This window comes from Lactuca serriola, chromosome 4 (genome assembly GCF_051521515.1).
Source record: "Lactuca serriola cultivar US96UC23 chromosome 4, Lser_US96UC23_V15, whole genome shotgun sequence".
Lineage (NCBI taxonomy): Eukaryota > Viridiplantae > Streptophyta > Magnoliopsida > Asterales > Asteraceae > Lactuca > Lactuca serriola.
Window position 1 is genome coordinate 104,433,877 of NC_136411.1, and position 72,089 is coordinate 104,505,965.

General features: G+C 35.3%; 1 long non-coding RNA gene and 1 other non-coding gene across 2 annotated transcripts; one reads left to right on the forward strand and one right to left on the reverse strand.

The window, feature by feature from the left end:
* Nucleotides 1–1,166: 1,166 nt before the first annotated feature.
* LOC145100277 (uncharacterized) lies at nt 1,167–2,632 on the forward strand. Its single transcript, XR_013704941.1, has 3 exons — nt 1,167–1,475; nt 1,762–1,835; nt 2,216–2,632. It is a non-coding gene; the product is annotated as an uncharacterized LOC145100277 (long non-coding RNA).
* Nucleotides 2,633–22,692: 20,060 nt separating this feature from the next.
* Nucleotides 22,693–22,799, reverse strand: LOC145103367 (U6 spliceosomal RNA). Its single transcript, XR_013706461.1, has one exon. It is a non-coding gene; the product is annotated as a U6 spliceosomal RNA (small nuclear RNA).
* Between the last annotated feature and the right edge of the window lie 49,290 nt (nt 22,800–72,089).

Sequence of the window (72,089 nt, forward strand, 5' to 3'; positions counted from 1 at the left end):
CATTTAGGGTAAAGACCCAGCCCGAATGCGAACGGTAGTTGTCCCTGCTGGTCTGAAAACTGGCATCTCTATACCCTCGCACCCTTAAGTCATCACTCCCATCGAGGACTAGAAACCATTCTTTGGTCCTCCGAAGGTACTTAAGAATATTCTTGACTGCGGTCCAATGTGTTTTGCCAGGGTTCCCTTGATATCTGCTGACCATGCTCAAAGAGAAGGCCATATCAGGGCTAGTACAAGTAATAACATACATGATCGAGCTAAGGATTAGCTACGAACTTTTCTTATTTTCGGTTTTTCGGGCACCAAACTTCGTTTTTTTCGCATTGTTTTTCTCACACATCTATTTTACATGATTATCTATATTTTTACCAACTTATAGATATTAATATTGTTCATAAAGTCGTGTGCACATTCGGGATCAATTACTCGTTTTCACGATGACTACGGTGGTGGTGGTGGTGGTGGTGGTGGTGGTGGTGGTGGTGATGATGATTATGATGATGATGATGATGATGATGAATGATGGTGATGCTTATTGTGTTAGTGCTGGTGATGGTGATGATGATGACGGTGATGATGATGATGATGATGATGTATACGTGTTTGTGAGATGTATGTGAACGTATTAATAAGCATTATAGTGTTAAACCATTAAACGAATATTAGCTACGAATTTTTTTTTACTTTGGATTTTCCGGCGACCAAAGGTCTTTTTTTCTTCGTTTTTTTCACACTTTTATTAGTTGTTTGTATCTTAAATATGTAAGAAAATTTATCAAAAAAAAAATTAAGACCCGGATAATAATAATAATAATAATAATAATAATAATAATAATAATAATAATGGAAATAATAATAATAACAACTATAATAATAATAGAAATAATAATAATAATAATAATAATAATAATAATAATAATAATAACAACAACAACAACCAAATTGGGATTGGTCAAAAGCTATTGTAGACGAATAAAGTATGGATATGGCATTCCCGGCCGGTTGGTAGTCTCCTTGGTTGTATCTATAATAGATGGGAGTTCGAGTCCCATCACCCTTTTTTTTGGGATTTTCGATTTTAGGGTTTCACAATACTTTTGTCCGCCTCCATTTAGCGGGATCCATCGACGAAATTTTTTATTCTCCCGCTTCTCTCAGTCTCCCTCCCTGATTCGTTTTCTCTCTTCTCTCTCACTGTTTCCTACTCGCACCTCACACTTACACCCCCTCTCGTCTTCGTTTTCATCGGAGCTTACTCCGTCGGAGTTCCATCTTACCATCGCTGCTGGCATTGTTGTACATAGAGATCGTTTTTAGCCCCGGTCATCTCTCGTCACCATCACCAAATCCGTATATCTTCATCACCGATTCATCGTCGCGCTTTTTAGCTCCAGTCATCTGCTTGCCGTCGCCGTCATCGGCTTGCCATCGCCATCTTCTGCTTGCCATCGCCATTATCATCATTATCTCAAGTAAGCCTTTTTTGGTTTAATTCGACTTAGGTTTTCGTTTTGGGTTAGGATTGATTTCGATTTAGACTTTGTTTTGATTTTGGGTATGTTATGATTTTGGGTTCAGTTTGATAATATAATTCAAGTAAGCTTTTGTTGTGTGTTTTTAGGTACTGAAAGGGACCTTTAAAAATTATGTTGTAATGGAATTATCAATCTTATTGATAAGATGTCTATTGTTTATGTTACATGTTTGAGTAGTTAATTTTTATAGTTATAAACCATTAATCGGTCTTTTTTATGTCAGTTTTTTGAGATGCGATTTGCGAAGACATGAAGCCATCAGAGCCTTGGATATAATATAAAAGAGCTGGTCAACAGGTCCCCTCTTGATTCATAAATTTCTTTGCAAGCTAGTATAGGGTAGTATTTGGTATGATTGAATTAAGGAGAGAATTTAACATGAATGAGAAATTTTAAAGATTGACTTTTGATTTGTGGTTTTAGTTAAGTAATTAGTACTTTGGAAAAATGTACCACATTGTAGCAATGTACTTTCAGTAATTTTAATAGTAAAACACATAGTTGCATTGCGTGGGGTCCAGAACCTAGGTCAAATCAAAAGCCAAAGGACCCAAAACATCCTTGGGAGGTATAATATTGCATTCTTTTATGCCACTGTTGTACACGACGTCTTTTTAAGGGAATCTCTACACTAAAACATACTTATTTATTGTAGTGCACTGTGTCTTGTGTTGTAGGTGGTTACAATTCTTCATTATCGAAACAGAAGGCAAATGAAGGGTTGGATATTAAAAGTTAAGTATATTGTTGTAAGTATTATAAAAAAAAATGCATTGTTATAATAAACTAAAGTACATTGCTATTATTGTTTAAGTATTGAATTGTGTTACAATTTTTTTCGGTTGATAGGTTGCGTGCACAAGTTTCTACCATGGAACAACAACAAATGAAAGAACAAATGGAAATGGTTATGTGGATGATGAATCTGTCTGGAAATCAACCCCGTGCTACCCCTGATAATCCACCTGAGGACAATTGATAAGTATTTTGGAACAATTGAATTTGTAAACACTTGATATTGTTTGTTTGTTTTGTTAGTGCTTACTTTTGTATTGTATTTTGGACAATGGAATTAAATGTGTCAAATTGGTATTTGGGACGTTTTTTGGTGTATTTTATATGGTTTTTGGGACAAATCTGAATTGAATGTGGTATTTGACAAAAAATTGGAAAATTTTAAATTATTTTTTTTAAAAATAAAAACGAAGTTAGCTACGGATCCCCGTAGCTATATACTTCTGTAGCTATTTAACTTCGTACCTATTCTGTAGCTATTCTGTAGGAAATCTATAGCTATTTATTTCCGTAGTTATTCCATAGCTATGGTAGCTACGAAAAATTCCATAGCTATTCTATATCTATAATTTAGCCACAGTCTATTATGCTACAGACATTTTTCCATAGCAATTCCGTAGCTATGCACTTATAGGTACGGAATAGCTACGGATTATACTGTAGCTATTGTATCAGTTTTCTAGTAGTGACTTGAGATTTCTTGGGTTGTGTATAATCCATCCTTGAAATCCCTCCACTCATATTTGATCAATTAACATGTAAGCTTGGTAGGAGTTTAGCTTATAGTTGTAGTTTGGCATAGAAATTGTTGCTCCAAAACCTTGGTTGGAGCTTCACTTAATTGGGTCTTTGCAATCCTATATGAAAGTCCTAGTTAAATTTATAAATTCTGGAAGTATGCTCATTTTGGTGTATTTACAAATGTCTCTTAGTGTATATGCAAAGGTGAGTGTCAAAGTGGTATGAAAGAGCTTAGAAGATATGCAAACCGGGTAGACAGCAATCTGACCTGTTCTTGAAAGTTCTTCTATGGAAAATTAGACCAGAATTGGACAATGCTCAACAGATAATGAATTTTAGGAAATTTAATCTAGTTTTTAGAAAATCCAATGTCAGATCATTTGGATCTGTCTAACTTGAGTTATATTCAAAACAATGAGTGGGGGTCAAGCTGAGAAATTGTAGGGAAATACCTATTCTACCCCTGTTATATAAAAGAATCTAGAAAAATCATGAGAGGTCGGATTAATGATCCGTAAATTCTAAATGTTTTCATTCTGAGTCTATTTTGTCCATGAATTTTTCCAGGACCTGTTGTTGTTTCTAACTTAGGTGACAATTGTCTTTTTCACAAGCTGGTCAGAATTTAGCTGTATTGATAGGCAGTTTTGTAAAAATCATATAAAATTGTAGAAAAATCGTTTGGACCTTCAAAAATACATTATGAAAAGCTAAAAGTATGAGCTTATGAAATATGAAATAAAAATGGAAGTTATATAGGTTTAAAGTGATCTAAAACAGCTCTAAACAGGTGGTTGTTTTGGGTCCAAAACTAGGAATTTTACTTACTAGTTGATTTTTGTGTTTGGGTTATAAATTTGTCATCTTTGGTACTGTAGAACTCCATTAGCCTTGTTATTTGAAATTTAATAAGGCCACGTGTGACACTTCAACCAATACAAGACTTGAAGTGTGAGTTGGTCACATCTTTAGTAATGGTGAGTCAACTTGTGGTTTTAAAAGTACATTGTTAGGAGTATCCCATATCTTAGATGGATTGGGATGAAACTAGTTATCTAGGATGCATGTGCCCTTTTTGATAATTGAACGTTATGCCATTATTGTTGAAATGTTTTCTGTGTAATGATATCTAGGGCGTTGCATGCTAGACTCTTCTTTGTTTGGTGTGAGATGTGAGTTAGGGTCACGCTAGATCGAGTGAAGTGTATGAACATTATGTCATGTGAGCATGTTAATTCTTGTTTGAAAATATTTGTTTAAAATGTTTTAGGAAAAGAATGCTAGTGTTGTATCAAATTAATAGATATGTTGTGTATGAAAAGTGGTGTGAGGTGTAAAATGTAATAACTTCATAAAATTACATGTTTGCATGAAAATAACCCTTAAAGAGGTAATATGTTAATAAAAGAAAATTCATAATATTACATGATTACTTGAGAGGGTAAAAGTGTAACTATTTATTTAATTAATTATTAGTAAATTAAAAGGGGAACACACTAGTCAGGCGAAGGGTAGTAAGCTAGTTATAGTTATATACCAAATCCGGATATTATGATGGCCTAGTGGGTTGAAAGATACCTATGGGATAAAGAGCTTAAGCCAAATTTGACGCCAACTGGTTTTTTTAGACAACCACTCGACACATGGTATTGGTACACCTTGGTATACGGGGACTGGAGTGATGTTGGTCAAGCGGTGGGACGAGTGCAAACATCACGTGGGATTTGGGAGGTTTATCTGTTGGAACTGGCACCGCTTGTACCAGTCCTTAACGACAACGCATGTACATGTATGTGCACATTCGGAGTAGCAAACACAACGCACCAGGAGCAATGATTACGGGTGAGAGTCGCGCCTCACTTAGTGCATTGGGTCGTTCCGGTCACGTTAGTAGTGAACGGGGTCTTGCTTTTGGGTTTTTGCGGTGAATAAATAGAACCTAACTAAGAGGTAATACTTTAATAATTATAGCGGTGAGCAGTGAGTAATTATTATTGTAAAGCGGAGAAACAAAATATTATATGTCACACCCCCAAACCAGAATGGCGGAAACGTTCGGGGGCGGAGGACGTCATATTCAGTATCATAACAGTTCATAGAAAGGAAAGTACACACCACCATATATATTAAGGTTTCCAAAATGTTTACATAATTGTATTCGTTACATGTTCAAAAGATAAATACATAAACATCTATCAAAAGAAGTAATTAATGTCAGCACGTTTAATCCCCAAAAGTTGAATTCCAAACCTGCTTAGCGGTTCCCTGAGAATACAAGTTATTTCAAAGAGAAAGTGTCAACAATTAAGTTGGTGAGTTCATAAGTAGTGTTTTGAGAAATGTACGCCATTCGAAAGTTCGTGTATGTTTTCCAGAAAACGCGGCATTTTCAAATGAAAAGAGTTATGATTCGTTGTGTTGAAAATGAATGTATTAGATCCAGAAAATCCCATATTTTTCCCTAATAGTTGAGATATGATTTGTTGTGTTTTCCAAGAAAAACCCTTATTTTCTTATAAAAGTATGAAATGCATATGAATGTTCGTGTTATAAGTTGTAAACAATTGCACCAGGAAAATCCCTTATTTTCCTATTAGTTGTTTCTTCTAGATGCGAGAAAAACCCTTATTTTCCTAAAGTAACTGGCAGTCTCTAAGACCGAAAATCGCAAGCAACCGACGTGCTTAAAAGGTGTGGCATAGTTTTATATAATAAAGCTATACGAAGATCGCACTTGTTAGATGAAGAATAGTTTTAGTAACTACTTGTACATAAAAGCATAATACCATAATAATTGTATATCCGATGAGTTTTATAACCATACTGAACATAATATGCCTGTAGCGACGTTCTTCAGGCGTCGTAGCGTTATGACAAACTGTCACCCCAAAGGACGGACTGTAGCTAACAGTCAGGGTGCGAGATCATGACTTCCCGTATAGATCTATACACATTTGACACGTTCTCCGAACGGGAGACTCTGGTTATAGACAGGACTTGAAGCGGTACCTTTTAGCAAAAAGGTATGATTTGAAGATGTACACGTCTCACAGATTCTCAACTAAGTCTGTATTAAAGTAGTAGTTTTGTATGCAAAGTTTATCCTTTTTCACAATGTTTGACAAAGCATAAATCATAAGTTCTTTGAATGCATAAAATGATTTAGTAAAGAATATTACCCTTGATATGATGTATTTGTATGTAAACGTATAATTAAAACATTATTTCTATTTATCAAAACATATTGTATCCCAAGAGGGTAAAGCTGTGTTGTGAGGTGTTTTGCATGATGATGACTTCATAAGATAGTTAAAACAACAATATGAAAAGTATAGCAAAAGATCGATGTTTCACACGATTTTAGTCGTGTGTTTACTTGTATTCCCCCCCTTAAAAGCATTTAAAAAAAGCATTTAAAGTGTGGTTGTAGGGGTATGAACTCACTTGATTGATTGAAGAAAGCGTGACGAAAACCGAGCAGAACTTCTACTCGAGAAAGCGGATATCTCGAGATTCTCGGAAAATCTCGGGAGTGTAAAACTTTCTTCCCACCTTGGATATGAAAACCGGGCCTTTGGGATGACTCCGAGGGTTGAAACGCAGAGCTTCGGCGCGAGAAAGGAAGGAAATTAGCAAATTTGGCCGGCACCCTCGCACCCTTTATATAGGGGCTGGAGGACCTCGGTACGCGGGGCGTACGAGACGTCACGGATGACCGCATCCTCGGTCGAAGCATCGGAGCGACGTGGACGAACCGGAGCCTAGCATCTGAGTACGCTGGGCGTACGAGGATACGCGGGGCGTACGAAGGATCGGACCGCTGACTCACTCTTCGGATAATACCGGGTTTTAATTTAATTTATATTTTTATTATTTAGCAAACTTCGAAAATTCATATCTTCATCATACGAACTCCGTTTTCGACGTTCTTTATATCCACGTGAAGGTGAGACTACGATCTACAACTTTCGTTTAGATTCCGTCGGCAAATTCCGAAATTATTTTTTTATTATTTATTTTTAAAAGGTCAGGGTAAGAAAATTCGTTAAAAATTCATAACTTTTTCATACGATGTCCGTTTTGGGCGTTCTTTTTATGTGCGTTTGCAGTTTAACGATATCTATGACTGTCATTTAGACACCTAAGGTCAAAAAGTATTTTATTGAAACTTTACGTTTTTACGTAACTTCGTATTGCTGGTTTTTGTCGGAAAACTTAGAATGGTCATAACTTCTTCATTATAACTCGGCTTTTAGTGTTCTTTACATGCTTGGAAACCTTAAGACGATATCTATTACATAGCGTACTCCAAACAGAGCCTTTGAATACTTCATTTTTCGATGATATTCTAATTACTTTTTCAAAGAGGTTACAAGACTCAATTTTCATTGACCTGAAATGACGGGTTGTTACATTATATAATAATATTCAAACGGTGAATTGATAAGATTAAATTAGTTACAACGGCGTTGAGGAGAGTAACTAATAAAACAAGCTCTAACTGAAAAATAAAAATAAATTGAGCTAAACCTATGTTTGTTATGTGGTGTTATGTTGTATGTCTTGCTAGTGAGTCATTGACTATGTGTGGATGTTTGTGTGAATCTATCTATGATATGTATGTTCTCTTAACACTGTACTATATTGACTCACTTAACTTATGCTAACACTTGTTCTTTGCTTGTTGGTATTTGTGCATTGGGACAAGTAGCTTGACATGATGACTTGGTGAGGATGGAAACCATTAGGTAGTTTTATTTAGTATCTATAGTTATGATACCATCTGGACATGTTGGGTTTTCATCATCATGTTTTGTGGACTTTAATTTTGATGGGTTTGTTTTGACATGAAAGTAACGTTAGTGATGTTTTTCAAAAAAATATCTTAAAAAAGTCTTCTGCAATGTATTATGTTAAATAAATGTTTTAAAAATAAAAAAAATTTAGGTGAAAAATCACGATGTTATAGGGTGTCTGTACATGATAACTGATACACAATACCATCAGATGCCAATAACTATCTAAAACCATTGGAGGCAAATTTCCCTCCCAAATCACATCAAAACATTTTATGACAACAGAGTGTTGAGTCTTGACAGGGACTTTGAAGTCACTATATATGGTGAAAAGGTCAGACATGTACTTCATAAAATAAACCCATGTATAACGAGTGTAATCATCAATGAATGAAACATAATAGTTTGATCTCGATTTAGAGATGACCAACGATGGGCCCCAGACATCAGAATGCACAATATCAAAGGGAGCAACAGAATGAGTGATAAGTTTTTAAACGGTAAAGCATAACATTTTCCCAGTTTGCAACCACAACAATCATAAATATCATCAGTTTGTAAAGAACCTAACACACCAGTGGAAACCAAAAATTGTAAATATGACACCAACAAATGTCCCAAATGAGAATGCAAAATATAAAAATCAGATGATGAAGGACTTAAACGAAAAGACAAAAAATCAACACTTGAGGCAACAACATCAACAACATGTAGTTGCTCTAAAACATAAGGCTCCCCACATCTATTGCCTATCCCAATCACCCTGCAAGACCGAATGCAGGGGCAAAGTCAGGAGGGGGGATGCCGGATGCACAACCCCCTCCAATCTCTTTTAACATATCAATTATAATATAGATATATATATATATATATATTATATCCATAAGTAATCAGTTAGCCCACACTTATTACAGTCCCTCCCTATCATTTCTAAATGTTCAATTGGTATATTATTATATAAAAGAAGAAAGTGGGCTATGACAATTATGACAAAAATTGAGGGTTGTATTAAAAAAAATATTACCGCCTTATAACCTCTGTTATTTTAGGTTCATATACGATTACTAATTCGTGTCTTATAATTGTCAATTACTCATATATTTGATAGGTATTTTTATTTTATTTTTAATAAACGAGGTTTCAGTTAAAAAATTATTTATGATTATTCTGCTACATGATTTCAGTTCACTAGTTAATAAGAAAATAAATTTTAATTTTATTACATATTTTATTTTATATAACTTATAATTAATAATTTAATTATGGTTGATAATTTGATATTTTATAATCGTAGGCTAAGTTATGAACAAAAAAAATCATTGATTTTTTTTAATAAATAATAATGTGTGACCCAAAATACATCACGTAGTAATAGTATTAGGGAAATGTTTATAATACATATTTACAACCTAAAGGAATAGTATATATATATTATATATAAAAGAACCAATTAATTTTGAACCTACAAAAATAATATGTCAAATTCTTGATTCCAGAGAAACGATCTCCAATTTTAAGTTATTGATGTTGTTCTCATTTATATGATTTTTCTTTATCAATTTCATTTCAATTTTATGGACTCTCTTATATTATTCATATATAAAAAAATATTTTTATATTTGTATAATCGTAAGCCCCCGTTATCTTGTAATCCTGGCTCCGCCCCTGACCGAATGTCCTGTACAAATAGAACAAAATAGAAAAGAATATCCAACAACCAGACTTACACAACCGACTGAGCGACGCAAGATTCAAGGCAAGTGTGGGAATATAATATACATTTGTTAAAGATATATAAGGAGTGGCAATAGAACCAAAACCATCTACCGACATAGGTGTAGCATTAATAGACATAACAAAGACAGGTGAACGAGGTGAGAACAAAGCAAAGGATGAAAAATATGGCGACGTTTGATGAGATGCACCAAAATCCAATATCTACAAGGATGAAGGAATATCTGAAGTGTTGGATGAAGACAAACATGAATGAGACATGAAAGCTAATATGATAGTTGGATTGGAAGCAATGAACTGTCTGAACTGCTCAACAATATGGGGATCCAAGGCTGATCGTGCTGTAAAATTTGTCTCAGTCTCAACTAAATGTGCAACAACAACGTAATGTGGTGGCCTAAAAGGTAGAAATGAGGGACGTGACTGAGACTATCCAGAAGATCTATTCTGCTGTGAAGGCTGATACGGTACATGTGATCTAGTTTATTGTTGCTACAGATTTTCATTGCTTAACAACAAAGAAAAATTTTCCTTCCAATGGTTCTTCTTCTTACATAAATCACACTCATCAAATACAACTTTGGAACAATTCTGGTTTGAAGACTACGGTCGTTATGGAATAGTAAAGACAGTAGGATTGGCTGTCTTAGGACCTTTGTCAGCATGGGACTTGATACAAGTTTCTTCAACAATCAACTGGTGAACAACCGAATCAACAATGGGAAGAGGTGTGCGATGCAAGATTGAACCATGCAAGCCTTTAAAATCTGAACGTAATGCCATCAATAACTGAACCAAACATTGGTCTTCCCTTCTATCAGTATAAGGCTTAAAAGCCTTAAACTCAGCAAGTTCTGTAAGAGCCAACCGATCCCACAAATCCGACATAGTTGTATAGAATTCCTAAACACTGAGATTTTTCTATTAGAGGGCTCGAAAATCAAGCTCTAACTGGTATTGCTTTGCAAAATTAGACTGAGTATACAACCTATCCAAATGATCCCAGACCTCCCTTGATGTGTTATAGTTCGTCAACTGAGTACTAATAGACTGGATAACATAATTATTAATCCAAGTAATGATCTTGGAGTTATTAGTCTCCTGTGAATCCAATAAGGTTGCATAATTCGCATCCTTTTCATATGTTGGTTTTTCTTGTCATCTTTAACAATCCCCTACATACTATTGCCTCACAAGAAATTCTTCATAACCTAAATCCAATAGGCAGAGTTCTAGCCATCGAGTTGGGTACTAACGGAGTGAAGAAAATTATCTTTCAGAACTATATTTCAAATAACGGTCAATAAAAAAAAAACAAAACCAACAACAAATACGACTAGTTACAACAACAATCAAGATCTCGAAATAAAAAAAAAATCAAACAAATCATACCACGAAGAAAATAGAAATGAAGGAGGAAATCATACCCAAAACCTCAAAAATTTCCAAAACGGGGCATGCTGCCCCCGTACCCCTAGTTCGATCCGCGCAATGTCGTGTCTGCTACAACTCGCCCCCAAAAACGAAAATACAAATGATCAACTGAACTCTAATACCATGTGAACTAACAAGTAAAAGACATAGAATGACTACGGTTTTGTATTAGTATCAAATGAGAAGTACAAATACAATGAAAGGAAAAGATATAATTTATATATTAGCTAATTAGGGATTCCTAGCCAATGGGCCAACATAATACCTAATACAAAATAAAGCCCAATATTTTTTAAGCTAACATGCATAATTTGAAAAAGTAGCAAGTCATTGGTTGTTTATTCATTTTTTCGTTTTCCTTAGGCTGAGGGGAGTGGTGTTGGACTAACCAAGCTCCACTTAGGCCATCTTCATTTCTACTTCATTTTGTTGAAGTCCATGCCAAACAGAGGGACCGAAAGAAAGTAAAAGATAGGAGATTGCCGAATGAGAAGAAGAAATGAGGGGAGAAGAAAATGAACTCGACACAATCCTATCGAGTTTGGTCACTGTACTTGGCATGCCGATTTGGTGGCCTGGGGTTCATCGAGTCCATGTCGGCAACTGCCGAGCCACACCGAATCGACTCCGCTTAGCCTTACTCAATTCCCGGTCGTAGGTAATTTTTATTTTCTCACATTTTCTTCCTAATTTGTAGAGAATCAAAAGGATGGAAAATGAATCTATTTTTTTTTTTTTTTTTTTTTCATTTTCCTTGTTCTTACTGTTAAGCAAACAAGAGCAATGAAATTAATACTATTTTTCTAACACCCATCTTTTGATTCCAAATGAGTGTGGATTCTCTATACCAAACACCCATCTTTTGATTCCAAATGAGTGTCGGGAGGATGACACAAACTTTATTATAGGAATTTTGCTTCATTAAAAAGAATTTAGATTTAGTGAAGGCTTCCATGGAAATTTACGTGGGTGAAAACCCTAGAAAATTTATGCGATTGAAAAAGTCACCTAGATTTCAATGGTTGTTTGCTACATCCAAAAAAGGAAGAAAGATCGTATTTTGATGATACGCATGTTAGCTCTTGTGATTAATATAAGAAACCCTTTTCTTTACGGATATCTAGTAGCCCATTAAATTCAGCCTCCCCGAGACATCATATCGGGCTAGTTTGCAGATTGGACACTTGCAATAATAATACATCTAGTCATTCAGTTAACCTTATTTCTAGTGCAGCCCACCTTATAGATCTCTCTCTAGATTTTTTTCTCAACATCTATAGATGGATTCTATCGAATCAAATAATGGAACGTATGGTTTTAGGCGTGAATCAAACCTTGTCTCTCATGAAATTATAGAGAACGTAGATTTCACAGTTAAGATACATGGGTGTTTATCTTTTAACATATGTTTCATTATTAGTAAACTAGGTGTGTGACCCGTGTATTACACAGGTTTATTAAAAGGTCCAAAAGTAAAATGTGTGAGCAAAAAAAATACCATTCATGCAAGTTTTGATAACCACAAGGACCCTTTATGTAATTTAATCTTAATTAATTTATACTAATAAAATTAATTAATATGAATTCACAAATAGAAGGTATTATCTACATTAATATAATTATACATTACTTAATATATTAATAGAAAGAGAAATTCACAAATAGAAAGTTAGTATGTACATTAATTAATATATTAATAAAATTAATTAATATGAGATTGTATTTAATAGGTGGAAGTTGACTAAAAATAGAAAATTCTATAAAAATGACAAGTGGATATTAAATAATTCAAAAAATCTAGAAAATGACAAGTGTCAAAATAAATAAAAATAGGACATGTGGCAAAATCATTCTTATTTATTAGGGTAGATTGGTCTCCAACTAAAGAATTCTCGATTGCTAGAGGGGTAAGGCAGGATGACCCATGTTAACTATATTTATATATCATTGCATCCACATGCCTAAATTAATAGTATGTTATGAGAGGCAAGAGACAAAGATATTTTTAAAGGCATTAATCTACCTCATAATGGGCACATAGTTTCTAAACTACTATTTATGTTATTTTTGTTAAGGAATGGTTGTTAACAATGCACTGTACATGGTGAAAATTATCAATTGCTTATTTATGGTATCGGCGCTCAAAGCTAACTTATATAAAAACATTTGTGAATTAATTAAAGAAGAAAATTTTACGTAACACGTAAACAAGCAACAAGTTGCACCATTAATAATAAGAAGGTGTCAATTCTCATCTTACCTTAGTCACCTAGTAAGCATGTATATGATGATAATGTCGTCTTGGCACCTGGTCATCGATAAGATCAAAGGTATACAGTGGCGAATCCAACATAAGTTGGAAGGTATACAATGACCGATCCAACCTAAAAGTTAAGTAAGGGTGCATTGTCTTCCAAGTAGGTTAATATATATAAAAAAAAAGTTAAAGTAATAAAAACTATAATAACGTTAAACCATTCGATTAAATGTCACTTTATAATTAAAATCTAGAACAACACATAACTCGACAAAAAGTTGAATTTGTAAGTCTTCATTTGTTAAAGTATAATATGATTGCCTAATATTTAAAGTCATACATGCAAATTATCTTATGTAAATACTTTGTTTAAAATAAATTTTGTTGAAAATAAAACGATATGATGTACTTATATCATAAATTTTAATTTAATTAGAAGATAATGAAGAACAAACGGTGTAAAAAATAACTCCGACTTATTTTGTTATGTATATCATAAGTTTTATTAGACATAACAAAACATGACATGACACGAAATTAGTGGGTTAGGATCAGAGATTTTTATACGTTTATGTAAACGGGTTGACATGACATGACATGATAATTAAACGGGTAGGATTAGGGTCAAGACTTTCAACTTGAAGATGACTCGAATATGACCTGTTTAATTATATATTATTTATTATAAATTTCATATTTTTATAAATATATTTTTTGTTATAGACTTATCGTAGGCAAACTCGAGAATTAGAAGTAATATTCAAATTTTCAAAGTTACTTAATTATTTTTATAAATATATTATATGTTATAGACTTTAAGTCATCCTCACCACCTATCTCTTTACTCTCCAACTTTAACTATTTTTATTTTTCCTTCTAAACTTATTATAAATTGTCATTCTATCTCATAACTCCATTATTTCATTTTTTTCCTTTTTGCCTCCACAACTCCTACTTTCTAAACTTTAAAATATTTCAACTCGACATGACACAATATATTTACAAGGTCTAAACCTTAACCCGAAACCCGACTTGAAAATAAACATGACATGATAATTAAACGGATCGGGTCAGAGTCAAGTCTTTTTAACCCGTTTAATATCTTGACACAACACGACAGTTCACGTTTGTGAGGTCTAAGTTTTATATAGCATGAGAATTTAACATTTAATATTAAAAAATAGGGATGCATCACTCCCATTGCCCCCAAGTACATCTAAATCAATTATTTATTATTTTTACAAAAGATTTAGATGAGAACCGACTATCATCTGGTGGAGCCACAATGTTTAACAAAAGGAAAAAGATTTATATATTTAACTAGGATATATGATGGGGCCCACATCCAAGGGGGCATACACCCCACTCAATATACATTGCATCGGCATAGTCCTTCGCTCTACGACCATTTAACTGTATGTAATTATGTTTAGGTTGCTGTGGAACTTATTACTTCCTATATTCCTAGCTTCAGTCAAGGTCTTCAATATCCTTGAAAACTTGGACATAATTTTCTTAAGGGTGGGTCGTTAAGAGAGAGTACGATAACATGGATATCATGGATGATGGAAGAGAGTGTTGGCCAAAATGAGTAAGGCAAGTAGGCAACCCTGGGATTGGAAATTTAAAGTTGTCAATATGACAACTATCTAAATTGTGTAAGAGGTTTAAGTCCAAAGACGATTATATCTATAAGAATTCTAATGTTGCTATGCATGGTGCAGATGGTGGATTACAAAGTAATCTCCCTTAAGGTAGGAAATCAAGGGCATAAGCTCTATTGTTGAAATCAGAACTGAGCTAAATATCTCCCACCCTATATATGCATGGGAAATGAATCAAAATTGGATTGTGGATGGTTCGATGAGAGATAGCTGCGATGCACAATTGATCTAGATCAACTCGTTGTACTTATTAGACGCCATAAGAATTTCAAATGCACATGTAATATTGAATGATGGCATTGGGCTTTGGAGTGCTTAGGGGTGTGAATTCCCTCAATCCATTATGCATCACGAATTCAGATAAATGTTCTAAGGATAAATAAAAATGAAGTCACACATTGGAATAAACTCGTACATGTGAAGTAAACATCTTATTTTGCACTTACTAGAAAACATGGTGAATTCCTACAAAAAATTAGGGACGTAATTTTTTCCGTCGGAAATTAGTGACGGAATTCCGATGGAATTGTGACAAACACAAAAATCTTAGTTTTAGTGACGGAATACTGACAAAATAGCGACGAAAATAATTTCCATCGGAAATTCGTTAGTATTCCGTCGGTAAAATTTACCCATGGGGCTTTTTACGACAGGCCATCGGAATTTCGTCGCAATTGGCTTTAGCGACGGATTTCTGACAGATATGGCCGTCGGAAATTGCCCATTTTTCTAGTAGTGTTAGTTGTATAATAGATTATCCACTAAAAAAACCAAATCCTTCCATTCGAGGGATTCCCGTTCTAATCGAGATTTGTCCACTCTGTGACTCTCATCGAAAAATGGTAGTCTAAATCTTCACTCAATGTAAGTTCGCGATAGAATCCTGGGTCGCTATTTACTTGTGGTAGAAAATTGAAGCACCTCAAGTTGCATGCATCTTTTTATTTTTGGAGTAGACAATCTTTGTTCCTATCAACGCCATCATTAACGTAAGTTTGCGATAGAATCATGGGTCGCTATTTACTCGTGGTAGAAAATTGAAGCACCTCAAGTTGCATACATCTTTGTATTTTTGGAGTAGACACTCTTTGTTCCTATCAACGCCATCATTAACGATTCGAAAATTCGAAATAGTAAGGCGTTCAACACGTAGATTAGGTTTCACAAATCCATTTTATACACAATACAATTAGTTTTATCATTTCTTGAATAAATAGTTTCCCTGGTTTTGTGATCCGGCTTTGGTCTACTCAAAATAGCATGTATTTAATTGTATTTCTCGTGTTGTGCAAGTAAATATTTGATACAATTTTTGCCATTAAAACAAATAAAAATAAGAAATTGAGTAATCTAATCATTTTTTTGGGTTTTTTTAAAACAATATAACAAAGTTTTATATTTTTTATTTTTAAAAACTAACCTTTTGGTCTGGAATAGATTATTCTGGACCCAAAAACCGGCTCAAGCCCAATATTGTAGCCCAATGTTATATATGAGTCTCACACACAAAAAATCTGGAATACGCATTCCGGAATTAACAGATCTGAAACACGATCTACCCGCATTTCAGACCAAATTTTAAGCATGCATTTTTCAAACCAAGTACGTTCTACACTTTAAGTTACTTTGCATTTGATTTTCGGAAACAATTTACGTATTATAGAATTGTCTGAAATGGTCCGGAATACGAGGGACAACTTTGGAATATCTGAATTATCCTTTTTTTTAATCTTTTCTCGATCTACGTGTATGAATATCATGTAAGTAATTTGTAATGTGTTTCTAATCGGTTGTTTTAGTCCGGAATTAGGCATTCTAGGTGTTCCGGAATGATAATATAGGTCCGCAACACCATGAACGTGGTTCGGAACCCGATGATTTATTCCAGAATGATCATTCAAGATAACTATAATATATAATTTCTTTTTGTAAGTATTGTTTAATAACTCATGTTAGTCTAAAGACGAGTTAGCGTGGATGCTGTTAAAAAAATGGGTTTTAAGGACGACGAAGTTTTATTCCATTTATATAAGTTTTCGGAATTACGTGTGATAAAGGTAAAATCGAAAAACAATAATTTTATAATTATAATTTATTTTTATGGTAATGTATGAAAATGTTCTTGGAATTTTGTTTTTACAGATAAAAAACGAAGATGCTAAGTTTCAAAATAAGATGAAAAATAAACCAACAAAAGCACCCATAAATTTAAGAAAGAATTCGGAAAGAGTATTAAAACTTAAATTGAAAGCAAATAAAATTCTGAAAGATGGCACCGAAGCAAGTGCAGACAAACCTGTTATGATAGACTAGTTGCAATTATTTATATATATATATATATATATATATATATATATATATATATATATATAAGTGTTTTTAATTATTATTAAATACTTTTTATGTACATTGGTTTTCAAATAGTATATTAATATAATTTAGGTATGTTCTATTTTTAGTCTCCAACATCCAATGACTCAAACGATGAGGATGAGTTGCCTAGAAAATATGATATACCACATCTTGAAGACAAGCACCAACATCTTGTTGATACGACTGAATTAGAAATGATTCGTGATTATCAACTTGCTAAACAACGAATGGTAATACTGGAAATCCCATTACCGCCTTCACCGGCTGAGGGTCGGAGAAGAGTAGCATGTTATAACATGAAAATGCTCCTCATTACCATGTATGAAGATATATAACAATTTTTGAACACAATGGACATCATCGAAGAAACACGTAGGACAACTCGGACAATAGAAGATCAAGTCGAACGGTCTGATAATGGTTTCAAACGAATTGAGACCTACATGGAATTGTTTGAAAATCATGTAGACACGACAAGTTTGCATCAGATACAAGTTTCTAGTTATCGGCAAAAACTTTATTCTAATTTTAAATATGGATATTGTAATGTCTTTCGAAACTGCATTTTGTAAAAGGAACGATATGATTATCTAAAATTACAATTATCCTTTTTTCATTAAGATTATTGCAAAGAGCGTTATAAAACCTAATACTTCTTAGATTGGTTTCCACAAATTAGAAAACCGTAAGGGATATATATTTTGTTCCCGGTCAATAAAATATCCTCTAATTCTCACAACATCTGTTAGACGGTCGTATTTTGCATGCAACTTATTGATCTCCGCATTTTCATTTTCAATCCACTTCTTAGCTTGTTTCACTTCTTTCATCACTTCAACAACCCATTTTCCTTTTCATTTACTTGTTCCGCTAGATCGTCTGCACGTTGATTTAGTGTGCGACTTCTTTTAGATTCCCTTCCGTTTGTTTCTTCAGCAACCTTCATAGCTTGGAAAACGTCATCGGTCATTTTATCCAGGAGCGAGAAATCTGGGCCTTTAGGAAACAGGTTATTATCTGAACAAACATAACAATCTTCTTCTTCGCAATGCCAAACACCATCGTGAGATAAACTCATTCCAGTTTTATTTCAACGTTGAGGCTGCATGCTAACTGCATTTTAAGGTCCAAAAGCAATGTCCAGAACAAGTGTCCGAACCCATTCCAGAAAGTGGCTTTAAAATGGGGTTCCAGAATAAGGGTCCGAAATAATGTCAGGAATCTATGTCGTTTACTTTTCGGAATGATTACACATACAGTCAGGAATCTATGACTTTTACTGTTGGGAAATGACTACACATATGTCAGGAATCTGTGATAATTACGTACAAATGCAATGTTTGGAACAATGGTCTGAAACACTTGGTCCAGAACGTGGCTCCGGAATGAGGGTCCGAAATACTGTCAAAAATCTATAACATTTATTGTTCGGAATAACTATACATATGTCAGGAATCTATGACTTTTACTGTACGGAATGAGTACACATATGTTAGGAATGTAGGACAATTAATGTTCCGATATATCAATTGCGGAATGTGGCTCCAAAATGTTTTTCCGGAATAGTGTCAAGAACCATAACCCTAGTAAATGCCATTATATAAAAAAATTCAAGCGTCCAAACTCTTTATCTTGTTAAATTTACTACTAAAAATTTATTTATCATAATCCAAAGAAATGACATACTGCGATTGAGGCTCTGAAGTTTTTATAAGGACATCAACGACTAGAAATAACCATGGACGACTTTTTTACGCTTGTCCTAAAGAGGTATGTGGGTTATCCTTTTATTATGTTTCTTTGAATTAATATTAATTTACACAATATATATGTGTCATGTGTTTGATCTTAAATTTTCAAGGACCACAGTCTGGGTTTATCTGTTAGGTTGACAAAGCAAAAGACAATATTCATTGATAATCAGTAACTTATTTCGATCGAAGAAGAAACTTGAAACCCAAAATATGCATTTGAAGATAATGTTAATTTGTAGTTGGATTTTCTTTTTTGGAATCATTGTGTACAAGTTGTAAGCTTTATGTTCGTCAACTAAGTTTCCCTTTTGTAACGCTTATTAATCTTTTTAATATGTAATGTTTGCTTGTTTGTTAGTATTACTATGGTACTTGTAAATTATATTGTTTCTATCTTTGAAATATGCAACAAATATTAGGGCAATAATAATATTTTTCATTACACATTGCAAATCAATTAAAACCAAATTAATTGCAATTACATTGGCAATAGAACTACAATCAAAAGGACTGGTATTTCCCATTCTAATGGATGGCGAAGAGGGTGCATGGTTTGTGTCTAGTAGGCAGTTTGAAACACATCAGTCTGGTAATATATCTGAACCATATCAGGTAATTCATGGATGTTCGAATAACGTGATGCCAAAGTAACGTGATCGCAACCTATACCCAGACTGCGGCATTTCCCACATGAATATGTATGACGATTCAGATCAACAACACAACTTTTTTTAGAATGAAAAGCTCTATAAATGTTGGACGGGAGCGGAGACGAGATCTCTGATGGAATCTTTGTTGCTTGCCACCGAACATAATTTTGCATGCTTTTATGAAGCACCATTTCAACATACAGGGTGGCTACGATAGTCAAGCTCGCTGAAAAGTAAATATGATCAAATAAGGTTCTTGTACAAGTATTTAAATTAATTTAATATTTCACTCGGTATTTTTCTTGCCATTAATCTACGTTCATCGAAAGACCGTTGAATGTAGTCACGAAGTGCCTCGATAATCATTAGTATCGGTACATTGCATTGATTTATCGATAACACATTTTTTTTGGGAAACATCAATGTTGACTACATTCTAATGGATGTTAGGGAAATAGGCTCTTGCCCATTTCGCATGATCGATGTTGGCAAGCATTTCACGAGCATCACAGGTTAGCCGCCGAAAGTTTTCTTCTAAATCAGACATAATATATGAGTTGGATGTCATCCAAAACAAAGGTTGTAATGTTCTGCCAGAGACGCCTCTTGTATGCATATACTTGAACACACTTTTAGAAGTATATCCATGATAAGAGTAACGAAATACATGCTCTATGCAAGAACTGACGACATCGTCCATATTTGTTATGAACGATACTTCCTTACCCTGTTTCAGAGTTTTTCTTAACCTCATAAGGAACCAAGTACAACAGTAGAGATTGTTTTCCATGACCATACAAAATACTATAAGGAGGGTCTGCTTGTTCCCGTCGATAACAACCGTTACAAACATTGTTTTCAGGTACTCCCATCTAAGAGGGACATTACCTATAAAGACGATAGACAAGAAACAACCTATGAATGTATGGACTTGTATTATTTTTGGGAACAAAAACGAATTAATATAAATGTAGAAACATTATGTATTTTAAAGAAACAATAGAAAAGTGCAAAAAACAAATATACCACCCATCCAATAGCCAAAGGCTTCGAAATGATCCATTAAATTAGTTTTGATATGAGTGTAAGTATGCGGGTTAGTTCGCCTAAGGTTGTGAAGGTAAATAGACAGGTTGTTAAAGCTTTTTCGTGTTGACTCTCTGAGAAACTCATTTTGAAGTGGTTTTATAAGAGATAATTACGAATTAGTTGGTTGAAGGTAAGTATCTAAGCGTTTGCATGCAAATAAACACACACACACACACACACACACACACACACACACACACATATATATATATATATATATATATATATATATATATATATATATATATATATATATATATATATATACTCCGGAACGGAGACCACAACTTCATAATGCTATGTTCCGGAGCAAGTGGTCATTTTACTAAAAAAAATTAGTTATTTTTGTTAAAATAGTCGTTTAAAATGATTAGATTACTCAATTTCTCAATAAAATTTATGTTAAATAGTATTAATCGTATAATTAAGTGATGTTTTAGGCTATCATCAATTGGGGTTTCATGGAGGGTTTAATGAGCCAAAAATAGGGTTTCATGGAGGGTTTTACGAGCCAAAAATACTGATATAAGGTCGAATGAAATAAAGTTAGCATTGTAAGTTGAGTTTAATGCATTCCATCGTGTAATGAGAATTGTTTTTTATTTATCTTTTCTTTCTCAATTAAATATAACAATTTATATTAAAAATAACATTTGATTTTTTTGCAATAAACAAACCATATATTATTATTTTTTATTTACATTTGATTTTATTTTATATTTAATAATTTAGTTTATATTTTTTTATTATAAACAATAGAAAAATATATAAATCTTAAAAATATTTCAAAAAAATAACATCATATTTATTTAATCTGATATGATAATCCATTAAACTATTGTTTAATAAAAAGTTAACAAAATCTAGAGTTTTATTGGTAAAATAATATATAATTAATAGAATGTTATGCTGCAATCCATTGAGCACTTAATTAAATAGTTAATGACTTAGGATGGTAATAAGGTTTCCAGTTTGTCCGAATTTGGTCACTAAGGTTTTTTTTATGCGTATTAGACCAATATGGTTGTTATTACCGTTTAGAAATAGTCATTTTACCGGTTTTAACCGGTAAAAAGGACTATTTCTAAACAGTAATAACAATCATATTGGTCTAATACGCACAAAAAAGAACCTTAGTGACCTAATACGGACAAACTGTAAACCTTATTACCCTCCTAAGTCATTAACCCTAATTATTTAGAAAACATGCTTACTAATTAATGTGACTGATTTGTTTGACTGAAAATAGTTGCTTCCATTTAAACTTATCTCACAATCCTTCCAGAACTTCTAAGTCCGAAAACTCATATGATTGATGATCTTCATTACATAAATATGCAACATTTTATCAATAACTTCTTTTTTTTTTTTCATTTAAATGTTTACATGAACACATCCATATGTAGAAAAACAATCGCACTTTGATACCTCTCATCAATGTCTACATTTGATAACGAATGAAAATGTAAAACCAACAGGGACTTGCAAAGGATGTCTATTATCAATTATTTAATGAAAAACAAAACCACAACATGAACTAAGAAACTGAAGTTGCAAAATGAATAAAAAAATCAGCACATAAACAAACACATACATACTATATACAACACATAAACGGAAGTTTATAAAGCATGAATGTAATGACAGGAAAAGTAAAAAACTTAAAGGAGACTCTATAGAAGGAAAGATCACCCTTACTTGCCATAAATGGTTGAAGACATCAATAAGAAGATCAATTTGACCATAGAATCCATATGTTGTCTGATCATGACTTCAGTAGATGAACTACTGAAAAGTAAGAATTACAATTGAACTCTATTAGCATTTGAAAAGGGAATTAGGGTTCCAGAGAAGACGACGAAGGGTTAAAAATTTTTTTGGACCATTTCTCGATTTGTGTGTGTCATCCTTGCGCAGGGGCCATGCTAATCTTCTCTATATCGTTCCAATTTTATCGGATGTCCCCAAATGGACGACTATAGATGAAGAGCTTCGCCATATAGAGGAGTAGCAGGTTATATGGGACGACGCGAGTTCTAAACGAAGTAATTTACTGTTGATGGTCATATATTCTCAATGTCTTAAAATTAGGGTTAATGACTTAGGAGGGTAATAAGGTTTCCAGTTTGTCCGTATCAGGTCACTAAGGTTTTTTTTTTGTGCGTATTAGACCAACATGGTTGTTATTACCGTTTAGAAATAGTCATTTAACCGGTAAAATGACTATTTCTAAACGGTAATAACAACCATGTTGGTCTAATACGTACAAAAAAATCTTAGTGACCTGATACAGACAAACTGAAAACCTTATTATCCTCCTAAATCATTATCCCTTAATTAAATGACCCACTAGCTTTTTACTCCAAATAAACTAAAATGCCGCAATCTATTGAACATTTATTTAATTAAATGACCCACCTGCTTTTTACTCCGAATAAACAAAAACGAAATCTATGTGAAGAAAAAGAAAAAAAAAAAAAGATGCATCAAGTGGACAACTTGGAAATCTTCAAAACCCTAAAAAGCAAAATTAATACATGAATATATTCCATTGGTATATGTGCGTACAAGGGTTTTGCGGTCTATTAAATTCACTATAATTGTGACGAAGCTTAATCATCTCAGGTAGTACAGATATTTGGGATACAAAAACGTTTATAATTGTGATCTGTAATTTCATAATATCGTCACGGTTTCGATGAAAAAAATTGAAACTATAACGACATGATATGGTCGGCTATTTGCGTGGTCCTCTTATTTCCATTCAATAGTAAGAGATAACCTTTGAAAACGAAAGAAGATATTAATTGATTCCCATTATTTTAGTCGATTATTATATTTCTTGACTTTATGTAGGGTCAAAAGTCAAAACCAAAGAAAACCATGGGTAACTCCAATGTTTTAAAAACCGGTTTTTTAGTTGAACCGCTATGGTGACCGGTTCCCGGTTCAATCGGTTCGACCGCCGGGTGAACCGGTTTCTATATTTATCAAGTTTTTTTTTTCTATTTTCCTACACATACATACATATATAAATTATGAATTTGATTTTACAAGTTCAAACATTAAAAATACATATAAAAATAAGTTGTAGATAAATTCAAATAACATTAAAATAACATATAACCATAAGTTTTAGTGTTTTACATCAATCCATATACGTCAAAAAGAACATAAAATATAATACCGAAACAAAAGAGAGTTTTAGATGAATACAAACATATCAAAAAAATTTATAAAATTTACGATATGTTTTTCATGTGGTTTTATTAGGTTTAACCGGTTTATTTTGACCGGTTCAATTGGGTATTTCTAAAAACCGGCCGGTTTAATCCGGTTCAGAAATCAATGTAAAATCGGTGATAGTTGAACCGCTCCCTCTATCGGTTCCCGGACCAACCGGTTCGACCGGCCGGTTCAAACCGGTTTTTAAAACATTGGGTAACTCTCTTTATAGCTTGCTATTTATGGATGTTGTTCGGTTTTATTTTCGATTTTCGATTAAATTAGTTTGATTTTATCGGGCTTTATTTTTTTTATTTTTCTTTTTAAAAATCTAACCATATCGTCAATAACCAAATAGAATAACATTCGGTTTAATTGGTTTCAGTAACGATTTATTCGGTTCAGTTTACCAATTAAAACGAAAAAAAAAAATTACACCTAAATTCTAAGCAAATAAATAAAATACATTAATATATAACATATTATATTCAATCTTTTATGTTGTATTGTAACGAAAAGTCGATACACACACAAGTTATAAAGAAATGTTAACATAGTATTAATCATAAATGAAGATGAAAGAAATGTATGAAGATTAATTGACATTTGATAAATTTGTTTCAACTTATTAAAATAAAATATAAAACAATTATACATTTATAACGGTTAATAATTAGTAATTAATAACTTATAAAAATCTTAGTAACTATTATATATATATATATATATATATATATATATATATATATATATAAAACCTGTGGAGACCCTGGGTATAAAATTAATTAATTTTTTATAATAAAACTTCAAAATTATTAATTAATTATTTTAAATAAATTATTAATTACGAGATATTTTTATTAGTTATGTGAAATTATAATCGTTGATTCAAATAAATATATAACATTAATTTTTAATATATATTAGACATTTTTTATTTGTGAGTTAATGAAAACAATAATATAAAATTTAAAATTGAAAATGGAGAATAAATACATTGACAAATAACAAAACATTAATTAGGAGGTCTAATAAATTTAAAAGGGAAACCTAATAGATTGACAAGTGGCATTATATTAATTAAGATGTCTTGGCAAAAGGACTACTCTTTTATTAGTATATATATATATATATATATATATATATATATATATATATATATATATATATATATATATATTAAATTGGTTATTTGGGTTTTTTTGGTTTAACAAAAACAATGAAAATTTAATTGATATTTGATAAATTTGTTTCAACTTTTTAAAATAAAATATAAAATAATTATAAATTTATAATGGTTAGTAATTAGTAATAACTTATGAAAATCTTAGTAACTATTTTGTGTATATATATATATATATATATATATATATATATATATATATATATATATATATATATATATATATATATGTGTGTGTGTGTGTTAAATTGATTATTTGGTTTTTGGTTAATTTTGTTTAATTAACCTAATAAAGATAATTTATTCCGTTTGATTTTTATTATTATATATATATATATATATATATATATATATATATATATATATATATGTGTGTGTGTGTGTGTGTGTGTTTGTGTGTGTTAAATTGGTTATTTGGGTTTTTTTTGTTTTAACAAAAACAATAAAAATTTAATAAAAATCAAATGGAATAAATTATCTTTATTAGGTTAATTAAACAAAATTAACCAAAAACTAAATAACCTGAACCAAATAAACCAAATATCATTTGGTTTAGTTTTGTTATTTAGTTTTGTTTTTTTTTTTTATCACACTCTTATTGCTATCCCACTCTTTTTCCTTATATATTAAGCATAAACTAAATAATCTGAACCAAATACACCAAATGTCATTTGGTTCAGTTTCGTTATTTGGTTTTGGTTTTTTATCACACCCTTATTGTTATCACATATTTTTTTCTTTTATATATATATATATATATATATATATATATATATATATATATATATATATATATATATATATATATATATATATATATATATATATAGTCTTGTTCTGTTTTAGCCATAATATTTGTTTTTATTTCTCATATACCGTTATATTTTCAAAAACTTTTCATTTTTGGGTTCTTTGCCAGCCACAAACAAGTTATGATGACATGTCAGGTTGACTTGCATGAATTTTCTCGGTTTGCACTTAGCCATAATATTTATGTCTAAGTTTGCGTTAAGCCCTAACATATTTTTATTCCTCATTTGCCATTAATCTTTTCATTTTAGCCATTGTCCAGTCACCAATAGACATTTTAAAACGTAATAGCTTAAAATGAAACCGAAAGTGGCACTCATGGCAAGAGTCAAACTCCTGACTTATCCTTGAGGGGTGTTGCATATTAGCCGATGAGTCAAATGCTCTCGTTGTTATCGTATAAAAACCTATTACGTTGTGTCAAGCCATCATAATGTGAATCAATAGGTTACCTATTGTTATAATAAGTATATTTATTAGATTACAATGCTCTATTAGAAATCAACTTAAAAGTTACATATTGTAATAAGAAAATATGAATGCACAAAGCTATAATAGGGAAAAAACTTTCAATGCTATTTCTTGAATTTAACCCTTAAAGTTTTACGAACTGACATCTCATTTTTTAGTTTCGTAACAAATTTGTCATTAGAAATAGAAAATTGTTTCTTAGATGAAAGACAAATGAATTAACAATTTTAATTGGCTCGACTTACACTAGGTATTTTTCCTTTATTTTAAAATACATATATGCATTAAATACAGAAAACACCGATATTACAAAAGAGAGAGCCATTGGCTTGCTAGCTATCATGCTCTGCCCCTCAAGGAGAAGTCGTAGTTCCACCTCTTTCCTTCAATGCCTTTCCTCATTTTCATTTTAATGTTTTACGTTTTAAAATACATATTTGTGATTTGCCAAGGAATAAAATGAATTGTTTTTTTAAAAAATAATGGCAAATAGAGAACAAAAAATATTGGGGCTAAACACAAACTCAGATGTAAATATTGTGGCTAACCACAAACCGAGAAAAAAATCATGCCAACAAACCGACACGTCATCATGACTTGTTGGTGACCGGCCACTAACCCAAAAATGAAAAATTTTCGAAAATATAATGGCATATGAGTAACAAAAATAAAAATTAGGACTAAAGCAAAACAAGAGTGTATATAATGGCATTTGCAGCATAAATCCTACAATGATTTCTTCAACTCGCACACCTTGTTTTCATTTCCAGGCATCACAAACCATTCAGGTTGTTTCATGTAAATCTCCTCATCCAATTCACCATTCAATAATGCAGTCTTTACATATATTTGTTGAATTACAAGATTCTGTATAACTGCAAGAGCTAACAGTAATCTAATATTAGAAATCCTAGCAACATGAGCATAAGTATTAAGGAAGTCAATGCCTTCTTTTTTCCTAAAGCCTTGGATAACCAATCTAGCTTTGTACTTATCTATGGTGCCATCCATTTTCATATTTATTTTAAGAATCCATTTACATCCTAATGCTCTGCATCTAGGAGGTAAAGGAGCCAATACCCAAGTATTATTATGCATGATAGAATTAATCTCATCCTGGATTGCTTCTTTCCAAAAAGCAACATCTGTAGATGTCACCGCTTCACTAAAATTCTTTGGATCCTATTCAATAATAAAAAATATTCATATTGAGACACACTGCTATTCCTTGTTTCTTCAACTAAATATAATTGAAAATCAGATCCAAAAGACTTAGCTTATCTAGCTCTAGTGCTCTTCTTAGGTTCAGGTACAAAACTTGTACCACCAGAAACATCTTCAGCTTGAGTTGTATTCTTGCTACAAGATTGATGAATCATGTCCCTTTGTCTATGTATAGATGTAAATCTATCTACATCAAAGATAGCGTCTATTGACTTTGTAATAGTGTTCACAGACATAGGGTCATTAGATTCTATAAGATAGAATCTATATGCTTTGGAATGCTCATCATACATTCTATAAGATAGAATCTATATGCTTTGGAATGCTCATCATACCCAATGAAGATACAATTTATACCTTTCTCACCCAAGGTTTTTGCTTTTGGTTTCAATGAGCCTTACTACTGCTCTAGAACCCTAAACTTTGAGATAACTCAAATTTGATACCTTTTTATACCCAAGCTCATAAGAGGTATCCTTGCTCCTTTTGTTTGGAGTTCTATTCCAATATATAACATGCTATCAACGTAGCCTCACCCTAAAATTTTTCACTCAACTAAGAATAGGATAACATGAAATTAACAATTTCCTTTAAAGTCATTCTAGGAAATTCATACGCTCCATGGACAGAGCAAAAAGCAGAGTCTTGGTCAGAGCAAGCCGTTGTTTCCAGATACGGTTGCCGGTTGACATTTCTTCTATATTCTTCCTTTCAACCACACCATTTTGTTATGGTGTATAAGGAGCCATGGTTTGATGTATTATTCCGGTAGATTCAAAATAAACTAGATTAGTATACCTACCACCTCTGTTAGTATGCAAAACTTTTATCAATTCATTTTTATGTAGCTCTAGTTGTTGTTTAAAAATTTTAAATTTATGAAAAGCTTCATCTTTTGAATGCAACAAATAGACTTAATAATAGTTGGATGCATCATTAATAAAAGTAATAACCTACTTTTTGTTTCCGAGAGAAGGCATTGCATGAAAATCACATAAGTTGCTATCAGTGAGTTCCAACACTTTTCTTTCTTTGTTAACATCCTTAAAAGATTGTCTAGTGATCTTAGTTAACATGCAACTTTACACTTTCATTATTCATTTCAAAAGTCGGTATTAGACTCGTTTTAGACATATCTTTTAATATTTTATAATGAACATGTCCTAGTATAGAATCCAATAAATTTGATTTGTTTAAGTTATTTTTGATACTAGATGAAGTCATGGAAATCAAATTATCATAAGAAGGATAATTAATATTAGGACTAATCATACCATTACATACATAACCAAATCCAACAAAAGTACAATATCTTGAAAAGATATACTTATCACTTTCCAACACTTTTTTTTGTAGCCACACTTATTTAACACTATTTCAGATAAGAAATTCTTTTGAATCCCTGGTGCATACAACACGTTGTCTAAAGGCAAATATTTTCTAGAAGTAAAATTAAGTAAACCAGATCCTAATCCCTTGATTGGTTTAGTTGCGATATTTCCCACCTTTATAATAGATCCAACTTCATTTGGTTTTTAATCCAACTAAGATCCTTGCAAACACGACTTGTTGCAATGGAATCAATCCACAAAGTAACATAATCATCTTTCACATAAAATGCCTCAGAAATTACAGAAACGCCATTTTGAACATAATTTAAATTTTGTAGTAAATAAGAATTCTTACATTTTTTGCTTTTCTAGATCCTTAGATCCACTTCAACCAACATCTTTTTTCATATTACAAAGATGACATTCCTTATTGAAATGACCAAGTTTGTTACATTTCCAACACACTAATTTAGACTTGTTGTTGGAAGACTTATCATCCTTTCCTTTGTACTTCCTTTTGCCTTTAGAGTTGTTGGTGTAACGTCCCAAAAACCATAGTAAACTTTTTTCATTTCCAAAAGACATTTTCAAAACATAATCATAAAAATCAAAGTATCAATAAGATCTTTCAAGTAAAAATCAACAGGATGATGTGTACGATCACACATTCGCCTTCCCCGATCCTCTGAAGTACCTGAAACATTTAAATTCACAAATATAAGTCAAAGCTTGGTGATTTCCCCCAAAATACCCCACACAACAATATACATGCAATGCATGCACACATGAGCCTATAGTCTGACTGAACTACCTCACAAGGCCTATAGTACACCTAGACCGCCTGGGTATCTTGGCCTACAACACAAAGCAGGACCGCCTCAACACAACCATAATATGTCGACATAAGCAAACAAACATTTAACAAAAAACACAGGTAAACATAATAGATCTACCAATCTAACAGATCACTACACTATACCAACATCCTTCACATAAAGATACATACTGTAGTACAAAGTATAATGAGAAAACTCACCTTGCAGTCTAGCAGATAATAATATAGCTCACACAAATCAAAGAATTGGTACTATGAGTCACCTATACAAAAAAATGGACCATTCCTTAATTTACATCCCAAAAACTCTCAAGTTGGTAAAAGTTAACTTAGTCAAAAAGTCAACAATCAACGGTTAAAAATTCGTCAGCCGGCCACCATGTCATGGTCAAGCATTTGCCACACCGTGGTGACCTCACGTAAGAACATTCGCGAAGACCACCTATCGCCACATCATGGTGGATAAACCACTACGTCGTTGGAACTGATTTGACCAACTTAATGCATTAAGCTCTTAATCCTTCAAGCTACACATCTATACTTTCTAGAAAGCTTTCTCACACCCAGTGGGTCATAAAAATTGTTAATTTATAGACATGTATGTCCAATGGATGTCTTCCCCAATCTAGGTCACAAAAATGGAGAAAATAAGGTCAAAACCTTAAGCATGGTATCAAAACTCTCTATTGATCCAGATCTGGAACAAGGAACTATAATGGGACCTTAAGGATCCATAAAGTTGCCAACTTTAAGGAATCCATTCACTCAAACTTGGAGAAAAGGGGTTAGAACCCTAGATCTAGAAGAAAAACACATACATATTGGAACTTGAGGACTTACAATGGTCCGAAATTTGTGTAATTAGGTGGTAAAGGAACTTGTTTTTTTGGATCTATGCTCAAGAAATACATTCTTCTCCTTGAAGGCAACCAGAATCACCTCTTAAGCTTCAAGATCACAAAAGTGGAGTCTAGAGTTTCTTTGGGATAAAAGGGAGGTGATAGAGGCTGAGGATGTGCAAACCCTAGCCATCATATCCCTTATGTAGGGCTTAAGGCCTGAATAATTTGGGTTTTGCATGCAGGTGGCTGCCACGTCGTGGACAATTCCTTACCATGTTGTGGAACTCTAAAGGAATGCACGTTTTCATCTGTTGTTGCCATGTCGTAGTGCTATCTCCACCACGTCATGGCCACTATGTCGTGGCCAACAAAAAATCTTATATTTAAATCTTAAATTCCCAATACTAAAGAAGTAATTATACATGGAACTTGGTTTTACAATTCTCCTCTACTTGAACTAGATTTCATTCTCAAGATCTTCAGCTGAAAACAAATTCGGGTAGTGTCACCTAATCTTCAAGGAAAACACCACTGCCCCCACTCCAAATCATGTGTAGGATACTTAGCCTCGTGAGGCTTTAATTTCCTAGAAGCATACACAATAAACCTACCTCGTTGTATGAGCACCACCCCATATCTGTGCTCAAAGTATCATAATACAATATAAAATCCTCAACACCTCTCTAGAAGGGTAAATATTAGGGCCTCACATAGTCTCTGCCTCAGATTCTCAAATGTTGCCTATTGCTTAGACCCCCAATGAATATATAAATTCTTCTTCATTAAGCAACTAATAAAAACACCAATATTGGAGAAATCCTAGATAAAACTTCGGTAGTAACCTGCCAGCCCAAGAAAACTCTAAATCTCAGATGGAGACTTCGGGATCTCCTACTACATAACCACCTCAGTATTGGCCTAATCGACCAAAGTCCTATTTTGATTGATGAGGTGCCCGAAGAACTGGACTTCTCACAGCCAAAACTCACACTTGGAGAAATTGGTATACAACCTTTTCTTCCTCAACACTCCATGTAACTCGCGTAGGTGCTCCTCATGATACTCCCTGGTCTTGGAGTAGACCATAATATCACCAACGAACACAATGATTGACTAATCGGGCATCGTTCTGCATATCCGATTCATCAAATCCATGAATGATGCAGGTGCATTGGTGAGCCCAAATGGTATCACCACGAACTCATAATGACCATATCGAGTTCGGAAGGCTATATTCTCCACATCCTCCTCTCCGAATCTCATCTGGTGGTAACCCGAACTCAAATCAATCTTGGAGAACCAAGATGCACCGTACAACTAATTAAAGAGGTCATCAATCCTCAGAAGTGGATAAGGGTGCTTCACTATCAAATTATTCAACTCCCGATAATCTATGCACATTAAATGAGACTCGTCCTTATTTTTCACAATAAAATCGGGGCTACCCAAGGTGAATTGCTTTGTCAGACAAAATGTTTGCTTAATAGCTCCTAAAGTTGACAGGACAAATCCTACATCTTTGGTGGTGAGTGGCGATACGACGCCTTAAAAATGCCACCTATGATCAGATCGATACTAAACTCCCTAACCACTGGCACATCCAAAATTAACTTCTTTCTATCAACTCGAGTTTTGACATTATATGCGAGATAACATGAACATCCATTCGAACAATTATCAAAAATGGGAATAATTGTACATTGCCTTTATTAATAATTAAATAACATGAGTTTTATAAACTAATAAGAGCCTTAGGGGTTCCGAGGTTCGCAACATCATTGACCCATTGCGAGGATTGCATCCAAGTCCAAGAATCGAAATTTGAATTCTGAAGTGGAATCATTTCAGAAGTAGACTGTGAAGGATTGTGATCGATCACATTTGGTCGCATCCGATCACAAATTGATCCATGTTTGCATCCACCAGTCGTTCACATATCGTTGTCGTTCTGAAGTGTTTCACATTTGCATCGGATCCACAATTGAATGTGATGGCTTGCGAGCGTTCGCAATCATTTGCATCCCTTCGCATCCATAATCATCATACTGTGATTCGTTGCGACCGGTCACATCAGTTCACATCCATATTCACCTATCCAATTCCCAATCAACATCATTTCGCATTCAATATCACTTCCGCATCCGATAACACTATATTGCGACTCAGTATGATCCTTCGCATCCCATAGCTTATCTGCATTCATCAGACTGTTCGCATGCGTTCAATTCTATATTGCTTTAGCACTCCCTAACCCTTCTCAAAATATGTTTTTAATTAACCACTATCTCTAACTAACTAAATATCTCCAAGTAAATAGAGTTTATCCTCAGGAAACTAGACTTGCAAGTGGGATGTCACTTGCAAGGTATATAATATATTATCATTACTAAAGAGGCTTCCACCGCCACTCCTTCCCCTATAAATACTAAGCCTTCCTTTTCCTTTGTTTCTCTCTTCTTTACAACCAAATCCTCTCTAAGTACTCACCATAAATCAACCAAAATTTCCTCCTAGTGAACCATCAAGACCGAAGCCAAAAAAGGGTTGCTACCCCTCGGTTTCCAGCCATCAAATTCAACTATTTATATATTCTTTTCTTGGTAATTTTCAGCCCAAAAATCCATTGTTTTGGAAGCACTCAAGTATCGGTGGACCTGAAACAACACAAACTCAAATCATCTAACGTTACACGACAAGGGTGAGTTTCTATGACCCGTTTTTATTGTTTTAAATAATTTCAGGGGAGATTACACATAAACAATGGTCTAAACTTTAAAAATGACCATATATATATATATATATATATATATATATATATATATATATATATATATATATAATGTCACGTAATTATAGTGATGAATATTTGAGGTATATGTAAACTTTTACTTCAAATTATAATCATACAAATTTATATCAAATATGTCAATTAAAATTTTGATTTCATGTTTAACATTTTATATGAAAATCTTTACCAACTTACTTCGATCTAAAATATCCTTTATCGATCTTAATTAAAAGTAAGCAACACTATAATGCTTATAATGGATTTCCAAACCATTTTCTTGTTTATACCATATTATCGCAATAAGGTATATGACTATTCTTTTATCCAACTTAACTAGATCTAAATATGCTTTATATGTCTTAGTGTAGAACTTTGACGAGACTACAATCCATGTAATCGACTTTTAATATTAACTCTTGTTTAAATGACACTTATCGTAAGTTAATGTATATTCTTAACACATAGTGTATTTTAACATGCAATAATATTTGAAGTAATAATACTTATTTTTAAGATTATCACGTAATAATATCATATAAACTTTTTAAAAAATAATTAACTATAACTATTTCACACAATGCATAAAATATACATTTAACAAATATTTCAAACAATAAACATCTAGTTTCACATATAAAATTTCAAAAATATTTAATACTTTTTAATAATTACTGGTAATAAATTATGTTCATGAAAGTAACTATTCACGCACCTGATATAGATGGAAGGCTAATGGGAAAATCAGATCCTTTATTGATGCTTTTTATTTCCTCTTAAAATGATCTAAATACAAATATTATTAAGCCTTAGTGTTTGTTCGTGTTTATAAAGTTTAGTTGTTATAATTTTTTATGAGATTTATCAATAATTCCAAAAGAAACAATGATGTGTAGCTGATAAGAAAACAACCATGTAAGATCGTATTGGAGGTAAGATCCGTTTGGCATATAAATATTTAATGTTTGAAAAATCCACTTTAAACACCTTGATGTTCTTGCCTTTTTTTTATCATTCTTATAAGTAGATCGATCAATATAAGAACTAGTATTATTGATAGTTCTTATTTATAAGTTCAAAATAATGTTTATAAACATAAATATAAGTTATACTTAAAGCACGGTTAACATAAATCGACTTACAGGTTGTTTGATGAAAAAACGGACATTATGCGGGAAGAACTTCAAAATTGAAAGCTCTTTTTCTCGGGGCTCTCTGGAAATCAAGTGCTTTGCTACTAGCACCTAAGAACTACTAGAGTTTGGCATCGGGGCCTTAGGAAAGTTTGAGATAGATTAGAAGGAAATTGAACAAGAAACGTGATAAAAAAACGAACATATTTAGAGGAAAATCAAAAGGGAATGCCACGTCCATGTCACGTGTTAGCGACCTATCGGTTAACTTGCGGAAGAAGGGGCTTATTTGATGTCGACACATGTTACACTTTGTCACACCCCGGCCGTCGTTGGAAACACTGGGCAGTGTAACGTCATTTCTCGTATCATAGTTATCAACTTCCTGAAAATACATGCAATTTAAAATACGTCAACATAAAGTTGGTGAGTCCATAGGTTTTAACTCCATATAAAAATAATACATTTTCCAAGTTCAAAAGTATAGTTTTGAAAGTATCATTTTGAGTCTCAAACATTTAGTATATATATCCTAGGTATAATGGTTTACTTACCGAATAAGTGTTATACCTAAACAATCCTTGAACCTAGATTATAAGTATAAATGTTTGTAATTCCATATAAACTAAGTTGCTACGTATAAATCTATTTCAATTCTATACGAGTAAAACCGTTACGTATAAATCTATTTCAATTCTATACGAGTAAGTAGGATAGGTATAGTGGTCTACTTAATATACAAGTAATATACCTACTAGATTCTTATACTTAGAGTATAAGTCTTTGGGAAACTTATACTTAACATTCATACTTGTATATCGACAAAGTATAATGCTTCTACAGTTTTTCTACCATGAGTCTGTAGCTGCGACTGTATGACTTAGTTTTATACCTCTTATTATTATTATTATTACAACGATCACACATTGCGGTAGTACAAGGATTACACCTTGAGGTAGTACAAGGATCACACCTTGCGGTAGCACAAGGATCACACCTTGCGGTAGTTTCCGCACGTTTCATTGACGCCGGAACAATAACAAATAAAAGGATAGTTCATTACTCGCTTTTGGTTGACTGTAGCTAACAGTCACAAGTGGGGTGGTCAACCCGTATACTAATTATACACGACTTCCTCGCTCACACGGGATTAACGAACACAGGTCAGAGGACTTTCACTAAGATCCCCAATCTTAGATGATGAATACAGTAGCTCAGGTAGACTTTGACGACATTCTATAGTTCTAACAACAAAAGCATTTTCGTGTCTAAAATCCTAAGTTACTAGACTATGCTTTTAAACATTACTCCTAATTTCATAACATTTAGGCAGTGTAACAGTTATAACTTGAAGTAAAACTAGATTTTATCTTGACATAAAACCAACAATAATAACATACTTAGAAATCAATATATATATATATATATATATATATATATATATATATATATAATCTCGAGTATAGCATCGAGGCTATATCACACATAGTATACATAGAACTCCCGAGTATAACTCAAGGTCTACATTAGTATAATAACATTCTAAAAAGTTTACAATAGTTGTATGTTTTAAAAATATCATATATACTTTAGGTATATATGAGGCAAAACAACTATATCACAGTTAATATAACTATATATGTTGATACGAACATACTATCATATAAACATAATATTAATTTTTATTCAATATTTAGCATGCGTTTTCCCCCGAAAATATTAGAAAGTGGGGCCGTCAAACTCACCTTAGTAGCGTGATTATAGAATCTAAACGGTTAGAGGCTCGTCGTAGTCAAGCTCGGGAAGGGAAAACGGCCTTCGGAAACGAGAGAGAATGAAAGAAGAAGGTGTAAGGATTGAATGAGCTTTGATCGCTATTTGTAGGTTGTTCTGGGGCCATTCACATCGTGAACATGATAGGTTCACGTCGTGAACTTCCATGAGTCATCCCATATCCTGAAGCGGATTGCCAGTCTTGGGATCAATAACATCAGGATGATCCATTATCACAGACTCAGCGATCTTCATAGCTGGAAATCCCTTCTTTATTTGGTCTTCCAGAAAGTGCTTGAAGCTTGTTGCTTGCTGGTTATCAGTCGGGTTTGAGAACGGAGATTGAGATAGCTCCGAAAGATCCACTATGGTCTATGAGTTAAAATCATGACAGTCCTTGTAGAGCTCTGTATTTTCGCTCTTTCTGCGGACAATCCACATTTTCAGTGGATCATGAAAACCCCAAGAGATGATACCTGACCTATCACCATACGTGTCTCTAAACCTTACAGTTTCTAGATCTGTAACAGTGATTTTGGACTGATTTCCTGGTGCATTCTTGTCAAAAACTCCTCTTGAATAAGATTTGTCCCTTCATGGTAGCCTTCTCTTGTTTATCCTGAATGATCTCTGAAATGTGTGGAGCATGAATAGGCTCTTCTTCGAAGCGATTCACGACCCGTGAGGTATCAATAGTTGGCACATCAATGGGATGAGCCTGAGAGTGAAGATTAATTCTATATTCATCAGCAGTAGTCTTGTACTTAACACCCAAATCTTCATCAAGCTTCTTCTTTAGATCAAAGTAGCTGGAGGTCAAGAGATTAAAATGAGCTTGGAGCTCAGATATCTGTTTGGTCTTTGTCGCCCCATCTTCTTTGAGATCAGAGACTTGAAACTTTAAATTTATATTTTCACTTATAAGATCTTCAACTTGGATGCTAAGCTCAATGTTCTTCTGATCAAGCACATTTACTCTTTTCTGAAGTTCATTGATCACAGAATCTTCATCTCTAGACTGACCCTCATTAAAAACGATCCCTTTTGCCTTAGAAGCAGTTGCACCGGTTTGCTCTTGAGCCAAAAACTAAGCCAAACGAATGGAAGCTTCTTCATGATTTGCCCCTGGAGGAGAGAACCTTGGTGGTATAGAGGGACCACCGGTTTCAAAAACGATACTAGGGCCTTCACTAAATGGTTCTGCGGTTACGATATCCGGAGTAGTAATTAGAGTAGTAGGCACGCCTTGAGAAAGGCCAGAGTCCAAAAACCCGACCCTAGGATCTCTTTTTCTCCTTTTTGATGGTGGTTGCACTGTCTGGTCTTCTTGTTGATCATCCTGAAGTGGTTCAAATATGGGCAAAACAATGTCAAGGGGAGGAATCCCTGACATTGTCACCGTAGGAGTTGAAGAACGAACCACTTGCTCTTGAGAAACGGGGGTTGAATGAAAAACGTCTTCCTTTTCCCTTGTCTCCGTTACTGGGATAGTAACATCACCGACATTATCTAGCAAAGAGTTGAGATTTACGCTTGTTAGGAAGTCATCATTTCTTCCAAAAGTCTCAGGAATGTCATCTTGATAAAATCCGGTAAGATCAAGGTCTTCAAATTGGTTAGGCTGGGCAGTGTTCTTAGATGACCCCTCATTGTAATCTCCTTCGATTTGAATATTTTGTAGATTATGTTCCTCTGCAACTAATACATCATGAGCATCAGTCTCTTTTTCTTCTTGATCCGATATTGTGACCACATCTGCTTCCGAAATAACCTTTTCCGATGAAGTATGCTCTGAAGAAATTTTTTCTGACGATCCATGAGACTCGGTTGCTTCGTTCGGTTCGGAAAATCATCCGAATTTGACCAAAGGATGCAACCCTTGAAAGACTACCTTTCCCTTGCAGTTTTTCTTAATGAGCCCAATAGTATGAGGACCCAAAGACTTCATATCCAATGTTTCTCCTTCCTTCACCAAATTAGGAAATTGCTTGTTGATGAAGAGCTGAATAAATCGAGGGTACATTAGGAAAGTATCCCGAGTAGTGGCATTAATGTTGACCACAAACTCGTCTAGAATAAATCTAGAAAAGTTGAAGCCGATCCCTGCAGTGAGAGAAACAATAGCGTCAATGTTTCTCAGGGAAATCTCATCAGCACCGGATCTTCTGCTGGAGATACAGCTCACGAACACGTAGGCTAGAAATCTCCAATAAGGCGGCAAAAGTTTCTTCATTGTTGGTGGAGTATCGCCCTCGTATCCCATCCTCCTTAGGAGCTTTTGAGCATCACTAATACCAATTTCTGTGGGAAAGTTCGGAAGGTCATTAATCAGCAGAGTCTCTCTCAATAAGGTCTCATCAATGACAATCTTGCATCCCTGAATGATCGCATCTACAATGACAACTCCATTATCGTTGCTTGTCATCTTGGCAGTCTTCCAGAAGTCACGAATCATTTTCTGGTACACAACAGTGTTCATCGTAATGGTAGAGGCCAAGCAGCATTCTCGAAGTCCGTGAATCATCGACTTTTAATCCTGATGTGCCACCGGGGGGTCAGCAAGAATCATCGCCAGGTTGTGCATATCTGCAAATTTCAAAGCTGCCATTTTATCTTCAAGACTATCAGATTAATTTCGCAAAAATTGATGAAATTTTTTCGAAGGAGAGAGAGGATGCAAAGTTTGTGGTCGGAATCAAGAAAATGATGGAGATTACGGCTGTAAACTTCCTTATATACCCACCTTTCATTTACCTGGTAACCACACAGTATAAGGCAGTCTCCAACACAGTCCACTATTTTTTTTTTAAAAAAAATTTAAAAACAAATCTTTTGAGGATTAATATTAAACCTAAAATTAAAAATAAAATAAAATAAAATTAACTTTGCAAAATTTAAAATTACAAAAATTAATTAATTAATTATTTTTATTTTAGCAGTTAACAAAGTAAAAGTTAAAAAATAAATTAAAAATTAAAAATTAAAATTAAATTGACTCCAACTAAAATATACAACTTAAAAATTTAATTATTGAGAATGAATTTGTGACGGTGGGATCAAAGTTGTTGGACAATCTTATTCCACTTATCGGTACTCTTATTTTCACATCTTCGTCTGATCGATCGCCAGTATTGTGGTCCACTTAAACACGAAACATTTATGACATAATTTTGGACAGTTTACCAATAATATGACATTTTTAGCCCTTATTCTTAAGTAAATTTCTTAGGGACCATTTATCTGACGACAACCAGGGATATTGTTGTCCACCTAAATTGAGCAGCGAGATCTACAGACAATCTATATGTGTTCAATTTTAAGTGTACTAGAACGTGTTTCCTGCTTCCTGATATGCTCCAGCCATGAAGGACTTCCAGAATACTCCTTACACCGGGTGAGCAGACAATTATTAAAAGAGAAGATAGAATTATAATGCATATACTGTACATCAAGGTCGGATCTCTTCCAATCACGCAAAGGATGAAATATATGACTAACTGGGGTTTTTAGAGGGATTGAGAAGAGAATGGTGCATATACTGTGTACCCGGTCAGATTTTGAGTCACGCAGAGGAGATAGTATATGGCTAACAGATAGAAAGAATTGCATAGAGAGAAGATGCAGAGAGATAGAATTGCATATGTTACAGTCCAGGTCGGATCTCTCGATCACGCAGAGGAGGCAAGATATGACTAACAGACAGAAAGAAAGAAAATAACCTTCTACAAACCTAATTTATCGGAATTCCCCAGTCACCCCATCCTACTGGAATTATGGAGAAAATCCGCACCTCGAAGAAAAGTAAATCCACAGTTCTAGATACGGGTTCTTTAGTGTGACCAGTAGATTCCCATGTATATCTCCCTGCTCAACCTATCCGAGTGTCATATTGTCATGCTAAACGGATCTAAATAGGTCAATGTTTGTCAAGTCCTTGAATTCATTCAGTTCAACTCTCCCTAGTCAAGTCCATTTAAAATCTTTCGTGTTTACCAGCGCATCGAGCACTGAGCGTAGACGATTCAACTTAGGTACGTTACGCAAATTCAGATTGTCCGTTATCACTTGCTAATTTCATTTCCCATCACAACACCTGCAAATAAGAATTTCAGCAATATTTTTAATTTTCCGGATTTTTTATTGTTTTTGGATTTTTGGATTTTTTATTGTTTTTGGATTTTTCTCCCCGTAAATTTGTGCATGAGTGAGAATAAAAACAAAAATGAAATGCGCAAATTTAAATTAACCTACCTACAGAAACCAAAACAAATTTAAAAATATTAGAAGAATTAAGAAAAGAAAAAATAAAAAAAAACTTAATCCTCAAAACGAATCATTTTCAGAAATCCCACAAGCAAATCAAAGCGAGCTTTGTTAAAGAGCTTTGCAGGTAAAGTAGCAGAAGATGAGAACAAGGAGAGCACTACTGAACAAACCAATGACTCCTTGAACTCAGAATCTGTTGCTTCGAATTCTGTTACTCCTAACAAACCTGTCGTTGAGAAATACAGGCCTCCAATTCCAGCGCAACAGAATGCTTGTTGCAAGTGTGCGTGTGGGAAAAGCAAGAGACAAGGCATGGATAAGCCACTTGGGGCAGGAAGAAATAACTTTACAGTGAAGAAAAAGACATGGTTTCACTTTGGAACACCTGCAGACATTGCCAGAAATTGTCCTAATCACGCGTACGCTCCCTACTACACACAAGAATGGCAAAACGCGCCAAGTGGGAGATACTTCAAAAGAAACCCTTCCAGGTCTCGTTCAGACAATGGTGACTGGAACGCGCAGAAGGCCAATAATCAAATCCACAAGGCCAAGAATCTGAATCCCAAGGGAAAGAAGGGAATATCGGCCAAGAAGCCAAATCCAAGAGATGCTCCCGTGAAGCCAAAATCAAAGTCATCCCAACGGCCGACATCTGGATCAAAAGCAAGCACCGAGCCACCCATCATTTCGAAAAAGAAATGGGTTAAACCCAACTACAAATCGGTTCCAAAGACTCACTCTCCCAAATCTCCTAATGCTTCTAATAATTCTACATTTTTTGTTTGTGATAAGCAGGATATGTCATGGGAGAAAGTACCCTGCATTGATGAAAAAGGTCAACCTAGTTTCAAAATGGACTGGGTTCCAAAGACCAACTGATCCCGATCTATGCCGGAGCAGCTATGGAGGCATATCATCAGACTTTGGTTTGTTGGTAGTGGCTGTTCCAGGCACATGATAGGAGGCGTCTCTCAACTGTACAACATTCAGAACTTTGTTCGAGAGTATGTGTCCTTTGCGGGAAAGGAAAGAAGGGAAGAAAGGAAGGGATCACATGGGGTTTGTGCTTAACGATGTGAAGAATTTTTGGATCTGTTATGAGATTACACGTGCTGTTCTCAGACCTTCTGGATGCAAATTCAATCGGTGACTTACGGTTTGAATTTTCTTCTCTATATTCCTGAGTTTTTCTTAAGCTGATTCGCTTTAAAGACTAATTTTTGTTTTAGGATAGTTTAAATTTGCGCATTTACTTTCGTTTCTCTCCTATGCACAAATTTAGGGGGAGATAAAAACAAAACAAAAATTAGAAAATTTTAAAAAATCCAAAAACATTAGAAAATCAGAAAATCAAAATATGGTGTTAATGGAATGTGCTTGTAGGAGATGTTTTGGGAAGTGATAGAATCATGTGATAAAAGGCAATCTGAATCTGTATAAGGGACTGAATCTGAATTGTCTAGGCTCTGTGTTCGATGCGTTGGTAGGCACGAAAGATTAAAATGGACTTGACTAGGCATAGATGAACTTAAGGAATCTAGAGACTTGAAAAATCTTGACCTAGAGGCTCGGATAGGTTGAGCAGGGAGATATACATGAGAATCTGCCGATCACATTAAATGAACCCGTATCTAGAACTGTGGATTAACTTTTTCTCGATGTGCGGATTCTTTCCTTAATTCAGGTTTGATGGGGTGACTGGGGAATTCCGATAAATTAGGTCTGTAGAAAGTTATTTTCTTTCTTTCTGTCTGTTCGTCATATGTTGCCTCCTCTGCGTGATTGAAATACATCCGACCTGGACTGTAACATATGTAATTTTATCTCTCTACATCTTCTCTGTATGTAATTCTTTCTATCTGTTAGCCATATATTGTCTCCTTTGCGTGACTCAAAATACGACCTGGTACATAGTATATGCACCATTCTCTTCTCAACCCCTCTAAAATTCAGTTAGTCATATGTTTCATCCTTTGCGTGATTAGAAGAGATCCGACCTGGGTCTTCAACATATGCATTCTAAATCTATCTTCTCTCTTAATAATTGTATGCTCACCCGGTGTAAGGAGTATTCTGGAAGTCCTTGATGGCTGGAGCATATCAGGAAGCGGGAAACACGTTCTAGTACAATTGAAATTGAACACATACAGATTGTCTGTAGATCTCGCTGCTCAATTTCGGTGGACAACAATATCTTTGGTCGTCGCCAGCTGAATGGTCCTTAAGGAATATTATCTAGGAACTTAGGATCACATTATCTTGTCACTTATAGTATGTCCTAATTTTGTCACAATCTGTCGTGTTTAAGTGGACCATAATACCGACAATTGACCAGATCTATTCATGAAGGGAGAGGTACCGATAAACGGATAAAGTCTGTCTAAAAAATGTTGATCCCAAATCACTCTTAAAGTTAGCTATTATTTTTGTTTTTGTTAAGTTTGTTCATAGTGTTCTTCTAATTTAAATATTAGGGAGAATTGAATTTTAAAAACCAAACAAAAATTAGAAAATTAAAAATCCAAAAATCCAAAAATAGTTTTATTTCTTGTTCAGAAAAAAAAAAATCCAAAAATATTTTTGTTTCTGTTTTAATTTGTGTGCTAAGTTTTCTTTTAGTTTTGTTTTGTCTTGAAAAGTGAATTCAGGTGAAGATGAAATTCATGGAGTTTGTGTCGAAGATTTCTGAGCCAAGGCTTCATCCGTGATCATCGAAGAATCCGCATTCGAAGGAGCAAGAAATGAAGATTATTCTTTCAACGTTCAATCTTTCAACCCCAGAAGCTAGGTGAAGCTGAAATTGAAGATTATGTGACAGATTGCATTGAAGCCTCCTCAATCAGCCTGCTGCTATCGTTGTACATGCTGAAGTGATCCAGAAGATTATTTCTCTCTAAAGTTCTCTCTGAAGATTCTCAAGCTGAAAGCACCAATTTTCAAGAATCTCTACAAGAAGCTTCCTCACCCAATGTGTGTTAAATGTCAAATTCTGAAGAAATGCCCAACTACTCAAGATGAAGTCATTTACTGAAGATTCATCAAGTTCATCTTGAAGCTGTGAAGTCATCGAAGATAAACGTTGAAGCCAATCTCCAACTGAAGGTTAACAAGAAAAGTCAGCTACTTTTTAGGGGGAGCTTGTTGGGTCATTTAAGAAAAGAAAGCTATAAACCAAGGGGGAGATTGTTGGGTCAAAAATATGGTTTATACTTTACTTTTCTAGGAAAATGTATTTTTGTGTGTTGGACCGTAAACAGCTTGGTGTTTACAGCTGTATACGTGTTTACGGTCGTAAACAGGTTTACGGCCGTAAAACCATTTACGACCCATGTTCTCCTTATATATATATATATATATATATATATATATATATATATATATATATAGGTGTTAGGGGTGAGGAGTAGAGATTGATGAACAATAGAGAGAGACGGGAGCTTAAGTGTGTGTGTGTGTGTGAATCTCATGTAAAGGAGCATCATTACATTCATCAATACATTGAAGATTCATATTATTCTTCTTCTCCTTCTCTTCTATTTGATCTGACATCATCCATTTGATTGGGATTTCGCACCATCAAACAGATTTGATTGATACACAGGCAAATTACGGACTTACAATTGGTATCAGAACAAGACTAGCGTCAAAGGCACTCTACAATCGATTTTGGACCGGGTTCTCATCTGTTTGCGACTAAAAGTTGGTGATTACTGCAAAAGGGTTCTCAGTTTTGTCAAAAAATCTACAAATTCTCTCAAGTTTAAGAGCTTACGGCCTTAACTTGCGACCGTAATCTCAGTTTACGGCCGCAAATTCTTTGAAGTTCTTGTACCGTAAATTGTGTTCTTTGGCCATGAATAATGAATATTCATAAACCGGAAACGGATTGTTCCTGGACCATGAATTTTAGACCGTAAATACCTTACGACCGTAAACTCGGAGTTTACGGCCGCAAACTCTCATCTGACCGTCAACTCTGTTTACAGCCACAAATATTGTTTTGACTGTGTTTGACCAGAAACTTAATTTAATCATAAATAATTTAATTTCTGTTAATTAAATAATAATGGATTCTCAAAGTCAAACACACCACCACGAGCTGGATTCAGTTATGGGCACAACCATCTGAATTCCTAGACTCTTATCCGCTAAAGGTTTCTCAGAATGGAAGTATAGAATTGAGCAGTACATAAAAATGAAGGACTTCAAAATTTGGAGAAGCATAATAAAAGATCCTGTCAGAATAACCACTACTGTTGCAGGGAAAGTGGCTGACAAGAAGATGGAAAACTACACTGATGAAGACTTCGAGAAGGTTGAAGAGCAAGAAAAGGCTTTGGCTACCTTGACCATGGCTCTATCTCCAGACATTGCTCAAGGTTTCAGGGAGTACACTTCTGCTAAGGCTTTGTGGGAAGCCCTAAATGAGGTCTATGAAGGGAACGAAGATATGAGGGAGAGTCGCCAAGATATGCTACGACAACGTTTCAATATGTTCAATTATGTTCCTGGAGAAACTCTTAAAGCACAGCTGCAACGGTTCACATCTCTTAACATTGAAATGACTGTAGCCGGGATTTTCTACACAAAGTCTGAGATAAACAAGAAGCTACTGAATGCTCTCCCAAAGTCTTGGGACATGAATGTAGCTGTCATCAAGAAGACTAAGGATCTTAGCTGACTCTCTCTTGATGAAGTGATGGCTGTCATCAACGCCTGTGATATTGATGACAAGCAGCGAGAGATCAACCATACGAACTCATACTCAGCTACGAACCTTGGAATCTCTACTAACAATGCTCTTTCATCTCTCACTTTTCCTTCTGCAGGTTAATCATTTGCTACTCAGCATGCTCATGTTCAGCCGTTTCCCACTCCATCAACTTCCTCTACATCAACCATGTCTTTCTCACAGAACCAATCGTTCGTGGCTGCTCAAGTTGCTTCCTCCTCCAATGTGGCTTCTTCTTCAAAAGGAAAGGAGGGTGATGAAAATCTCGCTCTTGCTACAGGGCTTGTCAATTGCTACAATGCACTCGTAGCTGGAGATCTTCCACCCCAACTATCATTTGTCGATCTTGATCAGATTCACCCTGAAGACGTTGAAGAGATGGATATTACATGGCAAATTGCCATGACAGTTTTTAGGGCAAAACAGTTTGCCAAGAAGACCGGAAAGAACAACTGGGGGATGAGTGCTAACAAGAAGGTTGGGTTCAGCAAGGGAAAGTTGCGGTGTTTCAACTGCCATGAGCCAGGGCTTTTTGCTCGTGATTGTCCACAGCCAGACAAAAGATTAAATAATGACAGGAAAATAGTTGCAGTTGGGAACAATCGAAGCGGTGCTCAGGTCAACAACGAGAAGGCTATGGTTGCACAATCGTTTGACTGGGAGGATCAAATGCAGGCCCTAAACTTATCTAGACCTGAAAATGCCCACCTGGTACAGGTTAGTGATGATGCTCCGGCAGAGATTGTTGCAGCTGAAGATCAAATGATGGAGCTATAGTTTGCGTTGATGGTATCTTCTTCTCATGAACCTAATAAAACCGAGGTAAGTCTACCCTCATGCTCTCAAGCTTGTATTGATTATGTTAAAATTCTGGATGAGAAAATTGAGACATTAGGTAGCGAAGTAGAGAACCTTAAGATTCTCCATGAACTTAACGACTCACTAAAAAGGGAAGTAGAAGACCTTAGAGATGAAGGTTACCAACTCAGAAAAGGTCAAAAACCTATTAAAGCCCAATTAGAATCTAAAATAAAAGACTTTAGGAGACTTCAGGAAGACTATAGTAATAAATGCGAAAATTATGACTATATAATGAAACAGAACACTGAACTAGTGGCTGAAATTGAATCATTAAAGGGCAAATTTGAAACTGCTGATTTTGACTTTAGAAAATTTGATGTATCGAGTGAAGTAGTTGCAAATATGATAGACTACTTCATGCAATTTAAAAGAAATCAGTCAAAGGTTCTAGGGTATAATCAAGTGCCTCCTCCTTTCAATCATACATATCAGTTTCAACCCCATTCCAAAGAAGAGATTGCCAATGAACCATTCATGGTTTATGGCAAGCCATTTGGTTTTGTTTCGGGAGGATTTATTAATGTTGAAAGTACTAACATTTCTACTTCTCCTGCAAATCAATCCTTGAATCAGTCAAAGCACGAAGTTGAAGGATCTGTTTCTGAAAATAAAAGTGAGTCTGAACCTGAAGTTTTAGTTTTTTATAAAGACAAGAATTATGAATTTGATTTATATACTTTTGCTGACAGTAATTATGGAGGTTGTGAGCTAGACCGGTAATCTACTTCGGGAGGGTGTCAATACCTTGGTGACAGATTAGTGTCGTGGCAGTGCAAGAAACAACACACTGTTTCAACCTCAACAGCGGAGGCGGAATATGTTACTGCATCTGCTTGCTGCTCTCAAGTTATCTGGATCCAATATCAGCTGTTGGACTACGGTTTGAATTATTTAGAAACCCCCATTTACTATGATAAGGAGGCCGCAATCCAAATTGCCAAAAATCTAGTCCAACACTCTAAGACCAAGCACATCGATATTAAAATTCATTTTATTAGAGACTGTTATGAACGTTCGCTAATCCGGCTGGAACAGGTTCTCACTGCTAATAATGTGAGCTTGGAGCTCAGATATCTGTTTGGTCTTTGTCACCCCATCTTCTTTGTGATCAGAGACTTGAATCTTTAAATTTATATTTTCACTTAGAAGATCTTCAACTTGGATGCTAAGTTCAATGTTCTTCTGATCAAGCACATTTACTCTTTTCTGAAGTTCATTGATCACAGAATCTTCATCTCTAGACTGACCCTCATTAAAAAGATCCCTTTTGCCTTAGAAGCGGTTGCACCGGTTTTCTCTTGAGCGAAAAACTGAGCCAAGTGAATGCAAGCTTCTTCATGATTTGACCCTGGAGGAGAGAACCCTGGTGGTATAGAGGGACCACCGGTTTCAAAAACGGTACTAGGGCCTTCACTAAATGGTTTTGCGGTTACGATAGCCAGAGTAGTAATTGGAGTAGTAGGCACGCCTTGAGAAAGGCTAGAGTCCAAAAACCCGACCCTAGGATCACTTCTTCTCCTTTTTTATGGAGGCTGAACTGTCTGGTCTTCTTGTTTATCATCTTGAAGTGGTTCAAATATGGGCAAAGCAATGTCAAGGGGAGGAATCCCTGACACTGTCACCGTAGGAGTTAAAGAACCAACCACTTGCTCTTGAGAAATGGGGGTTGAATTAAAAACTTCTTCCTTTTCTCTTTTCTCCGTTACTGGGATAGTAACATCACCGACATTATCTAGCAAAGAGTTGAGATTTACGCTTGTTAGGAAGTCATCATTTCTTCCAAAAGTCTCAGGAATGTCATCTTGATAAAATCCGGTAAGATCAAGGTCTTCAAATTGGTTAGGCTGGGCAGTGTTCTTAGATGACCCCTCATTGTAATTTCCTTCGATTTGAATATTTTGTAGATTATGTTCCTCTGCAACTAATACATCATGAGCATCAGTCTCTTTTTCTTCTTGATCCGATATTGTGACCACATCTGCTTTCGAAATAACCTTTTCCAATGAAGTATGCTCTGAAGAAATTTTTTCTGACGATCCATGAGACTCGGTTGCTTCGTTCAGTTCGGAAAATCATCCGAATTTGACCAAAGGATGCAACCCTTGAAAGACTACCTTTCCCTTGCAGTTTTTCTTAATGAGCCCAATAGTATGAGGACCCAAAGTTAAAAATAAAAAATTTTACCCACCTTATATACCCACCTTTCATTTACCTGATAACCATACAGTATAAGGCAGTCTCCAACACAGTCCAATATTTTTTTTTAAAAAAAAAAATTTAAAAACAAATCTTTTGAGGATTAATATTAAAACTAAAATTAAAAATAAAATAAAATAAAATTAACTTTGCAAAATTTAAAATTACAAAAATTAATTAATTAATTATTTTTTATTTTAGCAGTTAACAAAATAAAAGTTAAAAATAAAAATAAAAATTAAAAATTAAAAATTAAAAATTAAAAATTAAAAATGAAATTAAAAATTAAAATTAAATTGACTCCAACTAAAATATACAACTTAAAAATTTAATTATTGAGAATGAATTTGTGACGCTAGGATCAAAGTTGTTGGACAATCTTATTCCACTTATCGGTACCATTATTTTCACATCTTCGTCTGATCGATCGCCAGTATTGTGGTCCACTTAAACACGAAACATTTGTGACATAATTTTGGATAGTTTACCAATAATATGACATTTTTAGCCCTTATTCTTAAGTAAATTTCTTAGGGACAATTTATCTGACGACAACCAGGGATATTGTTGTCCACCTAAATTGAGCAGCGAGATCTACAGACAATCTATATGTGTTCAATTTTAAGTGTACTAGGACGTGTTTCCCGCTTCCTGATATGCTCCAGCCATGAAGGACTTCCAGAATACTCCTTACACCGGGTGAGCAGACAATTATTAAGAGAGAAGATAGAATTATAATGCATATGATGTACATCCAGGTCGGATCTCTTCCAATCACGCAAAGGATGAAACATATGACTAACTGAGGTTTTTAGAGGGATTGAGAAGAGACTGGTGCATATACTGTGTACCAGGTCGGATTTTGTGTCACGTAGAGGAGACAGTATATGGCTAACAGATAGAAAGAATTGCATAGAGAGAAGATGCAGAGAGATAGAATTGCATATGTTACTTACAGGTCGGATCTCTCGATCACGCAGAGGAGGCAACATATGACTAACAGACAGATAGAAAGAAAATAACCTTCTACAGACCTAATTTATCGGAATTCCCCAGTCACCCCATTCGACCGGAATTAAGGACATAATCCGCACATTGAAGAAAAGTAAATCCACAGTTCTAGATACAGGTTCTTTAGTGTGACCAATAGATTCCCATGTATATCTCCCTGCTCAACCTATCTGAGCGTCGTATTGTCAGGCTAAAAGGATCTAACTAGGTCAATGTTTGTCAATTCCTTGAATTCATTAAGTTCAACTCTCCCTAGTCAAGTCCATTTAAAATCTTTCGTGCCTACCAACGCATCGAGCACAGAGCGTAGACGATTCAACTTAGGTACGTTACGCAAATTCTACTCTCCCTAGTGAAGTCCATTTACAAAAGGTTCTACACCTGTTTACAAAATAGTATAACATAAAGGAATCTTAATTGTTAATTATATGGTTCCTTTCTTTATACATTAGAGTTATATATAAATAATATTTGATAGGCAGTGGAATGTGTGATTTTCGCCTCATTTCCTGTTCCTTGTTTGGTTGTGGGCTTAGGGCAGATCCACACATTCAACTGCCCGTTCGATATTAGTTTATATATAGCTAGTATAAACTAAGTGATCAGAGAAGGATCTAGCATGGTCACATTTCTTATTAAGAAAATATAGGATTTTCTGAAGAAACACACTCATCACATCTAAAAAGATCATTATTGTTAACTCTATAATTACCAAGTGAATACGTTAGGGCTATATATAATGAAGATTAGATAGGCATTGGAATGTGTGATTTCCGCCTTTCTTCATGTTCCTTGTTTGGTTGTGGGCTTAGGACAGATACACACATTCAACTATTCATTTGATCTAGATTATATATAACTTGTATTCATTAAGTAATCGTAGAAGGAACCGGTATGGTCATATTAATTATCTTTACTTACTAAGAAAATATAGGATTTTCTAGAGGAACACATGAACATTTTCAAGGAAAAAAGAAATTATTTTCTAAAACAAAATGCTTATGAACTCACGAACTTAAATGTTGATACACTTTCAAAATCACTTGTATTCTCAGGAAACTAGTAGATAGGAAGACGCACAGGTTTCAAGAAGATGGAGCATAGTAGCTTCAAGTATTTGTTTTACTATTTACTTTTGGAGTCAATCATATGTGAATTTAATATAATGTAAACTTTATATTATTAATACAATGGTTGTTGTTGCTTTGATTACTACTATACAATTGTTGTGATGTTGTACATGACATCCTCCGCCCCCAAACGTTTCTGTCGTTCCGATTTGGGGGTGATACACCTTATCACCAAGGTTAAGGATCTAATATATATATATATATATATATATATATATATATATATATATATATATATATATTCTATATTTATCTATAATAACTGCCTAATATACAAAAGACTGGAATCGGACAACTATATTGAAGTTGACGCTAATGAACTTGAGATGTTGGCACTGATGACTTGTAAACACTGACATTCAACGTATTATGTGTTTGACTCATCAGATCATAAGGTGTGACCTTACAGTCTCCCCTTATCTGATGATGTCAAAACTTAAACTTCTATTGATATATAAGCGGAATGTGGAAGGTTTTAGCTTGTTCTCCCCCTTACAATAATAATGGACTCTTGATAATTGCAATTCTAACAAATGTTGCTTGAAAAGATGAATTGCAGCAGATGTAAAAATGTTGACATCAGCTTGACTGAACTCCCCCTTAGAATGTGCTTTTCTGCTTTACTAGTATTTTCTACCCGTTTTGACATCAACTGCTAACGTTGAACAGAATAGAGTTCACCATGTAGCCTAGTAAGATTGTGATGTCTCCTAATAACATGGGCTTAAGCCACCATTCACTGACAGAGTATTACGAAATCTCATCAACATGTGGTGTCATACGTTGGATCATAAATCTCTTTTATTAGAATAAAAATGGAAAAAGTGGATAAGCGTGTGTAATATATCACGTATAATGACATACCCGTCGACATAGATTTGTCAAGCTCTCATCAGCTTTGTTGGATTAGTGTCTAAATCCATAACTATTTTGGTATGTACTTGACCCGATGGTGAATGGTCCTTTTGGGTTGCCTTCACCAAAGCAACTTGATTGGAGAAATAAATAGAGAGAGAGAGGTTATTATGATTTATTAATATGTTATAAGAATAATATATTAAAGGAGAAATCATATTTGTTTAATTAATATTGGTCAATAATTAATTAAGAATTAATTTTGTGATCAAGTGTAATTAATTAAACTAGAGGGGCTGAATTGTTATTATGTGATAGTTACAAAATAAGGTAAGGATTATCTTATTAATAGGTTAGATGAATTTAAGGTGATAAGGCCTTAGAATTCGACTAGGATAAGGGTTTTCAAGGCTTATCTTACGGTTACTTGGTGGGCAAGCAACTAGATAAGGATAAGGACTAAAACCCTAATCTCTGCACCTATATAAAGACCCCCAAGGCTCATGAATTCGTCCATGCCATCCCAAGAGGTCCTAGAGACGAATTCTTATACCTCTCCTCTCTCTTTATACCTTCTCCATTTGCTCTTGGTGTTTGTAAGCCATTAGAGGAGTGACACTTATGACTCTAAGCCTTCCAAAGTCAATTCAAGGAGGAATTGGGATTGTTATTGCTACATAACAATCAAGGTAATATCATAAACCTAATTATATGTTAATATCGATTTCCATATTCTAGAATTAGGGTTTATAGTCTTGGATTCAAAGCATGTACAATAGAGAAACCTAGATCCAAGCATTAGGGTTTGTATGAGCACATAGGATGTCTTATGACCAAAACCCATCAGTGGTATCAGAGCCTAGAGTGGTTTCAATTGTATTGATGCATTACATGTTCAAAAAATTCGATTTTTGATGTTCTGGAGGCTGGACTCGCCGATTCCATAGTTGAACTCGCCGAGTCCATGCAGACTCGTCGAGTCCAAGCCTGACTCGACGAGTCAACTCGTCAGATGGAGGGTATTTCGCGATTTCTTGCTGTTTTTGCTTATGGATTGTTACCTTATCATATTAGATCAATATAAATCCGATTTTATGATATATTTGACTATATTCTTGATCTAATTGAAGATATTTATCAATTAATAACATAATTGTTTCCTTATGTGATAATTGTTTAATTATTTTAACTAAATTGATAAATTGTTTTGCAAGAAATCATTAAATAAATCAAATATGGATAATTATGTGATTAATTGTTAATTTAGATTATTTGTTATTTTATCCTAGTTGTTATGAAAAGTTTCATATTTTCCCCTTAGGTTTTATAGTTTAAATTTGAACCCAAAAGTTTTGTTGTTTTGAAATTTAAATAGTTAAAACCCTAATGTTTTGGAAAAAGGTTTCAAAACTTGCCCTCAAGTTTTGGAATTTAAATTTTGATTAAATGGTTTAATTTTGATGTATATTTAAATTCTAAACCCTAATGTGTTGAAATGTTTCAAAACTTGCCCTCAAGTTTTGGAATTTAAAAGTTGATCAAAAGTTTAATTAGGAATGTTAAATTCTAAAACTCTAGTATAGTTTTGAAAAAGTTCAAATCACACCCTTATGGTTTTATTAATTAATTAAGGTGTATAATTAAAAGAGGTTTAATAAATCCATAAAAGTTTAGGTTTACAATTTAATTGAATTAAAAGTATAATTGTTAAATTAGACCACCTAGTATTTTGAAAGTATAAAATACACCCTATACTATATATAACATTAAAAGTCTAACATTATATATATGTATCAGTAAAAGTCAGTCTTACCGTTAGTAGGCCTCATTCACGAAGCTGGTCTATAAGGGGTGTTTAAGGAAATTGCCTATAAAATGGCGATTGAATGGGTATCCACTCTTACCCACCGCACTCTTGACTAGTGGAGGGTCGTTAGCCGAACGGGTCGGATAGGACGAAATCTTCCATTATAAGTATAATGAAGTATAAAAGTAACTAAATGTTTTCATAAAATTCCCAATCTTAGTTACTTAGGCAAAAGTGAATTGATGCAATTCCATGAAATTACACTTTGTGCCCTTGCGAAGACGTTAGTGGAGCGTGTGTGGTTTACCGGCACACTAAATGGTTCTAAGCAAAGGTAGCAAAGGGTGACTCAATGTTTGTCATAGTTCGGTGGAGCGTGTGTGGTTTACCGACACATCGAATAGTTGACTGTAACATGTGAGGGCACCATGTAACTTTGCATGGTTATTCACACCCGCTTTGTGATCCTCGGCATCCCAGTCACAAACAAGAGGGGCATATCGAGATTTAAACATGCCATTGAAAGTTCAATGAATCTCAAAGGATCTAGGAGTTTTCATAGATTTAAAACTTAAATTTCTTTTTCGTTTCTCGTGGTGGAAATTAGTGAATCGTCATTCACTTACCTTCAAATATTCTGCAATTAGGGTTACGGCATCCCTCTCCCGAGTTGTAGAATATTGTGTTGGGTCCTAGCCTTAGTATCTCATTTGGGTGATTTACTAAGGACTCAATCTATCAACTAACTTGAATTTGTTTTTCTCCCGTTTTGTAGATGTCAAAGTTCGACAACTATGGTTTTCCCAAATCCCGTGGAACAAGCTTTCCACATGAAGATGGTATTCCACGATTCAATCGAGGAACAAGAAATCATGCTTCACTTCCTCCTCCTCCTCCTATTGTTCTCCCCAACCCACAAGATCGAAGAATTTAAAGGTTCAATATCACTAAAGCCCTATTGGAAATGAAACATGAAGATGGTAAACCCGTGTGTGCCCACGTTCTAGGAATGAAATCACACATTGATAGGTTGATAATGTTGGGTGTGTCATTCCCAGATGAGTTGGCTGTGAATTGGGTTTTGCAGTCACTTCCTGAATCATATAATGAGTTCAAAAGAAAGTATTATATGATGGATCATGACGACAACCTCATTGACCTAACTTACATGCTCATTGCTGCTGAATCATAAATGATTTGGTGAAGCAATGGAGTGTATTTGTTGGGAAATTCAACCGACCATGCTTCCGAGGACGTTCTAGGAGAACCGACCTGCGTTTGCTGCCGAAAGAAAGGGCATTGGATACAAGTATGCCCAAAGAGCCTGAAGAGTCCAGAAGATGGGAGAGACAAAGAGTATGGCTGCGCTTCAGGTAAAATCCACTAACTCCATTAAGTTCCTATTCATTAATTCTTAATACATAATGTAATAAGATTGCATTTGAATGTTTTACAGGATCGGTGAAAAGAAAGGAAGCTTGGTGAAAGAGCAAGATGAATCTAATCACAAGGGATGGATCTTGATCGCATGGACTTGAAGATTAGATTTTGAGCTCAGATAGTTATGATAGAGTTGTTAGAAATTTTTCTTTTGAAATACATAGTTTTCAATGGATTTTGCATTGTAAGGACAAATGTTTTCCGCTGCTTTTAAAAATAAAATAAATTTTCGTTTGACTTATTTATTTATTTGTTTATTTCCTTGCAATGAAATCGTTATGAAAATTGGTGTTTGCATATTTCTACAACAAATGGATATGATTCTTATTTATGGTGTTTATGGAAAAGTCGAGAATTTACCAAATAGGGAGAGTTTCTCATCGCCCAAGTTTCAATTGGACAAAAATTTGGAATCATGCAACTTGGTTGCACGATGAATGAGAAATTTCATATTTGGAAATTAGACTAATTCATTGACAAAGTGTCAAGTGAAGGAGATCGAGTACACAAAGTTGCGTGTTGATCAAAGTTCACCATAAGAGTAACAAAGATATTCGTCATGATTTACTAAAGGTATAGTAAATATGATTATACTTATAAGATTAAGTGTAAGTCGGAATTGATTTAAAAGGTTTAAATCAATAGCAAAACGAATAATAAGAATCAAGTAGGCAGAAAGATAAAAGTTTCTCCATTCTAAGAAGAAGGGAGAGTACCTTTTATGCTTTATGATAAGTCTTAATGATTAAGAACCATATCTCAATTGATCCTCTAAGTGAATCTTAGTACAATTGTATGTTTAAGAAGAGGAATCAAGAATTGAAGAAATGGTTAAATCAATAAGTCAATCATACTTCGTTCCAAAACAAATCTTAAAGTTAAGATTGTAACATTGAGTGAAAAATTATTAAGAAGGTTTATAACATTCATCAAATGTGGAAAGTTGTGATGTCTTGGATAAGACAAAGACCAACTAGGTCCAATTTATGAAGTGTTTTGATAAAAGCTACACTAACTCTTGAATATTTGTTTGTCAAGAAATGGTTATTGACAAGAGAATCTTATATATCAAGGAGTCAGTGGGAGTCTTAATAGTCTTGAAAGGTTTCAAGAACAAATCAAATAAACCTTATCAATCATCACTAGCACACGAGTTGAGGTTTACAACCTATCGTGATGACATTATTTTGTTTCTGTGCCAATCCAATCGAGTTAATTATGCATGTGAGTTCAATGAGTTCTCATTTTGAACACATAAAAGGCAAAGCACCTTAATCAATGAAAGGTACATTGATAGGAAAGGGTGAGCTGCTTAACTACTTGGAAGACATGGTGGGCAGCTGTGCTACCATAAGGCAAGAAATCAAGATTAAGAAAGTTCGGTCCATATGAGTTTGAATTTGTCGGAAACTTTAGTTTTAACAAATTCACATGGATAGGAACACATACACCGTTTAAATCTAAGTGTCATAATATTTCCTCCTTCATTAAAATGATTTTAAGGAAATGCTTTCACTAAGAGAGATTTTAAGAAGATAGTGATTTTAAAATTGCATTCTTGAATTCGATTATGGTTACGGTATCCCTTTCCATAATTTGAATTGTGAGGTTTGGCAATTAGTCTTAAGTGTTTAGACACACATATGAACTATCGAAGGCAAAGGTGTATAAGTTCAAGAAGCCTTGATAAAAGATTATCAAAGCACTAAGTATGAGAAACATGAACTTAAGAAATTCAATAAGCATTGATTTTCTGAAAGTTAAGATGTTTATGAATACATGTCAAAACTAGTGGGAGCATAAGTGTTATGTTTATAATAATCATCATGATAGTGGGAGCATAAATGTTATGATTGTATGTTTATTAAGGCACGTATTGCAAGTTGGCAATATTAATTATAGAAAACAAGAGTTATACCTTGCAAAGTCGTAAGGGTTGTAAAGTTGTTTTGATATAATTAAGTGAGAGAATATTATGTTTCATTTCAAATCTAAAGGATTAGGTTGAGAAATGTTAATAACTTTAGTCAAGGGTACATAGTGTGTTCTTAAAATTTCGATTATGATTACGACATTCCTCTTCACAATTCGAATTTTGAGAACATAGCAAATAAAACATTATGCGTCGTGTCCCACACGCTTCGGGTATAGGATCGATTGCAAATGCTTTAATGTTTGACCATTCTAAAATTTTCCAAATGTCAAGCGCATTTAGAGGGAAAAGGGACTAGAATTGGTTTTGACTAAAATAATTAAACAACTATCAAAGGACAATCCAAAGTTCGACGAGGATTGGTTACTTGTGAGTAGTTGGAAGCATGGTATTGAATGGACCATATCGACATTATTATGAATAGAAAATGTTCTATTTAGAATAAGTGGTCATATGGAAAATATGGAAATGTTTCCATATTGGATGGACCATATCGACATTATTATGAATAGATAAGATTCTATTAAGAATAAGTTGTCATATGGAAAATATGGAAATGTGTCCATATTGGGAATTGAATATTAAAAAAAAAATCTATGACTAGATTAGAAACTTTTATGCAAAAGGATGTTCAAAGGAATGTACTTTGAGTGAGAGACATCATATTTAAGGAATTTTCTTGTAACAATGTCCGATAGAGGACTTTGTAATATCATTGGCAATAGTCTTTATGACTTTGGTGCAGTGACATTACGAAAGGATCATTGCATAGAATGTTAGAATCTAGCATATTCTATAAGTAGCAAGAATTTGATATTCTTTCACTTATGAAAAGGATTTGGAGTTGTGAAATGAGAATGATTGGAAATATGTTCAATGTGATCTATTTCACAAAGTAAGAACCATAGGTAAACATTGTGTGCATGCTAGGAGCATGGGACAAGTGTTGTAATTCAAGTAAGAAGTTGATTACCCGAAACGACAAATAATGAGTAATCAATATGGTGATAAATAAAAGGCGTTTTATTTATACTCAAAGGTTTGAGGCCAAATGGGATTAGTATTATTCTTGTGTTTCACATTTGCATGTTTTGACTTCCAAAATACTTGAGTTTATTAAGAATAATCGAATTATTCGAACGGGCCACAATCATTCATATGTTGGAAGTAGATATGAATGAAGACTGTCATGAATTGGTGTGTGGATTGTCTAAAGAGCATTAGACGTAAGCAAATGTTTGTTGCAACGTTCATGAGTGCTTATGAATGTGATTTGAGCATTGGATTAAACCCATGCTCACTTGGATCACTCCATGAAATTGTATCACGAGTGATTGGTGAGACGATAACATCTTATATTCTTGAAACCGAGATGTGTGAGTTGTATCTTGCGAATCGGTTGCACATTGATAATATGTAAACGCACTAGTAACTTGGTGTTATAAAACATATTGTTGTGTGTAATTCGGTGGGTGAGTGCAAGCAAGCATCGTATCAAAGTTTATCCATTCCTTTTATCCAAAGTAGGATAAAAGCGATATCTTTGGGCCCCTCGATGGTTTAGTGATGACAAACGTAAATGCTCAGCTGGGCTAGGGCTAATTTGATTTGTTCAGTTATTCAGTCTTCATAAATCAGGAATCGAGATATAGTACAAAGAGAATGATTAGAAATCATGTCTCATACGATATCTAGAAAGGAGGAATATATGATCCCTTATCTAAGGACACGTGTATCTGATAGGATCAGAGTTGACTGCGGCTTTGGAAAGCTACGATTGCAGATCAGGATCTGAAGTCATACGCAAAATAGTTGTTAGACTTATCCAAGTGGGAGACTGTTGGATTAGTGTCTAAGTCCATAACTATTTTGGTATGTACTTGACCCGATGGTACATGGTCCTTTTGGGTTGCCTTCACCAAAGCAACTTGATTGGAGAAATAAATAGAGAGAGAGAGAGGTTATTATGATTTATTAATATGTTATAAGAATAATATATTAAAGGAGAAATCATATTTGTTTAATTAATATTGGTCAATAATTAATTAAGAATTAATTTTGTGATCAAGTGTAATTAATTAAACTAGAGGGGCTGAATTGTAATTATGTGATAGTTACAAAATAAGGTAAGGATTATCTTATTAATAGGTTGGACGAATTTAAGGTGATAAGGCCTTAGAATTCGACTAGGATAAGGGTTTTCAAGGCTTATCTTATGGTTACTTGGTGGGTAAGCAACTAGATAAGGATAAGGACTAAAACCCTAATCTCTACACCTATATAAAGACCCCCAAGGCTCATGAATTCGTCCATTCCTTCCCAAGAGGTCCTAGAGACGAATTCTTATACCTCTCCTCTCTCTTTATACCTTCTCCATTTGCTCTTGGTGTTTGTAAGCCATTAGAGGAGTGACACTTATGACTCTAAGCCTTCCAAAGTCAATTCAAGGAGGAATTGGGATTGTTATTGCTACATAACAATCAAGGTAATATCATAAACCTAATTATATGTTAATATCGATTTCCATATTCTAGAATTAGGGTTTATAGTCTTGGAGTCAAAGCATGTACAATAGAGAAACCTAGATCCAAGCATTAGGGTTTGTATGAGCACATAGGATGTCTTATGACCAAAACCCATCAAGCATATGGTAGATTAGGGATGAAAGTGGGTCCAAACCCGGACCAGATGGACCCGGACCCGAAAAACCCGGAACCGGTTAACGGGATTTTGTAGAACCGGAAACCGGTTCCGGGTACGGTACCGGGTAAAGTGGGTCTAGAACCGGAAGACCCGGAAAGATCAAAGTGGGTAGGTTGGAACCGGATAAAGTGGGTTTAGAACCGGAAAACCCGGAAAAACCGAATTTTTTTTGTAACTACTTATTACTTAGTGCGTTGAACTTTGAAAATTTCATATTTATATCCCGACTTTGGGGGACTGTAATTCATTGAATATGAAACCAAAATTAACAAAAGTATACTCTAAACTCATGCACAAACTTTAAAATACACTCTGCAAAAAACCGCATGTTATTCCGACTTTAAACGAATGAGATATGCATGTGTTAACATTTTCACAGAATACAAATACAAAAAAATCGCTGAAAAGTTGAAAATTTTTAGTTTTGATATCCCGATTTTGGAGGACTGTAAATCATTGGATATTAAACTAAAAATGACAAAATTCTAGTCTAAACTCATGTACAAACTGTAAACTACAAGTTGGAAAAAACCACATGTCAATCCGACTTCAAACGAATTGGATATGCATGTTTTAAAACTTTCACCGAATACAAAAAAACTGAAAAACAAAAACTTCCAGCTTTGATATCTCAACTTTGAGGGACTGTAAGTCAATGAATATAAAACCAAAAATGAAAATTTTATAGTCTAAATTCATGTACAAACTCTATACTACATGTTGGAAAAACCGCATGTCAATCGGAGTTGAAATGAATGGGATATGCATCTTTTAAACTTTTCACAAAAACCGGTTCCGACCCTAAAAGTGGTTCCGGTTCCAAACACCGTTTCTAGTTTTTAGACCCGGTTTACCCGGACCCGATGGACCCAAACCCAGAGTACCCGACACCCAGATAAAGCCAAATTTTAAACCCGGAACCGGTTGTTCTATATATTCCGGTTCTAACGGTTCCGGTTCCGGTTCTAAATCTCATCCCTATGGTAGATTACGCTGAATCATAAAGCTTTAAAGAAGAATATACAGGAAAGAGCGGATTGATGCATGTGAGAGCCTACGATGCATAGACTATCCATCAACATTGACTTTCAAACTTTTATCAGTGTGTGGTTGTACATAGTAGATCATCAAGCTCTGTTTGGAAGAAAAAGGAAAGAATGGATTAGTTCAGTCATGCTGAGGTGAAATCGACGTAAATCATTAACAGTTTAACTCATCAATAGAAAGTGGTGTAAAATTTTGTATCATAGAATAAGTTGCAATCTAGAATCAAGGATTCACCGTTAATTCAGTTGTACCATGTCTACCTCAAATTAGGAGGTCAGGGACATGATCAACGCTTTCTCATTTAAGGACCTAGCAGGTATCTTTAACGTTGATGACTATGAAATAAGGGTAAGCCTTTGGATTTTGCTCAATGCTTCAGCAAAACATGAGACTTGATGCATACGAAAACCATGCTTCTAGGGACAGGTTTAGGTAATAATGATTAACTTAATGAAATAAACACCCTAGCCTTTTTATCAGTATTTTTTATTTGGACTAGGCCATCTCACTTTGAGAGTTTAGATAATGCTAACCAATCAGCATGAGAGGTTGACTCAATGTTCTCAGCAGATGGTCTTGATGATGAGAGACTTAGAGAGATTTTGTCACATACAACAGCATGCTTCTAAGGACGATGATGTGTCAAAAGTTGCATACTAAGCTCAAAATTGCCACCGTCGAATTTTTTTTACAAAAATGGTACAAAAGAATAAACACTATAAGAATACAAACAATAGAATTAGTCAAACAAGAAAATAGTTTAAATAGAAAAATGTGAAGTCTTTTCAGAAAAGTGATAAAGACTTGATTCATCAAATCTTTGGAATTGAATGGTCATTAATGCACTTCCATTTTCCAAGATATCTACCACTTGAAATTTCAGTTATAAATAGAACAAACAAAACCAAGTATCTCACAAAAATATAGTATACCAAAAGTAATGAAGCCTTTTCTTATTGAAGCGTTACAGATTGAATTAAAGCTTCATGTTCGTCAGGAGCAAGAGAGAAGTAAAGGTTAGTCTTTGTAACCAACGAGTTGACTGACTCAAATCTATAAAACCAACATGTATTCAAGATCAATATGAGGGATTTCGAGGTTTTATAAGATTATGAGTCAGTGGATGAAGCTACGACTTACTGTTTTGATGGTTGCTCTTTGCATCCATAATAGAGATTGAAGGAGGAAGAGGGCATCTTCAAGAAGAAAAGGACACGATGCCACTCTTTTTCTCAATACTAAGAGCATTGAGATCCTTTAAGACAACGTCAGTCCTTACACATGAGATGCAGATAAATGTTTAGAGAGGGTTGAAAGAAGAATACATGTAAATACTAAATGTAAGATTTTACATTTAAAATAAGGAAGCATTTGTTTGTTTTTTGAGTTATGCAAAAGACCAAAAATAAGTTAATTAACAATTAAACCATAGAAAGCATGCCAAGATCTGCAATTAATTTGTTCAATGTGACAACCCGAAAATTTCTAGCTTACATTCTTCATTTCTTATTAAAGTTAAACTCGTTTTTGCTATTTTCTAGCACTGTTTGGAGTCAAATAGAGTGTTTAAAGCCTAGTATAAGCAGGGTAGGAGTCGTGGGATAAGTATTGTGGGTGTATCGCCTTGCATTTGAGCCAATCACACCAACACAAGGTGTGTGCGACCACACACCCATCCCAACCGCACACTCGCCCTATATATAGAACACTTAGCCATTTGGAACACTTTCTACACTTCTACAAAGCTAGGACCCGAAAATCCTCTCAAGTATCATCCAAATCTCCTTGAGGATCTTCATAAAAGGTAACATCTTACACCAAGAACGCTATGTGTACGACCGCACACACACTCCCTGGCCGCACACCTGGCCCCACACACACATATAGTGTGTATTTTGACCATACACTCCTTTGTAAAGCCATATACCCCCCCTTCATACAATCATATATGGTTGTAACACTTCAATATACGTGTTTACTAGTCCCTAAGGTGGCCCCAATTCAATAATTAGTTGCTTTAAACACTAATGATATTAATATATGTATCATTATATGTTAAATAGGATCCGCGTGTGTGTTCAAGTCTTCACTTGACACCTATCATCCTATACAATCCGTTCATCCAAATGCTTTGATGGGGGGGGGGGGGGATACAAGTTGAATCCTTATAGTTATTATATCAATCACATGTGGTTAATAACTACCAAACTAGTGGATTCTTACTGTTCAAACTATTTACCAAACTGCTTTACAAACTCTTTTACTTGTCAAATACTTTACTTAAACTCTTTTACACTTATATTTTGTGTATCTATATAGATATAGTTATATAAGTAGGACTGAAAGGACTTAGGACTGCTAGCCTACACTGCTTCATGTTCCTTGTTTGGTTGTGGACTTAGGGTATCAAGGTTAATTGTTCGAAGGTCATTTGAATCCTAGATATATATTATGTCTATGTATATAGATATAAAAGGTTATTTCCTTCATAACCATTCCATGCCCTTGGGTAGCAAGGGTATTCAAACATGATCATACATTGCTAGTAAACTACTATAGGAGTAGTTTAGAATGATACTAATACTAGTACTAGAACAATGAAACCTACAATGAGTTAGTTCATACATGAGTCAAAGGATACGATGCCCTTGGGTAGCAAGGGTATACAAACATGTTAACACTATGATGAGAAACAAACAAAAGGAACTATGACGAGAAACAAACATACAGGCTAGACAGAGAAAGAACATACAATACAACTAGCACACATATACATTACATATACATTAACACAGTTATGTGAGCCATTAAACAGGGCATGGCACTACCTACCATGACTGTTTTTGTATCAGAATCTCCTTAATTGGGGAGCGAATGAGTTTGAGTACAGATCTATACTCGATTGACTATCCTAAACCTTATTGCTCGCTATAGTAGGACTTGCAAGTCTATGGGTGCCAAATGTCATTTTTACGGCATCTTACATTGTCGTTTTACTATTGAGTCAGTAGCAAGATACAGGTCGATCACATGTTACCTTAAAATTTACAATTGCTTAAGGTAGTTAGTACAACAGTAGTTACTTAATGCAACGCTACAGTACTATAATATTATTCCCATGACATTCACTTCGTGAACATGCACACGATGCACGATAATGTAAAAACTATATTTTTGGTTAATGATAGTCGGATTTGGGAAAATACAGACTCTTACATGAGACACACACAGAGATACTAGATGCCTTGGTAGAAGGCTACTTTTAGTAGAAAACATAGGGCTTTCTAGGAGAGTTTAAACAAATACAATCTTTACAAAATTTATACATTACATCTTACAAACATCTTACAAATGCTTTCATACAAACGCAGACACTAATATACTTATGATCTCACCAGCTTTAAAGCTGATAAACTCTTTCAAAATAACTTGTATTCTCAGGTCACCGGTAGACAGGTACCGGTGCCAGGTTTTTGAGAAGACGGAGCTCCTTCAAGACTCCTCTTTTATTTTTGATGTATATTTTTGGTGTCTATATAACTTGACGGAACACACTTGTATGAAATTATATTATTAATTCAATGGATGATGTTGTTGCTTGTTTACTACTTTGCATTGTTGTGATACTGTACATGACGTCCTCCACCCCAGAACGTTTCCGCCGTTCATCGGTTTTGTGGGTGTGACAGATTGGTATCAGAGCATTGTTTATAGTGAATCGAGTGTATGAACCCATAAAAGATATACGAACTATAAACACAAGCGGGATTCAAATACTCTGATAAAGAGTTTATACTCTTAAATAATAAAATATTTAACCAAGTATACATACCTACATTCATACTAAAATCAGTGTCGCTAGGACATAACAAAATTATTACGATTGTTAGATAGCACAAGTAGACTTAGAGACATATGGTCAACCTTGGGAAGATGTAGCATGATCAACTACATTATCCGAAGAGTGATTAGCATGTGCCTAAGCATGGTTGTGAGGTTGCAAAAAGTCTAAAAACTTACCAACACTACTACAATGAGAACAATAGAACAAAACATTAAACTTAAAATACTATAGGAGTATTTTGTGTTACTATAATTACTTATCTAAGAACTAAATGTCTTTATTAAGTATGTCAATAGTTGCTGAGTGGATACGCTAAGGTTATATGTGGCTAGGATGTCATAGACTTAGAATCTGTGATCTTTGCTTTACTTCCTGTTCCTTGTTTGTTGTGGGCTTAGAGTTAGGGTCACTTATTCGAAGGTCAATCCTGTCTTGGTTACATATGACTTGTAGGCACTGCGCAAATGTTGAAGTAACTGATAAAGATCATCTTATAATTATCTAGTTAGTTTGTCTATTAATTATTTCCTTATCCCTATTCTCGCATAGATTAAATGGATGGATTCCATATCCCCGGAGACCCGTACTTCCCCAACCACGGCAATGCAGGATGGCTGGAAGAAGAACCAGGAGACGATCACCCAATCCCTTTGGATGATCATGAAGTTGAAGGCTTTTATGATGGTTCTGACTCGGAGCCAGAAGTCAACAACCAACCCCCGACTGTTCAAAACCCAAACCCTTGTCCAACATTTCAAGGACCCACACCTTTGTGGGCCACAAACTTGAATAGGTGGAGTCAGGAACAAGGTCAACCTTTTCCTTACAACGGAGACAGAAGCTTCTACAACCTCACTGAAGGAGGTTCGGCTGACAGAGTCCTACCCATCATGGTTCGTAGGATTTCTCGTAACACGGAACATGGTCGAGCAGCTATCGACCGAGTCATGGAGGTCGACGCCAACTTTGGCGTTAACACGGTCCGTATTCGCCAGCTAGAGTATGCCCATGAAAGGACTCTGGTCCAAAATGCTGCTCTTCAGAGAGAACTCACTGAGACCTGAGCTGAAGTCAGGGAACTTCGAGCTCAACAAGTTAGGTCTGATAGGCGTGTGAGGGACATTGAATGCCTTCTGCCGGAATCCAGGACTTACACTAGCAGTTCTCGTCGCCGATAGATTCTCACCAACTTCTCTTTTGGATATAACTTAGTTATGCTAACAACTCTAGTTTAATTTCCTATCCGTGTAAATCTTAGACCTGTTAGGTCTCGATTAGATTGTTGTTCTGTCAAAATTTTCCCATCTTGGTTGATGTAAGACCTACTCCTAGGTCGTTTTTCCAAACTCATTACATCAGTAATTCCAGTATTGTTGACAAATATCAAATTTTGTGGGAGTTATATCCAAATGCTTTCATCCTTCAATCAATCATATTGTTCATTTGTGTTGTTGGGCTATGGAGAGTTAGTCCATCAGTCATTCTCATCAATTCTCTCTAACTTATTCTTATAAAAATCTTCATTGTTGTAAACTTTTCAGTTCAAAGATGCCTCCAAGTAAATCGACAAGACGCAATCCTTCTCCACCAATACCACCTACTCCTCAGTTCGACATAGCAGCCCTAAATGTTGTTGTAGCCGCCGCTGTGGCTACAACCATGGCTCAATATCATGCATCAGGTTCAACTGGAGGAGGCGAAACCCCTGTTCATTCCATTCAAGTGGAAGCTCCTGTGCGCTCGAGAGAGTGATCCTACAAGGACTTCACCAACTGCAAGCCATTGTCCTTCAAAGGGACGGGCGGAGTCATTGCCCTCTCGCAATGGTTCGAGAAAACCAAATCAGTTTTTGAAAGCTGCTCCTGTCCAGAGGAGAGCAAGGTCAAGTTTGCTGCTTGCACCTTTGAAACAAAAGCCCTAACATGGTGGATTATCCATGTTAAGTCACTATCTCTTGTAGTGGCTAATGCAATGGGTTGGGATACTTTGAAAGACCTCATGATTGAGGAGTACTACCCATGGGGCGAGATCTAGAAGCTAGAGGAAGAACTATGGAGCCTAACCATGAAGGGCTCCAACGTAGTCGCCTACACAGCCAGGTTTTGTGAACTGGTGGCCCTCTGTCCCAACATGGTGCATATAGAGGGGAAAAAGATCGAAAGATATATATGGGGGCTAATGCCACCATACCGGGAAAATGTATTGGCATCCCGTACCCCAGCCGCAACAACAACTACCTTGATCATCTCAAAACCCGCAAGAACCGCTGATTCCAAGCGGAAGTTTTGGGATGACAAAAGAGGCTAAGGCTGCCAAAAAGCAGCAGGTTGTGGCAGTACATGCTGTGATAGCACCTACTGGAAGTTTGCCCCTATGCAACAAATGTAACTTCCACCACGTGGGAGCCTACCGGGAAATGTAGTGTGTAAAATGCAACAGAAAAGGGCACACAGCCTGTTTCTGCAAATCTCCGGCGAGGCCAGTCACCCAGGTCCCCGACGCTGGAGTGGGCCAAACTTGCTACAACTGCGGCGAGGTGGGCCATTTCAAGAGGAACTGCCTGAAGGTAGGAAATGTCGGTCGAGTTGGAAGAGTTCTAGCCATAGGCCATGAGGAGGCAGTTGCCGACCCCACAGTGGTCACTGGTACGTTTCCCCTCGACAACTCTTATGCTTGTATACTATTTGATAGTGGAGCGGAGAGGAGCTTCGTGAACCAAAAATTTGCTCAATTACTTAAGCAAAAATCACGAGCACTCAAGGAACCGTTCACTGTAGAAATGGCTAATGGAAAAACTGAGAGCACTAGCAGTATATTCATAGGGTGTATCCTAACTTTAGATAGCCATTTATTTTAAATCGATCTCATGCCGTTTTCAATTAAAAGTTTCTACGTCATTATCGGCATGGATTGGTTGAGTTTACATCGTGCCGATATCATGTGTTACGAAAAGGCTGTTTGCCTTAATCTGCTGTCTGGCAAAACCCTAGTAGTTTATGGCGACAAACCCGGCACGAACCTTCACATCATCTCGAGCATTCAAGCTCAGAAATTCTTGCGAAAGGAATGTCGAGCATTCCTTGCTCATGTGGTCGATGTGAGCCAAGAAACAAAGGACATTCAGAACATTCTAGTAGTACGCGACTTTCCTGACATCTTTCCGGAAGAACTCCCAGGATTACCTCCACAACGTCAAGTCGAGTTCCGAATCGACTTAGTTCCAGGGGCTACCCCAGTAGCCAAATCGCCCTATCATCTAGCACCTGCAGAGATGCAAGAACTATCTGGTCAACTTAACGAACTGCTCAACAAGGGCTTTATAAGACCAAGCTTCTCACCCTGGGGATCTCCAGTCTCGTTCGTCAAGAAGAGAGACGGATCGTTTCATATGTGCATCGGCTACAAGGAGCTCAACAAACTGACCGTCAAAAATCGTTATCCATTGCCTCGTATCGACGATTTATTTGACCAACTTCAATGGGCGAACTTCTTTTCAAAAATCGAATTGAGATCCAGATATCACCAACTATGAGTGCTAGGGGAGGATGTTCCAAAGACAACCTTCTGAACTCATTATGGGCACTACGAATTCGTAGTGATGCTGTTCGGATTAACAAACACGCCCGCTGTATTCATGGATTTAATGAATAGGGTGTGTCGTCCTTACTTGGATCAGTTCGTCATCGTCTTCATCGAGGACATACTTATCTACTCTCGTAGTAAGGAGGAGCATAGTCAGCATCTACGACAAGTCTTAGAAACCCTACGCACGGAGAAGCTTTATGCGAAGTTCTTGAAATGCGAATTCTGGATCCGAAGAGTCGAATTCTTAGGGCACGTGATTAGAGAAGAGGGAATACACGTGGACCCATCCAAAATTAAAGCCATTGAGAACTGGTCAGCACCGAAGACGCCTACAGAAATGCGTCAATTTCTAGGCCTCGCTGGCTACTATCGCAGGTTCATTCAGAACTTCTCCCGCATTGCGAAGCCTCTGACAACACTGACCCAGAAAGGCGTGGCCTTTAACTGGGAAGAGAAGTAGGAGAGAGCGTTCCAAACGCTCAAACGAGCCTTGTGCACCGCACCAATACTATCCCTCCCTGAAGGGATAGAAGACTTTGTTGTCTATTGCCATGCGTCAAATCAAGGGCTCGGATGTGTGCTAATGCAGAGAGGTAAGGTCATCGCCTATGCCTCGAGACAGCTGAAGACACATGAGGTCAATTACACGACCCACGATCTTGAATTAGGAGCAGTTGTATTTGCTCTGAAGATCTGGAGACATTTCCTGTACGGTACGAAAAGCACTATCTTTACAGACCACAAAAGCTTACAACACATATTCGACCAGAAGAAGCTCAACATGAGACAACGACGGTGGGTCGAACTACTCAGTGATTACGAATGCGAAATTCGTTATCATCCGGGTAAAGCCAATGTAGTAGCTGACGCCCTAAGTCGTAAAGAATATTTTGGTCGTAGAGTCAAATCATTGACTATGAATATCCATTCACACTTTTCCACACAAATTAAGGCGACTCATCTCGACGCTTTGAAGCCTGAGAATGTGACGGGTGAATCCCTGAGAGGGATGGATAAGAACTTGGAGGTTAAGGGTGGCAGAGCTTATTATTTCATGGACCGGATCTGGACCCCGAAACTCGGTGGTTCCAGAGACTTGGTCATGAACAAGGCGCACAACAATCGTTATTCCGTGCACCCGGGATCAGATAAGATGTATCTAGATCTTAAAAAGTTATACTGGTGGCCTAACATGAAAGCAAAGATTGCTACCTTCGTGAGTAAAAGCCTTACTTGCGCAAAGGTCAAGGTCGAATAACAGAAACCCTCCAGTCTACTACAACAACCTGAGATCCCGGAATGGAAGTGGGAGCAGATCACTATGGACTTCATAACCAAGTTGCCCAAGACAACAGGTGGACTTGATACCATATGGGTCATCGTCGACAGATTGACCAAGTCCGCACACTTCGTGCCGATCAAGGAAACAGACAAGATGGAGAAACTTACAAGAGCTTACATTAGGGAGATTGTATGATTGCACGGTGTTCCCTTATCCATTATCTCGGACAAAGATAGTAGGTTCACTTCTAGGTTCTGGCAGTCGCTAAAAAGTTCCTTAGGAACTAGGCTAGACATGAGTACAGCCTACTATCCATAGACCGACGGACAAAGTGAGAGGACTATCCAAAACTTAGAGGATATGTTGCGAGCTTGCGTGATAGACTTTGGGAAATCATAGGATGCTCATTTACCCCTTGTCGAATTTTCCTACAACAATAGCTATCAGACAAGCATAAAGGTTTCTCCATTTGAAGCCCTTTATGGCCAAAAGTGCAGATCCCCTCTGTGCTGGGCTGAGGTGGGTGATACCCAGTTAGCTAAAGGGCGAGTCCCTGACAGCACTCTCATAGGTCCGGAGATCATACGGGAAACGACGGAGAAGATCGTTCAAATCCGTGAACGATTGAAAGCCTCTAGAGACCGACAGAAAAGCTATGCTAATAAACCAAGGAAACCGTTGGAATTCCAGGTGGGCGACCGTGTTTTATTGAAGGTCTCACCCTGGAAGGGATTGATACGCTTTGGAAAGCGTGGAAAGCTAAATCCAACGTACATAGGACCTTTTGAGATTCTCGCTAGAATTGGTCCTGTAGCTTACAAACTTAACTTACCACATGAACTCAGTAACGTACATTCTACTTTCCACGTCTCAAACTTGAAAAAGTGTCTGTCCGACGAGACTCTTGTAATCCCACTCGACGAGATTGAGATCAATGAGAGCCTCAACTTCGTGGAAGAACCAGTAGAGATCATGGACCAAGAGGTCAAGCAAACGAAACAAAGCCGTATCGCGATAGTGAAGGTTCGCTGGAACGCCAAGCGAGGACTTGAATTCACTTGGGAGCGAGAGGATCAGATGAAACTGAAATATCCTCATCTTTTTACTTACTTATTTGTAATAACTTAGTTGCTTAAACTCTAATTTCGGGACGAAATTCCCTCTAACGGGGGGACGATGTGACAACCCGAAAATATCTAGCTTACATTCTTCATTTCTTATCAAAGTTAAACTCGTTTTTGCTATTTTCTAGCACTGTTTGGAGTCAAATAGAGTGTTTAAAACCTAGTATAAGCAGGGTAGGAGTCGTGGGATAAGTATTGTGGGTGTATCGCCTTGCATTTGAGCCAATCACACCAACACAAGGTGTGTACGGCCGCACACAAGAGTGTGCGGCCACACACCCATCCCAACTGCACACTCGCCCTATATATAGAACACTTAGCCATTTGGAACACTTTCTACACTTCTACAAAGCTAGGACCCGAAAATCCTCTCAAGTATCATCCAAATCTCCTTGAGGATCTTCATAAAAGGTAACATCTTACACCAAGAACACTATGTGTACGGACGCACACACCAAGTACGGCCGCACACACACTCCCTGGCCACACACACACATATAGTGTGTATTTTGACCATACACTCCTTTGTAAAGCCATATAACCCCCTCATACAATCATATATGGTTGTAACACTTCAATATAAGTGTTTACTAGTCCCTAAGGTGGTCCCAATTCAATAATTAGCTATTTTAAACACTAATTATATCCATATATGTATCATTATATGTTAAATAGGATCTGCGTGTGTGTTCAAGACTTCACTTGACACCTATCATCCTATACAATCTGTTCTTCGAAACCACTCACTACAGCTGGGTTCATACCCCTTAATTAACCTTTTAAATGTTTTTAAAAGCTTTTATGGGGGGATACAAGTTGAATACTTATAGTTATTATATCAATCACATGTGGTTAATAACTACAAAACTAGTGGATTCTTACTGTTCAAACTGTTTACCAAACTGCTTTACAAACTCTTTTACTTGTCAAATACTTAAACTCTTTTACACTTACATTCTGTGTATCTATATAGATATAGTTATATAAGTAGGACTGAAAGGACTTAGAACTGCTAGCCTACCCTACTTCATGTTCCTTGTTTGGTTGTGGACTTAAGGTATCAAGGTTAGTTGTCCAAAGGTCGTTTGAATCCTAGTTATATATTATGTATATGTATATAGATATAAAAGGTTATTTCCTTCATAACCATTCCATGCCCTTGGGTAGAAAAGGTATTCAAACATGATCATACGTTGCTAGTAAACTACTATAGGAGTAGTTTAGAATGATACTAATACTAGTACTAGAACAATGAAACCTACAATGAGTCAGTTCATACATGAGTCAAAGGATATGATGCCCTTGGGTAGCAAGGGTATACAAACATGTTAACACTATGATGAGAAACAAAGAAAAGGCACTATGACGAGAAACAAACATACAGGCTAGACAGAGAAAGAACACACAATACGGCTAGCACACATATAAATTACATATACATTAACACAATTATGTGAGCCATTAAACAGGGCATGGAACTACCTGCCATGACTGTTTTTGTATCAGAATCTCCTTAATTGGGGAGCGAATGAGTTTGAGTATAGATCTATACTGGATTGACTATCCTACACCTTGTTGCTCGCTACAGTGTGACTTGCAAGTCTACGGGTGCCAAACGTCATTTTTACGGCATCTTACATTGTCGTTTTACTATTGAGTCGGTAGCAAGATGCAGGCAGATCACATGTTACCTTAAAATTTACAATTGCTTAAGGTAGTTAGTACAACAGTAGTTACTTAATGCAACGCTACAGTACTATAATATTATTCCCATTACATTCACTTCGTGAACATGCACACGATGCACGGTAATGTAAAAACTATATTTTTGGT